The 72089-nt window shown below is 45.8% G+C and overlaps 2 protein-coding genes, 1 long non-coding RNA gene and 1 pseudogene across 5 annotated transcripts; 1 reads left to right on the plus strand and 3 right to left on the minus strand.

The window, feature by feature from the left end:
• Positions 1-14301: 14301 nt before the first annotated feature.
• Positions 14302-15438, minus strand: LOC123427077. Its single transcript, XR_006622362.1, has 2 exons — positions 15351-15438; positions 14302-14742 (listed from the first exon to the last, which is right to left on the minus strand). It is a non-coding gene; the product is annotated as an uncharacterized LOC123427077 (long non-coding RNA).
• An 844-nt stretch (positions 15439-16282) lies between these two features.
• On the minus strand, positions 16283-20466 carry LOC123427076 (pentatricopeptide repeat-containing protein At1g06710, mitochondrial). Its single transcript, XM_045111027.1, has 3 exons — positions 17546-20466; positions 16665-17126; positions 16283-16567 (listed from the first exon to the last, which is right to left on the minus strand). Exons 1-2 carry the CDS (start codon positions 20402-20404, stop codon positions 17085-17087), a joined length of 2901 nt encoding a protein of 966 aa, XP_044966962.1. The 5' UTR covers positions 20405-20466; the 3' UTR covers positions 16283-16567; positions 16665-17084.
• Positions 20467-20658: 192 nt separating this feature from the next.
• On the plus strand, positions 20659-22762 carry LOC123427078 (uncharacterized protein ycf20). 2 transcript variants are annotated; one of them, XM_045111029.1, is made up of 2 exons: positions 20659-20939; positions 21846-22762. In XM_045111029.1, exon 2 carries the CDS (start codon positions 21864-21866, stop codon positions 22329-22331), a length of 468 nt encoding a protein of 155 aa, XP_044966964.1. In that variant the 5' UTR covers positions 20659-20939; positions 21846-21863; the 3' UTR covers positions 22332-22762. The 2 variants fall into 2 exon arrangements, with proteins under 2 accessions (XP_044966964.1, XP_044966963.1); XM_045111028.1 differs by having other exon boundaries at positions 20660-20939; positions 21837-22762.
• A 34509-nt stretch (positions 22763-57271) lies between these two features.
• On the minus strand, positions 57272-59747 carry LOC123427079 (annotated as a pseudogene). Its single transcript, XR_006622363.1, has 2 exons — positions 58605-59747; positions 57272-58500 (listed from the first exon to the last, which is right to left on the minus strand). The product of XR_006622363.1 is annotated as a serine/threonine-protein kinase PkaA-like (transcript).
• Positions 59748-72089: the final 12342 nt, after the last annotated feature.

Consider the following 72089-nt stretch of genomic DNA (forward strand, 5'->3'; position numbering starts at 1 on the left):
GATATCATCACGACTTTGCGCGGTTCTATCAATTGCTCGACAGTAATTTGTTCACCCACCATCTACTTGCTTTCATGAGAGAAGCCACTAGTAAACACTACGGCCCGCGGGTCTATTCACATCCATCGTTTACACCTCCGCTTTTACTTTGCTTTGTTACTTTGTTGCTTTCAGTTCTCACTTGGCAAACAATCTATAAGGGATTGACAACCCCTTCATAGCGTTGGGAGCAAGCTTTTGTGTTTGTGCAGGATCTTGAGATACTCATCCACTGGATTGATACCTTGGTTCTCAAACTGAGGGAAATACTTACCACCACTATGCTACATCACCCTTTCCGCTTCGAGGGAACACCAACGCAAGGCTCCAAGGACACGGGGGAAATCCTTTGCATACTTGCCTAGGAAGTCCCTTAAGGCGTAGCCATAGCAGAAGGATTCCTGGTGTCGTTGCTGAGGAGCACGTCAAGATAATTTTCCGACAACGTGCCTATTTCTAGTGCCATTGGAAGGTCTTTTGTTGCAGTAGGAGAAGTATTTCTAGCGCCGTTGCCGGGGAGGAGAAATCAAGATCTATCCAAGTAGGTCTCACAAACTCTTCTCTTGCATTTACTTTTGTTGCCAGTTGCCTCTCGTTTTCCTCTCCCCCACTTCACATTTGTCGCTTTCATTTGCCTTTCTCCTTCGCCGTTTTCTTTTGCCTTTTTGCTGTTTTCTTTTGTCCGTTTCACTCTCTCTTCCTACTCGTTTGTGTGTGAGATAGTCCATCAATGGCTAGACCCACCACTCCAAACGACACCCCAGAAAATGAAGTTCTCAATTTCAGGCAGAATGAGGAAGAAAATTTGAAGGACGCTTGGTACAGGATTTGCAATGCTCAAAGTAGATCTACTCGTAAGCAATCCACTACCGTCCTCCTTCGCAGTTTCTATGTTGGAATTTCTCCTTGGAATAGGTATATACTTGATACCATTGTAGGCGGGAACTTTTTGGGGAGCCATATTGTTGACTCCTATAGAGCTATCATTAATTTGGTAGGCTCACCCCTGCTCATGGTTAATGGAACTATCTTGACCTTGGAACACGTGATGCAAAGGCTTGACGCTATTGAAAACAAAATTGCCACAGTTGAACTTATTGAGGGTTTGGATAGAAAGATCCACAATCAAATTTCTCAGTACGGATCCAAAGTGGGAAACTTTTTGAAAAATTTAAAGGAGAAGGAACTTATAGTTAATGATTCTTCTAGAATTGGCAAATTAGAAGATGTCATAACAAACTTGGGTTCCGCTTTTGCCGCCATGCAAAATACTCCAAATCTTACTCTCAAAAAGACCGTCAAGCCTGTTTTTGTTCCTAAAGCTAGTGGTGAGTCATCTAATAAAGACGAAAACCTTCACATGATAAATGATCACACTACCTATGGTTTGAGCACCAAAGATGACTATACGTGATTCCATCACTTTCGCCTAGCTAAGGGCGTTAAACAAAAGCGCTTGTTGGGAGGCAACCCAACGAATCTATCATTTTTATTTCTGTTTTGTGTTTTGCACACTTTCATAATTCTGTTATGATTGTGTTTTTGTGTTTCTTTTTGCGTTTGTGCCAAGCAAAACCGTTATGATTAGTCTTGGGGATGATCGTTTGGTCATGCTGGAAAAGACAGAAACTTTCTGCTCACGAAAAGAATTTTCATTTTTTTTATGTAAGAGATTTTGAGTTGATTCTTTTTGCTGCTGATTGCTACGCAAATTCTTCAGACTGTTGTAATTTTTCAGAATTTTTGGAGTACCAGAGGTATACGAAATATACAGATTGCTACAGACTGGTCTGCTGTTAACAGATTCTGTTTTTTGTTGTATTGGTTGCTTATTTTGATGAAACTATGGATAGTATCGGGGGGTATTAGCCATGGAAGATTGAAAGTACAGTAACCCACAAGTAGAATTTAAGGTTGATACAGTACCTAAGGAAGTGGTGGTTTGCTTTCTTGTACTAATGTTATCACGAGTTTCTGTTTAAGTTTCGTGTTGTGAAGTTTTCAAGTTTTGGGTGAAGTTCTTATGGACAAAGAGATAAAGAGTGGCAAGATCTCAAGCTTGGGGATGCCCAAGGAACCCCAAGATATTCAAGGATGCCTTAAAAGACTAAGCTTGGGGATGCCCCGGGAAGGCATTCCCTCTCTCGTCTTCAATCCATCGGTAACGTTACTTGGGGCTATAGTTTTATTCACCACATGTTATGTGTTTTTGCTTGGAGCGTCTTGTATCGTAGGAGTCTTTTTTTTTATCACAATCATCCTTTCTGCACACCTAGAGAGAGAGACATGCACACACCGTGATTTTGTCGAGCTTCACTTATATCTTTTGGTAGACAATTCAGCTCACATGTGCTTCACTTATATCTTTTGAGCTAGATACTTTTGCTCTGTGTGCTTCACTTATATCTTTTAGATCACAGCGGTGCGTGGCTTGGTAGTTGATCTATGCTTTGAAAGTAGTCTCAAAAGGGGTAGTTATCCAAAGGGATACGAAAACTTCCACCTTCATGTGCATTGAATAGTTAGAGAAGTTTGATTCATCTCAATTAGTTTTGAGTTGTGGTTATGGTAATATTGAAGTCATGCTAGTAAGGTGTTGTGGATCTAGAAATACTTGTGTTGAAGTTAGTGATTCCCGTAGCATGCACGTATGGTGAACCGCTATGTGATGAAATCTGACCATGATTAGTCTATTGATTGTCATCCTTTGCGTGGCGGTCGGGATCGCGCGATAGTTTATACCTACCAACCCTTCCCCTAGGAGTATGCGTTGAATGCTTTGTTTCGATTACTAATAAAACTTTTTCAACAAGTATATGAGTTCTTCATGACTAATGTTGAGTCCATGGTTTAGATGCACTTTGACCTTCCATCATCACTATCTTCTTAGTGTCGTGCAACTTTCGCCGGTGCACAAAACCCACCATTAGCCTCCCTCAAAACAGCCACCATACCTACCTACTATGGCTTTTTCAAAGTTATTCCGAGATATATTGCCATGCAACTACCACCATGACATGTGACTACACGTCTACATTGCCATTGCATGATCGTAAGATAGCTAGCATGATGTTTCCATTGATGTCTATGCCATGCTAGATCATTGCCACGGTACACTACCGAAGGCATTCCATAGAGTCATCGTTACTCTAAGTTTTGAGTTGAAAGTGTGATGATCATCATTAATGGAGCATTGTCCCATGTGAGAAAATAAAAGAGGCCAAAGAAGCCCGCCAAAAAAAAGAGGCCAAAGAGCCCACCAAAATAAAAAATAAAAAAAGGAGAGAAAAAGAGAGAAGGGACAATACTACCACTTTTTCCACACTTGTGCATATTAAGCACCGTGATCTTCATGATTGAGAGTCTCTCGTTTTATCACCACCATATAGCTAGTGGGAAATTTTCATTATATAACTTGGCTTGTATATTCTTATGATAGGCTTCCTCAAAATTGCCTTAGGTCTTCGTGAGCAAGCAAGTTGGATGCACACCCACTAGTTTTTAAGAGCTTTCACATACTCATAGCTCTAGTGCATCAATTGTATGGCAATCCCTACTCATTCACATTGATATCTATTGATGAGCATCTCCACAGCTCATTGATATGCCTAGTTAATGTGACTATCTTCTCCTTTTTGTCTTGCAACCTCCACTACATTCCACACCATCTATAGTGCTATAACCATGGCTCACGCTCATGTATTGCGTGAGAGTTGAAAAGGTTTGAGAAAGTAAAGGTGTGAAACAATTACTTGGCCAATACCAGGGTTGTGCATGATTTAAATTCATTGTGCAATGATGATAGAGCATAGCCAGACTATATGCTTTTGTAGGGATAACTTTCTTTTGGCCTTGTTATTTTGAAAGTTCATGATTACTTTGCTAGTTTGCTTGAATTATTATTGTTTCCACGTCAATAGCAAACTATTGTTTTGAATCTAATGTATCTGAACATTCACGTCACATAAGAGGAATTACAAAGGACACCTATGCTAGGTAGCATGAAAGCATCAAAAATTCATTATTATCACTTCCCTACTCGAGGACGAGCAGGAGTTAAGCTTGGGGATGCTTGATACGTCTCAAATGTATCTATAATTTGTGATGGTTTCACGTTGTTATCTTGTCTTCTTTGGTTGTTCTATGTACCTTTTATATCTTTTCTGGGACTAACTTATTAATTCAGTGCCAAGTGCTAGTTCCTGTTTTTCCGTGCTTTTGACTCTTTGCAAATCTGATTTTGGAACGGAGTCCAAATGGAAGAAAAAACCCGAAATGATTTTTTCCCGAACGGAAGAAGATCAGGGGGCCTTTGGGCCAAGCCAGGTGGGCTCCAGGGAGCCCACAAGCCCCCACTCCGCCACCAGGGGGAGGCGGCGGTGGGCAGGCTTGTGGCCTCCCTGGCCGCCCCCTGACTTAGATCTTTGGCCTATAAATTCCCAAATATTCCGCAAAAAATCAGGGGAGCCTCGAAAATACTTTCCCGTCGCCGCAAGCTTCCGTTTCCGCGATATCTCGTCTGGAGGCCCTTCCCGGCGCCCTGCCGGAGACGACTTTGGAGTTGGAGGGCTTCTTCATCATCATCATCGCCCCTCCAATGACTCGTGAGTAGTTCACTTCAGACCTACGGGTCCGTAGTTAGTAGCTAGATGGCTTCTTCTCTCTCTCTCTCTTGGATCTTCAATACAAAAGTTCTCCATTATCTTCATGGAGATCTATCCGATGTAATCTTCTTTGGCGGTGTGTTTGTCGAGATCCGACGAATTGTGGATTTGTGATCAGATTATCTATGATATATATTTGAGTCTTTGCTGGTTTCTTATATGCATGATTTGATATCCTTGTAAGTCTCTCCGAGTCTTGGGTTTTGTTTGGCCAACTAGATCTATGATTCTTGCAATGGGAGAAGTGCTTGGTTTTGGGTTCTACCATGTGGTGATCTTTCCTAGTGACAGTAGGGGCAGCAAGGCACACATCAAGTAGTTGCCATCAAGGGTAAAATTTGGGGTTTTTATCATTGGTTTGAGACTATCCCTCTACATCATGTCATCTTGCTTAAGGCATTACTCTGTTCTTATGGACTTAATACACTAGATGCATGCTGGATAGTGGTCGACGTGTGGAGTAATAGTAGTAGATGCAGACAGTATCGATCTACTTGTTTTGGACGTGATGCATATAGAAATAATCATTGCATAGATATCATCACGACTTTGTGCGGTTTTATCAATTGCTCGACAGTAATTTGTTCACCCACCATCTACTTGCTTTCATGAGAGAAGCCACTAGTAAACACTATGGCCCCCCGAGTCTATTCACATCCATCGTTTACACCTCCGCTTTTACTTTGCTTTGTTACTTTGTTGCTTTCAGTTGTCACTTGGCAAACAATCTATAAGGGATTGACAACCCCTTCATAGCGTTGGGAGCAAGCTTTTGTGTTTGTGCAGGATCTTGAGATACTCCTCCACTGGATTGATACCTTGGTTCTCAAACTGAGGGAAATACTTACCACCGCTACGCTACATCACCCTTTCCGCTTCGAGGGAACACCAACGCAAGGCTCCAAGGCCACGGGGGAAATCCTTTGCATACTTGCCTAGGAAGTCCCTTAAGGTGTAGCCGTAGCAGAAGGATTCCTGGTGCCGTTGCTGAGGAGCACGTCAAGATAATTTTCCGACAACGTGCCTATTTCTGGCGCCATTGGAAGGTCTTTTGTTGCAGTAGCACCGACTCACTGGAAGACGTCCGAGTGACACCATGGATCCGAGTGAATATGGTGTTTCCATGCGAATACATTTGTAGTCCTTGGACTTTAATGGTCATGTGGGGCCCTAGGTGGACCCAGGATGTGTGGTCCATGACCCTACCACTAGTAGGTGAACCCATCATTAGCCCCTGAATCGGTTGAGGTTTAATTGGTCGAGTGAAAGACACTACGGGGTGTCTCTAGTGCCTCGGGGGCATCCGGAAAGTAACTCGAGGCTTTTTCACTCGGTTCCAAGCTGGAGCCACAATGGATTAAGGATTGAAGATTTCTGAATGATCGGACTAGCTTAGAGGCTATACGCCACCTGGTGGCATTCGGTTGTCTCTCGGGAGAGACATCCTAGCAACTCGAGTGTGAGTGTGCCAGGAGCCCCGAGTGATCATGTAAGAGTGAGAATTGATCCTTGTTGTGTACCACGGGAACTCTATCGATCATGTATGTATGCATCCGAGTGAACTAGGACCCATGGCGGGTATTCGATGGACCGAAACGTGTTATTTTGGGCAACTAGGCACGAAGACCACTCAAGACAAGTTGTCGAGGAATTTTCACGGATTTGAAACATGGGAAACACGCATGCACAGAAGCGATTCCCCCGCAGTACTGGGGAAAGTGGGCATGGTGCCTCGATTACCGCACCGGGAATTTTTTCATGTACCCTAGAGGCATTGTTCACGAGATCTAGCGGATCTCGCCACGCCCACAGATTTATGGTTGAAGATATGCATGTGTGGGGTATAAGTGCGACGGGCGGAGAGGGAGGTGGACCACCATATCTCATTTTCTTCCTTGTCGACTCCTCCACCACTCCGCCAAATCCCGTCGCCATGCCCCCACTAGCCACTCACCCTCCAAGGTCGGATGGGCCATAGAGGATGACGAGGAGCATGGTCGTGAAGGCTGAGCGGACGAAGAAGGGCTCGTGCAGGTCCTCCTCGAGCGCTAGCGTGTTGAACGGGGCGGATCCATGGTGATTGAATGGCCTCACGGGTCAACGAGGGTCGTTTGTAGGAGTTGGAGAGCCAAGGGCTCTTGGCCGCCGAGAGCTGGCATATGCCGGAGGCCAATGAGCTTGAGCCATTGTCGGAGGGGAATGAGCGGGTCCTCCTCGTGACTCATGTTGAGAGAGGTTTTTCTGTACCTTTGCACCTGTTTTTCTGAGCCTTTCTTGCCTACTTTGGAGCACAGCTTCATCATCTTCCCCCCCCCCCCACGATGTTTCCTATTTGTCTGCCTTTGTTCCTTTTTGCAAAAACTTCATCGGGTGTCACCCACACTGGGGGCACTTTAATCACCTCTTCACATGTCGCTCGATGACTGTGAAGAAGGCCTCCCCGAGAGGGGAGAAAACCCATGTGAAACAACTTTGCGGAGGTCTTGGAATAGAGCTTAGGGGGGAGGTAAGCTTCCCATTGATGTTGTTCCATCATTCGGTGAAGGGCTAGCAGGACTCATGGTTTTATTGCAACAACATCATAGTCACCAACGGTCAGTCAGGCCTCCCGCTGTACTTGGCAGAGCGAGCGCCATACCCTTCCTCCCTGACCGTGTCTAAGGAGGAGAAGACTGATGTAGAGATTTTAGTGATGGTCGTGGATCTTCTGGAGGTCTTCCTTCAAAGGAGGATCCAGCCTCTATAGGCCAAGGTTCTCCCAATGTGGATGTATGAGGGGCCGAGTGATCTTGTGCAGGCTCAACCAGAGGAGGTCGACGCGAAGGTGCTAGAGGAAAAGCTCATGGCCATCACCTCAGCGCACGACAATCCTCAGGGCACCAGAGTGATCGGCCCTTTCGACAAGGAGAACCCACTGATTGAGGTAACCTCGAATTTTTTTCATCCGAGTGATTCTAATGTTAACTATTGCTTTTCTGACTGATTTGCTTGCTTCACTTGGCAGACCATCACGGAGATGGTGAGTGTGGTGCCAGTCGTTGATCGTGTGCCTATCAACGTGGCGAGTGACACCGAGCACCAGGAGGACTCGGGAGCGGGAGACAACGATCAAGACAAGACTAGCAAGTACGGCGATGACTCCAAAGAAAGAGAAGAGGCCAAGTCCTCACCGTCGGAGAATGTCCCGATTGAGACTCGCTCCAAAGCGTGCCACGACCCGGGAGCTCGACCCGGCAATGCCAAGGGATCGAGTGCCTTCAAGCTGACAGCGGTACCACTTCCTACTTGCATCTTGATACGCCTCCAATGTATCGATAATTTATGAAGTATTCATGCAAATATTCTACAACTTTCATATACTTTTGGCAACAGATTATATTACTTTTGGGACTAAATTACTTATCTAGTACCAGTTCCTATTTTTCTTGTGTTTTTTGTTTTGTACAAAATCTATAACAAACAAAGTCCAAACGCGATAAAAATTCATGAATATTTTTTTGGAATATATGTGAATTTTGGGAAGAAAATTCAATGCAAAACGGTGTCCGAGGGAGGCACGAGGCAACAAGGCACGACCAGGGGGTTCTTCGCACCCTGTTAGCTCGTAGGTCTCCCTTAAGTCGTTTGAGGTCCTTCTTTTGATGCAAGAAAGATATTTTTCCCATACACATATCCTCAAAATTTCAGCCAGTTCGGATTTACGGATCTTCGGATATCTAAGAAACAATGAAGAGACAGAAAACAGGAGCAAAAATAGGAGAGAAATCCAACTCGGAGGGGCTCTCGCCCTTACGGGAACCACGGACGTCATGGACCAGAGGGGGGAACCTCTCCCCGTCTAAGGAGAGGCCATGGAGGAGTAAGCCTAAGGGGGGAGACTCTCTCCGCCTCTCTCCCGGTGGCTCCGTAGTGCCGTTGGGGGAGCCATCGCCGCGGTGATCGTCTTCATCAACATCATTGTCTTCATCACCTTCCTCATATCTTTTCAACGGTCGACTCTCCCGCGCCCCGCTATGATACCCTACTTGAACATGGTGTTTCATGCCGCGTATTATTAATCAATGATGTGTTGCCATCCTATGATGTTTGAGTAGATTTATAGTGTCCTTTGGGTTGATTGATGATCTTGATTGGTTTGAGTGTACGTTTTATTTTGGTGGTGCCCTATGGTGCCCTCCGTGCTACACACACATGAGGGATTCGCTTACATATGAGGGATTCTCGCTGTAATACGTGTAGGTTCCACACACGAACAATCTCTTTAGTAATGCTCAATCACTTTGGGTTTTGGTTTGGGTTTGGGTGTTTGGGGTTTTTCCTCACTTGATGATTTTCGCTCAAACTCCTCGAGGCTTGGGATACTCTAAATGACAAGTGTTTGTTTCTCTCGGAGCAGCCAACCAACTAGTGGTTGTAGGGGGTGGCTATTTATAGCCGGGTTGCATCCCGACATGATTTCACATTAATGCCCCCAATGATATGACCGTTGAGTGGATAGGATTGGGGACAGGTGGCGCGCGGTCCGGCAACGGTCGGATCTTTCAACTATGAAAGTTCTCATGTCTCTCATGTTCCTCACTGATAGGCAATTCGCACTGGCGAAATCCTAACTCCTGAGTTATTAGTGCAATTTCTTCAGCGACGAGAAGAACTTTCTCTCTCTCACTGAAGATTTGACTAATCTGTGAGAGATTTTCAAAGGCTTCACCATGAGGATTTGGTATTGTAGGCTTTGAGTTGAGCATCATGAGGAAATCTTTCCTTAGTATTACCTCGACCCCCTTTAACAATACGGTGTTCCTCTGACTCAAGAAATAAGAATATGAAACAGAAAGAGTAAACATTCAAGCTTCAAAGTCTTCAGAGTGTTTTCTTCGGGACACACCAAATTCCTCATATTCAAAGTCTTCATGTGTAATAGCAATTTCTTCGCTATCAAAGTCTTCACTCGAAGACATACATTTTTAGGGGTCGATGTTCTTTGAATAACTCAAACTCCTTAGTGACTTATAGGGCATGTGTACACTCACAGACATATTAGTCTCCTAACCTATAAGTCTTCAAACCACCAAAATCACTAAGGGGCACTACACAACCATGCCAGCATGGCCTACGACCACGAAGGTCTAGCCTTACCTAATGAAAGGATCGATATGGTGGACTATACTGGGGGTTGAATAGGCGACTAACAATTTTTAATATATTTTACATTTTTAAGGGATACAACAAGAATATAGGTTATCTAGATGTGCAACTAGATGGACAACCTATATGCCAAGGTCTCAAGCAACAAGCTAGAAATATACACACTAAGAAGTAACCACAAATGGAGACGTTGATGTAGTTCCCGGAGTTCCCAGGTATGTCTCCATTGAAGAGGTGTGGTGGCACGATGCTCACCAAGCACCATAGTGGCTAACCTTATTTTGCTCCTTCACTCGCACAATGCAAGGTGCCATAATGCCACTATGTGGTGCCCTTGGAGGCGGTAACCGGAACCTTCACAAACAAGGCTGGGACGATCTCCATAACTTAATTGGAGGCTCCCAACACCACCCCGAAGGTCCACCACAACGATTTGAGCTCTGAGGTAAACTTTCCGTGTAAGGTTCCCAAACACCCAAGATTAACAAGATCCATAGGAGAAAATAGAGGGAATTAAATTTCCTCAATGGAAGTGGTCTATATGTCTTCTCTACAATATCCTAGAAGATCAACTACTTGAGTGGCTAGGAGAGAGATCGTGCAAGATAAAGCTTTGGGAAACAATGAAGGAGAGAGAGCAAAGAGGTAGGTCAACTTGGGGGAAAAGATATCCTTTTATAGTCCAACCCAAATCCAACGGTTATGCCAATATTGCACTGAGTGGTACTACCGTTGTCCCATAAAGTTGCATCGAAATGCCCTGGCGGTACTACTGCTCCTGAAAGCAGTACTACCGCAACCCCCTTCCGAGCAGCACTTCAAAGCATGAGTGGCACAACCGCTCAGCGGTCCGATGGTGGGGTTAGGTGCGACATTGGTCCAATAGTGTTTATCCAATTGGGGGAGCTAGCGGTACTACCAGTATACCTCGCGACACTACTAGCCTAGAGTTGATAGCATCAGTGCTACTCCAACAAGGGGAGTGGTACTACTACTCTCAGTTGTGTATTGTGGTACTAACGGGTAGTTGTAAACGTGGACAATGGCAAAATATGAAGATCTTGTCGAAAATTTTAAGGTTGTGTGGGTGCAGATTTGGTTTCGTGCACATGTTTTGATTCCACTCATACCTTCCAACGTCGGCCCCCTCTTAATAGTATGGTTTTCCGACGACCCAAAGAAAAGAAAATCACTAGAACACTGTGTAAGAGCATCTAGTGCCCCTTTGTGGTTTTGGAGAACAGAAGAAAAATGGGTTAAGGGACTAATGTGTTTGTGAGTATACACAAAAGAAAAGTCACCGAAGATTTGGTTTAACTGTCGTAGACGACCCTGCAAATGTATGTTCACATTGAATAAATGAGTGCACCCTTTTGAAGAAACTGAAGTGGAGAATTGGACGATAGCTTGCACTTTCACACCGTCTTCACTCTTTTTCTTTCAGAGGGGAACCTAACCCTCTTGTGTCATTTCGTAATATACATGTATAGTTTAGGCACATGGTTAGACCGCAAGTTGCGTTGTCATCAACAACACAATCACTTATGGAGGAAATGCCCTTTCATTCTCCCTCTGCTTAGCGATTACAACACAACGATTTTCACAAGATTTTATGATAAAGGGCACCCATGGTCTACAAAATGTAGATAGGCTCCCCTTATATGTGTCCACTATTTTGAATTTTCTTTTGAAATGCAAAGTACACACAACTAGGATCAACGCTCCCCCTAGATTTACAAAGTAATACTACATTGCAAAAGATAAAATATATGACATAAATATAGTTTTGAAACATGTGGCGGAGAAACATATAAGGACAAGATAATAAATAGGGCTCCGCAAACATAAATGGTAAGACAAAATAATAAACATGAGTGTAGATAATCGCATGTCTTAATACAAACCAAGTAGAGAACGAAAGCAAATAGGTTCGACTAATCAAGAGTTCACAAGCACGGGAAATCAAATAAGTAGAAAGCTTGTGACTCGACCTATGCAAAATCCCAAACATCGTAATGCTGGCACAGAGGAGTGGAGGTCTCGACCACTTCATTGTCTTTAGCCCACCTGCTGTGATGAGAGATCCATTTGTCCTCTAGAGTGATAGCTTATAACCTTCTCAAACCCACTGGAAACATCAAGGTTCAAGGTCCTCATCATTTCGATCTGGTGACGGCAGGACTCCTTCTCCTTCCTTTGAGCGTCATACAAAAGACGTTGGATATCAACGTGAAGGCAGAAGGTCTTCTTGATCTTGACTTCCACCTTGACAAGCCAACCCTTCTTCTTAGCACGACGAGGTAACTCGAAATCGTCATCTTCGGAGCCATCAGCGTGAGCAAAACTTCCTCTCATTAACATGATTCACTTCATGAATAGTAAGCTCGATGTTGGTCTCAAGACGCTCGTTAGGCCTGACCTCATCCCACTTGACAAAGATGAACTTCATAATATAAGGTGCAAAATGAGGCACCTTCCTACCGATCATGATCATGACAATGAATATCTCATTCCATAGAAAGTCAGACACATCAAGCAACTCACTCATAGCCTTCCTCTTATGAGTTTGAAGCATAAGGTCCACCAGGTATCCATGTATCCCATCGTGGTCCCCCAACCTTGGGGTTGAGAATCTCACGTAAATGGGGTGCATAATGTCATATGTGGGAAGAAAGCCTTAGACTGACCTGCCACACCTCTCCTGGAATATAATACAAAGCTCTGCAAGCACATCTTTTTTGTTGGCAGCCTAAAACTTGTGAGGACGGAACCCCAAGGGATTCTCAATTCCCTTGTCATCATGGCCCTGATCAGTTGATGGGTCATTGGCTTACACGCCAAGATGGAGGACCTTCCAGAAGATAGACTTCCTATAGGGTCGAGGGCCCTCGCCACATCCTCGCCCACCGGGCCTTGTGGCCGGCCCATTGACGATCTTCTCAACATATGCACCATCCTCGGTTTAGTACACCGTCATAGACTACATGTCTGACAAAAATAAATGGTGAATATTCCACCAAAGGGCTCTATAGGGATCTTGTCGAATTCCATTGTGAAAAGGGGCTAAAAATATCAGCTTCTATGCAAGAACATGATCAAGAGATGAGATGCTCTCATTATACAAAGGCATTCCAACTTTGCTCTAATTCGAACATAAAACTCACTAGGCACCCTACATGAGGGTTTTGGGTAACAATTAGGATCGGTTTCCTATGCTAAATACTTTGAGGAGATACCATTTGAATTCATGGCATGCCAAGCTGACGACCCTAAGTTGACTACTACATGGCAGAGTAAGATCATCTATCACCAAGATCTACCTACACTTACATTTGAGCTATCCACGCTCTATTCAGTCGTACTGGTCAAATTAAGCAATGAAACTCATCATGGATCCGGTAAAAGATTCTCGAAATATCCCTATGGCAGACCCTAGAAAAAATAAACTATTACTAGATATTTCATGAAAACTTTGTCTAAATTTGTGACGGTGTTGGGATCGACCTCTTGTAAACACAGACCCTAGTTCTCATAGGCTAGATCATCAACACAAACAAGTAGGAAATAGGGTATTACCTCTCCAAGGGTCTAAACGTGAGTAAGTCGTCCTCGTGTGCACTATCCGCATCTTTTTCACATAAACTATCCTAAGATGGGTATTGACAGGAAAATATCACAACAACAAATGGCCGCGGTAACACGAGATGAGTTCGGCTAGGTCTGGTATCGGGTCTCAAGCTCCAAGGTGAAAAACTACGTATCTTTTACCAAGAAAAACAATTCTCATGAAAATTAGAGGGTGATTCAAATAGGACAAGACTCGCTTGTAATTATGTCGGTTTGGCATGATCTCTGCTAATTGCTCCTACTCCCTATGTAGACTTTTATAAGATCACTACTTTAATGATTGATCTAAACGATCTTATAAAAAATTACAAAGGGAGTACTTTTCAGTTGAATGTGCAGCATTACAAATGTCTCCTACTTCAGTTGGACGTGCAGCATTACAAATGTCCACACCATGGATGGGCACCCACGGTGAAGAGGATCTCGGGATCATCTGAAGCTGCAGTGCAGCCATTTCGCAGTGCAAGGATCTCCTGCTATCAGTTCCAATCTCCATATATGCTTTCCTTTGGATACTTTGCTTGATGGAACTGCTGTTAAAACCATGACGGTTTCTCTAACAGATATCAGCGGGGAGGCCCATTGTTTGAGAAGAACATTTCTGACAGCGGTGCATTAAGATTTGTGGAATGTGCTTTCTGAAACTTTAGGCGTTGTCGGCTGCATAAGGCCATAGTTGACTGCCTTTTGTTCCGCTGACACCATTTTGCGGCTGCTACATTTAACAAGTGACGGATCTGGACCTGTAAGTTGTGACAGCGTCAGCAAAACGATCCTATTTGTCAAAAACTTGCGGCCTGGTTAGCATGTCGAATCAAATCCTAGATTAAACAAATGGATTTGCCATGAAATGTTTGGCAGAATTTATTCCTGCATCAACAGGTTGTGCAATATTTGCACAAAATCTTGTTTTTCCAAACACCGGGATGATACGATTCAGTTCTGAAAAATATCTCATTTGACAGATTTTTCTTCGGGGAGTCTTCCTTTGCCCGACTTAGTGATAGTTAAAAGGCACAATAATATTGCAGCATTTGTACCAAAGATCACGGTCACAAATATATGCTCAGAGAATGCCAACATGCTTGTGTAATGGGGGCTCGAAATTCCCCATGCTACACTTTGACCGGTCCAGCCTCTTGTGCCCGAGATTATAGGAATAATAGCATAGACTCACTTGCCAAGGTTCCCAGTAATGCGTTCATCAAATCCACTAACATCCTCAGTACTAGCCATCACTTCTCTAGCATCCTTCAGAAACCTGAGGCTGAGTTCAAGGAGAACAAACGTTACCACGTGAACAGCAAATATATACGGCATGCCCCAGCGAGTCACCCCATATATTTCAGTTCAAAAAGAAAAATCACCTCATCTGGACTTGTACTGATCATTTTGCATGAACTGTGAAAATCTGGGATCTTGGTGGATGTAGTGCATCACAACCAACAACTAAGTAGTATGCCATAATTATAGCCCACTAGAAAGATTTAGCGGATTACCCTTACTATAATGGTCATGAACATCAGTCCGCTTCAGAACCCTCAAAAGTTGATAAAAACATCTAGCCATGTGAATAGGTGATGTAATACCTACTAGCTATAACCCTATAATTCACCTTTACTTTTCACAAAAATGTCCCCCAAATAATTCGTAAGAGTACTCCTCTCCAGGCATCACAAGGTATATTCCATGGCAAATAATTGCTTTCTTTTAAAAATTTCATTTCCATTGAGTGGCATGACTCAAGCAAAGATTCTCTTTTGGCATGGAGAGAGATATGATGCTTACTGGAAATTACATGCAACCTTAACACTTAATTGATGCAACTACCAAGAGAAACAATAAGGAATGCATAAAAATATTCATGTGATTTACCGATTCCACATTCAGTCGCAAAAGTGGCACCCTGACTACACAATACAATGAAGAGCCATCGAATTTTTTAGTATGTTCCCAATCTCCCCTGCAAATTTAAAGCATAAATGTTAGAAGTTCTGCAGAAGCAAGGTATCCTCTTTCCAAAAAACGCTAGAGCACATCCTCCTGTGCTTTTCTCTGAATGACATACCATGGATGCGAAGTTGGACTATGACGATATATGCACCACAAAGTTCGTTTGATTCAATATTCAATAGAAGCCATACAAGTATACAGAACTTCCAAATACTAACGCAACGCAGTACAAAGTAACTAGTGCTTCGGATATGGTAGCTGCATCTAGAAAAGGTATAAGATATATTCTTATACTCCCTCCGTTCCAAAATACTTGTCATGGTTTTACAAAGATACAAACATATTTCTTAAGTAATTAATTTACACATGAGTAATTGACATTTGACGTCTAAATTTTTGAAGAAACCATGCAGCTTGGCAGGTTTGGAGCCATCAACATGATGATGCTTCCTGACATAGAATATGCCTGCAATCTAACTGTAATATCTTCATCACATCAGGGTACCATAGCAGCCCAGTTATAAATATGCCAAATTCCCAGAGTTCTCAAATCAACTCTTTGCAAGGATACTTTTTCATATGAAAATAATAAGGCTAGACATTGTTGGTGCAGAAACCTCGACAAAAACACGTTGAAGAGAACTTTCTTCATACGAAAACAAATGAAACAGGACTAAATGTCAGAAACAAGCTTAGATCAGCAAGGACTGAAATGTCACAAAATGCCAGAGCAAAACAGACGTGAGATATTTTGATGTCGAAACGGAAATAGATGAAATGTTCCATTATGACGGGAGCCACTGCGTTTTCACATTTAAGTTATATCAAAGCAGTACACACTAAAAATTGCCGAGTAACAAAAGGCTGAAAGATATTTGATTATATTCATGCGATCACAGAGCATCTCTGTTGCTCTACCACTAAAGCAGAACATGAAGGTACTCAAGTAAATCATATCAAAGAAATTGTATTGTTCCATATGGTATATCTCTGAAATGATGAATAAAGAAGGGTTATGGAACTTTCATGTTATCTTCACCACCAGCGAGACTTCTGTAACCGTCACCATCTTATGTACAAAGACAAATCCTGATAGCCAGTGAAATTTCTTTGTCCGTCTGAAGATGAACCAGCCACCCCTAAATTATGCGAAAACAAAAAAGATGAAAAGGGTCAGAAGTTATTTTGGTTAATGGCAATTTAAAACAAAGATGAGATATTGCCCTAATAAATTACCTCATCAAAATGGGATGGAATTTGCATTGTGTGATGTCACAGGATATGAAGCTAAGCCGGTAACGACCTTAGCTACCACTATTGACAAATAAAGTTCTGTTGTCTCTTTACAAAAGGTTGTGCTTACGTGAGTGCAATTTGACTGCATACAGTGTACTGAAGGTTTTCAATCATCCTCAGCAGCAGCAGCAGCACCCATACATGTCATATATGCCAACATGTAGCTTAAGAATCGATCTTATCTCTTTACAGTGCTGCTCCATGTCCTGGTTGATGTTCTTCTTCAGTCATCCCTGAGTTGCACATTTTTGCCTCAGGGTGACTGGATCACACCACACCTTACAGCAAAGCATGAGATGTAGAGATATGACTTCTTAGGAGAGAATTTTGGAGGTTATAATGTAGTAAGGTACCACAGTTCTATCCTCCATCACAGAATTTGTTACCCTCCCAGTTCACACCCTGGTCCAATATAAAATATTAGTAGTCATAAAAGACTAAACTATGCAAGAAACTAAACATTGGATACAACTCTTCCAAAAATAACTTTGGAATCTAACAGCACTGCAGCAGGAAATCAGAAGGTAGCTCCTGTCCACTTCAAAGTGGGATATGTAATGTGAAACCAACTGTAGAGGCTGTTTATGGCATATTACAGGTGCTCTTCAGTTCGAATACACAATTTGAGGGTGAACTAAAAGTAGCAGAATAATTGTGCCCAAATATGTTCCATAAACAGACATGCTATATTTATCAGGAAAGCTATCTGAGTGGAGCATTACTGTTGATGGATATTATGTGGCTGACAACAGTTCATCTCTAGCAAAATAAAAGCAGATGATAAGATGTATTTGAACATTATATGCGAGAAGTGGACTGACCTCCTGGCATATGCCGTAACACAACTGAAGAGCTTCATTCCACTTATTCCTTTCAATTAGTCCCTTTACGAGACAAACAAATGCACTTAAATCTGGCACAATGCCTCTCCTTCTCATTTCACTATATAATGCAACTGCTTCTTCAACTTGAGAGGATAAACAAAGTGCCTGGATTAATGAGGTGTGCATGTCCTTGCTGGCCATATTTAGGGATGACGAGACTTCCATCATCTCTTTGTGCAACTCCAAGGCTGTCTCCAGTCTACCAGCCTTGGAGAAGCTATCAATGAGCATCCCATAAACAGGAGCTATTGGTGCTGTGTCATGTGATTCCATCTCCTCCAACAAACCAAGAGAGGCGAGAAACCTCTTGCTGAACCCCTGAACTGTGGTGCGGTATCCTTGCAGATACTTTGGCCAGTGGGTCTGCTTCATCTCATCAAGCAGTAAATGGGCATCGTCCAAAAGACCAGCAGCACAACAATGGTTTATCAGTATTCTGTATGTAACATAGTTGGGTGCACATCCTTTTGTCTTCATTTGCATAAAAAGCTCAAGACCTGCATCAACTTTACCAGCTTTCCCTAGTCCGTCTATTAGGGCAGTGTAAGTTACAACATTTGGACTGCACCCCTTCTTTTCCATCAATGACAGCAGGTTTAGGGCTTTTTCAGTTTCACCTGTTTTACAGAGCCCATCAACCATAGCCGTGTAAGTGACAACGTTAGGATTACAGGAATCCTTTAGCATTTGAGACAAAACTTTCATTGCAAGATCAAGTCTCCCATCCTTGAACATCCGGTCAATCAAGGACGTGTATGTATGCACACTAGGCAAGTAACCACACTTAGTCATCCGCAGAAAGACCTCCTGAGCACTATCAATTTCTCCAACTTTGCAAAAACCATCAACCAGAGCATCATAGACAATCTGGTTGGGCTCACAGCCAGCTGCTAGCATAGCATCTAGCAAGTCATGAGCATCAGACACCTTTTGAGCTTTGCACAAACCATTTACAAGTGCACCATAGGTGACAACATTTGGAGAAATGGTGTCTGTGTCCTTTCCTTCAAAGTAGAAATCAGATTCTATATTGTCAGAAGTTCCTATTAATTTGGCATAGACTTCACAAGCCTTTTGGATTTCGCCTGCCTTACAGAGGCCATCAATTAGTGCACTATACGTAATGGCATTTGGATAACAGGCATCACCAACCATTCTATGAAAAATATCATTAGCCTGATAGAGCTGCTTCGATTTTAGGTAAGCATGAAGCAATGCAGTATATGTTACTACATTTGGAGAACAGCCTGCGCTTCTCATCTCATCAAACCAGCTCTGGGCTTGTTCAATGAGACCAGCCTTACAAAAGCTATCAATCAAAATTGTGTATGTGTACACATCCGGATTAACACCTACCTTCTTCATCTCTTGAAATAAAAGGAAAGCCTTGTCTACCCTCTTAGCCTGGCACAGAAAAGTAATCACTTTAGTGTACGTGCTTGCATCAGGAACAAAGCCTTTCCTCATCATCTCCTTCACGATCTGAAATGCCTTCTCAAATTTTCCCACACCACAAAGGCACCGAGCAAAATTGGCAGTGTTAATCTTATTGAGAACGCAACTAGCAACCAGCATCTCCTCATAAACTTTCTCTGCCAAATCCAACAACTCAGGATTTGGCAATTCTTCTCGGCCACAAATGCTTCCAATAAATATGTTGTATACAACATAACCAGGAGGACAACCACAGGTATTCATCCTATTAAACAGTTTATACGCATATGCATAATCCTCAACATTGCAGTAAGTATGCACAAGTGAATTGAACAACGAAGGGCTTGGATTGCAACCCTCTGTCATCATCATGTTAATGATTCTCTTGCACCAGCCAAGCTGCTTCTTTTTCAGAAACCCTGTGAGCAGCGTCCTATAAGTTACCACGTTCGGGATATACGAGTTGCACCGCATCCTATGAAGAAATGACATGGCCTCATTGAAAAGGGAGGCCTCCATCAGTCCACTGATCATCTGGGTGCACAGCACCGTGTCGAGCTTAAAATCCTCCCTCTCTAACAAGTCAAGTGCATCGCCCCAACGCCCCTCCTTGCACAGCGCCTGCGCAAATGATCCCACCGTGGACCTGTCCATGCAGAACCCTGATGCAGACATCTCCTTCTGCACCCGGAACGCCATTTCCACCTGCCCCGCGCTCGCGAGCACCTGCACCAGTGCATTGTAGGTCACCGCGGACGGCCTGTACCCGAAGTCCTTCAGCCTGCCAAGCTCCTCCAGGGCCTCGCCCCACAGGCCCTGGAGGCAGCAGCGCCGCACCAGCACATTGAGCAATCTGCCGAGCACATCACGATCATCCTCCCCAATCTCCCTAAGCAGCCTCTCAGCGGTCCTGGCGGGGTCTTCGAACCCCAAGACCTCGGCGAGCGCGTCGTAGCAGGCACCAGTGTGTTTGTAGCCCACCTGCCGCTCGGCCCAGAGGAAGAACCTGACGCACAGCTCCGGGGAGCGCACCGCCCCGAGCACCGCGACCACGACGGAATCGGTGAGGAACTCGCGGTACCGTCGCAGGAACCGCTCCGCCTTGCCGTCGAAGTCGGCGCCGTAGGCCCGCACCGCCTTGGAGATCAGGACGGCCTCCGGGGGCGGGAGGACGGCGGCGGGGGGCGCGGGGGCAGGGTCCCTAATAAAGGCGAAATCGTGGTGGGAGAGGCGCGGCCCGGAGCGCGGCGCGGGTTGGTCGACGAGGCCAGGCAGGAGGTCGCCGGAGTCGGCGGCGTGGGAGGAGCAGGCGCGGCGCAGGGAGGCGCGTAGGGCTACCGCCGCCGCACGGCGGGTTATCATGGGTCGGCGGGGGCAGTGGCGGGGGCGGGGAGGGACGGCGGATGGGGCGGGGAGATGGAGGCAGAGGCGGCGGGGGCGGGGGCGGAGGCGGCGGTGGTGGGGTTTGGTGGCGCCCCGGCCATGGAGGTTTTGGGGGTGGCGGAGGTACGGGATAAACCCTAGTGGCGGAGGGTATTTCGGTAAAACAAAATGCTCCTGTAACTGTAATGTGTAATCTAGCTCTGGGCACTGAATGTGGGGCCCAGTCACAGAGATGGCGAAGGTCGCCGTCCGCCACACCACACCTCCCTCATCTCTCCCCTTCCTCTCTCAGTACCTTCTTCGCTTCTTTTTTCCAGGTTATTTCGTTTCCTCCTGATCTCCCCCGTTTCTTGGCTAAATCCGGCGCGTACGCCTCCGTAATTGCAATCTGGGGGAGCAGATTGCGAACCCGCCTCTCCTGAAGCCCTTGATTTCCTGGGTGGTCGTGGCTCGCGCGCCAGCTGCTCGACGCAATTCCGCTGCAGAATCCTCTCTGCCATTTGGAGTCGCGCAGGTGAGCTTTGAACTTCATCCCAGAGGCAATCCCTTGTTATTTAGTAGCGGTTGCTTTTATGCATATGGCATTCACAGGCTTTAGTCAGGTGTTAGCAAATCCATTATTCTGTCCGTCGGAAGTTATTGTTGCGTGGTAGTGGTTCCTTTTGCCAGATCTGTTAATTGGGGATAGTGTGCGCTGTCGTAGCGTTCCGGGATTATCAGGCTTTTCAGCCGAAATCGCTGTGGGAATGCTTTCTGGCTGCAGAATGTATGTATTCTTGAGGCAGCATTTCGTAGACAACTAGAAATTGACTCACATTTGGAGTGCAGTGTGGCTTGAATCCAACTGTGGCATACACCACTGTACGCATTTTAACACGCTTGATGTCTGTGAGTTGTGAAGTGAACCATCGCAATTCACAAGTGTTCCCCGATGATTTGGACTCTCGAATTGCTAGCAAGCTAATGCATCCTTGGTGCTAGCATTTTAGCTGTTGAAAATGGCTTGGTATAGTTCCTAGTAGCATCCCCAAGGAAATATGGCATTTCTGAATTATCATACTACTTTGCAAACGATTGGCTAAAGAATTGCGGTACAATTTTCTTTTACCTGGACTTTGGGTTTCTCTTCTCGAGAAACTGCATCTTTTGTTTCTTCAGATATGTCATAGCCTGTGTCCCCTATAGGTGACACTAGTATTCATTGTTCTTTCTTTCCCTACCACACTTGTGTGCACCTTCTCCTTGTTCTTTCTAGTTTCTACCACTACTAGTGTGCACCTTCTCCCCTGCCCTGCTTGGTCTCTTTTCTTTCCTTTTCATGACTTAATCATACTTGTTTCCTGCTAATTCTTGTAATCGGTGCAACAATTTCATCCCTGATTACATGTCCGCGTTTTTATTTGGGAAAAAGAATCTTCAGGTGGTGACGGTGGTTCGTATGGCGTGTGCGCCAAATTATATTGCCACTGGCCTTGCCAGCTATGGGTTATATACGGGGGCAAGGGTACTCTCACCAAGCTACAGGAACTTCCCACAGAAATCCTCTTACAAGTTTCTCAAGGTCCGTGCCCTGCAGGGAAATGACGGTGGTAGAAGGCTGATTGACATAATCCGAATCATCCCTGAGCTGTCAAGAAACTATTTCAAAAGCGGGTCCAGGAGAGCTCTTTTTGGCGGCATCGCGCTGCTGGGTGGCTTTTATGTTGCGCAGACAATATCCCTGTCATTCGGTGCCTTGGCCGTGAACGATGTTATAGCAGCGGTTGTGTGTGTCCTGCTGACCGAGTATGTCACAAAGTTCTACTACAGCCGACCTAAGGTTACCTTCGCCGTCGCACTTCTCAACAATTTCAAGATGGGCTTCACATATGGCCTTTTCATTGATGCCTTCAAGCTTGCCAGCTGATTTACGTTACCTCCTGCTGGTGCTTCACATGCATTTTCATCACGGTAAGTAGGCAAAGATGGTGAGAAAACGCAACACCATGTGATGTGTTACAGGGATACATTCCTTTTTTGGTCTTGTATTTCCATGTGAACATTGGCCCATTGCTGGCATAGAACGAGGTGTGATGATACTGCAGGTCCAGTTTGTAGCCCGAGTTCAGCTTTGATATCTGGTTTGCGTCAAGGCATACTTCTGGCTATCCTAGTTGTGAGTAGAGCTTTGTTTTTATATTATTGTTAGCTAATTCAAGCTGTGGTACTTGTGGCTATCCAGTCTAGCGCATAGTTTGATTTGCAGGCACTCTGTACTCTGTAGCTTAGCCCATTGTGCAGGGCTGCAGGCAGTGTGTAGTTTATGTTCATATTCTCAGATAAATTTCTTGAACCAAAGTTGGCATGCTGTTTTGATCTACGTTTGCTATATACTTTTTGTCTCATTCTGTGGGTGAGGTTGTAGCCAATTTATGTTTAATAACAGACGATTTTCTCCCAGTATGTGCTTTTTTTCCAATGCAGCAAGGTCTGTTGTTACCTCACGTCCTCACTTGTCTTCTCTTGTTCCCACTATGCATATTTGCTGCAACATCTCAAATTGCTGTCATGGTGCGCACTAGCACAGTTGAACCTCTCTGGTGTCAAGAAGACTAGTGGTTGACGCTCGCCTTGCTGACGTTTTTCGCACATGGGTGTTTTCCCCATCTTGTGTTGTGGATGTTTGGTGACATTTTTCTCTGGGTTGTTTGTTCCCGTGGGTTTATTTCACTATCTACACTTGGGATGTAGTTTACCTTTCAGTTCAATGGCAGATGAGAGGAGCAGTTCTAGAATCTCCTATTTAGCGCCTTTTTCCCTTTTTGAAATTCATGAAGATTTTCTAATTCTTAAATAAAATTTAAGTTTAGGATTTTTTTTTTCAAATTCATGAACAATTAAAGTTGTAAACTTTTAGAAGAAATCATGAACATTTTATAAAACTATGAATTTTTTTAAGTCATGAGCATTTTAAAATTCATAAAAACTTGTGAACTTTTTAAGAATTTTTTTTGACATATTTAAGCTTGTGTTATCTGTGTGTTTGTGCACATGTCATGGCCCAGCTGCTTATCCTACACGAGTCACCCCTCTCAAATTGGCCCGCCAAACCCCAGAGCCCTGATTGGCTAAGAGTGCACAAACTCTCTATAGGGAGCTTTTAGTAATTTTAGGAATGTGAGCAGCAGATTTGCTTTTGTGGCAACTGAACGGGCGAATTCAAGATATGCTATCAAACTGCAGTGAAGTGCCGAGCCTGCTCAGGGGATTTATTTCTTAAAATAAACGATGTGGATGCCAGACTAGGAGATATAAAAAAGCTTACCTGATCCAAACAATCCAAATAATAATAATAATAAATACTGCGTAAATGTAACTTTACCGGCGGTGCGATTGGCGACAAGTCCGCGTAAAATCCCACCATATCCTGTGCCTCAAAGCCCACTACGGAGAATCGATCCAATCCCCGTCCCGTCTACCGTGCGGAAGCGAGTGCGAAAGAAAGAAGACGTCCGAAATGATTGTGTCGACGCGAACTGCGACAATGGGAGGAGGAGTAAAATGCGACGTTGATTCGGGGCTCCTGTGATCCCCGTCGGCCGTGCCAAATTGGGTCGGCGTCACGAGTCACATCGCAACGCGTCAACTTTTCGAGTCCTGCATGGCCTGCCTGCCTGCCCTAAAGCTCAAGCCGGGCGAAACGCGAAATGACATGGGAACAGCTACGTAGGTGAAACAGACAGCCGCCACTAACGATCGGCCGGCGCAGCACACGAGAGTGGAGGCAGCAAACGGCAAGATGAATGGAAAACATGTTCTTCGCACAAGGGGAGATTAGAAATGCACGGTTTGCTCAGCATCCACTGCAGCGCTGCTCCCCGTGCATACACTGCACGACAGTCGTGGCTACGTGCGTGCATTTGAGTTTCCCGCAAAACAAAAAAAGTGCTGGCATCGTTCGTGCTTGTGTCGGCCCGTACGTACGTAGCGTAGCACAGAGGGGCTCCTTCTACGAATTTACTCCTGGACGCTTCCGGTGATGCACGCCCTGACGTCGCCTCAGGCATTCCCGTACAGCCAGGCAGAAAAATGACGATCAACCGCTGACCGTCGGTCAGACAGCCTATCGATCGAGATGATTAAACTAGATACGTACGTATAGGTTGGTTCTGGTCAGCTCTCTCGTCGTCTGCCATTTTTTTCCCTTCTAGAAGCTGTACTGGCGCCGGTTCATTAGACAGGTTTTAATTGACCTCCAGTATTATAACATTGTAGTACCGGATATTTTTCCGTTGCAAGTCATCAGGGATGAAAATTATTGTGTAGTACGATTAGTCCGTACGTGTGGCGGGCGATCTCCGAGTTTGACTTCCGCGATTAGTCCGCATGCATGCACGGCCTTGGCCGCCAAGGAAAGGGGAGAGCATGCATGCATGCATGCAGCTTGCTCTGCAAGCAGATGCGTGAGGCTTCGGCTGCGGATGCGGAGAGGAAAGTTCGTGCTGACATTACTTTACTTTCCCGCCAAGGTTCTAGTAGTGCTTCGTTATTCTTAGTCTTTCAGTTGCTCAACGGTTTAAGCGTGTCATGAAAAAAATTGATTATATATGGGGTGCTGGTAGTGGGCCGGTCTAAACACGGGATTAACGTGCCATGCCAACAGACGAAAGTATACATGAGAATTAGTGGGGAAGTTGCGCAGCTTTACTATCAGTGCTAATTTGTTGCTCGATTACTTTATCTTGATCGTGGTTGCTTCGGAAACCACCTTGATCGTATACTACCATGACAGTTACACTAAGCAAGCTGCAAAAGGCATTCACGAGTCACGACGTGTACTCTCATAGTATGAGTGTATGACAAAGCCCGCGAAACAGCAAGGCTTTTAGTTTCGCGTTCGTGACAATCATCAACGTTCACGTGCAGTGCAAATTCAAATCCCAAACACGTTTACACGTACCCCGCTCCTACTACTTAGAAAATATTAAGATTCTACTAGATTCTAGCATGATCACTTTCCGCCTACTCACTCACGGCTTTCGTCCTAGCATATATAGCTTATCTACGAGTAGCTTCACGTACGGAGGGGGTGGATGGATCGACACAGCGCACGGAAATCTAAGACGGCGATCAACTTTGAGCACCTAGCGAACGCCAAATGGATCGGTCGCGGGAGAAAGCGGCACGACAAAATGGCGCCGCGCGCCGCTGGTGCATCGACCGACCGGCACGGGCGCTCGTCGCGCGGCGCCGCTCAGCTTTTTATTCCTCCTTTATCTTATCCGCCATACATGGAAACAACAAAGCTTCGTCAGCACACATGTATGCCCGTGCGACTGACATGGCGGCACCACCAGTACCACCGTCTTGTTGGACCCTGCAGCTGCCATCGCTGATGACACATATCGGACATCGGTCTCCGGTCGCTGTTCGTTCTTGGCGGGACCCGGATGCACGACGAGCGGCACCGATGTAAACGTATGGGAGCCCGGAAGATACAAATCCAAATCCAAGATGCTCTAGGCTCACGGTCCGTTTGGAGCTGGTAGATCCGTATACTACTACTACGGCGGTCGGTAGGAAAACAGGGGAGTCGAGCTTGGTATAAACAGTAGAGCGCCGGTGGTGACCTGTCGCCGTCAAAGCAGAGTATGGGATCTGGTCTGCTCCGTCGATGCATGGATTGTTGCGAAAGAAACTGTTTGCCTTGCTTCCCAAGTTGTTTCTGATATTGGAGGAGAATTGTGCAGTGCAGTTCGTGTTAGTCCCTGATTCGATCGTCGTTTCTGGACGATATACACTTGTAAAAAATACAAACCTTTATCCATCATTTATTTTTCAGGTGAAAATCACCTGGTGGCATGTGAAATACACCTAGAGGGATGTAAAATGTTACATCCATGCCAAGTGGAGCCTTAAACATGAAAAACCGGTGGTACCTTTAATGCAAGTCAACGAAAACTAGAGCTATACCTTGGCAACAAAAGTGAACATTTTTGTGCGCGGTGATAGATCGTTTACGACCGCCTACTTCATTTCCGGACGCTGCCAGAGTACATCGTTGGTGGGTGCAGTAGGAAGAAGATTTTGATAAGCCTAAAAATTAAACATAACTTCCTTTTATTTATAAGGATGTGCTTTTGAAGACTTGCCATGCTTAATTATGGCCTTAGGCATTTTAGACTAAATAAATTCACACAATCGAACATACAGAGTTGCTAGTGCCTAAATTATTATTGGCCATGTTCAAAAAATCATCCAATTAACCAGTTAGCTTGTCGAGTAATCTTTACTCCTATGGTCACTGAATAGCCGATAAAGTGGTAAATCGGCCAATTAACTTATTAACTCATCGATTAACTTATCAATTAGCATATTAATTCCCTACTCGCCAGCCAACCCAGCAATTATCAGTTAATGATTTGCTCAACAATGATTATTGGTGTTGCTAGTATTAATCAATAAACATATTAACTATTCAAACAAAGAACATGTGTGCCTCTCATGGCCACCCTAATTCACATGCCAACACCAAACATGTTGCCACACAAAGCCTATCTTTCTTTGAAAAAACGATAACCCCGACCTCTCCATCGAGCGATGCACAAAGATATAGGCGGACAAAGCCATCATAGAGGAGGAGTCCGACTCGGGTGATGCGATAACACTCACACACACTGACGACAGCCCTAGGTTCTCATGGATAGCGACCGCACCGCAGTCAAGGCAGGGGAAGTGCGACGGTCCGTTGAGGTGGCCAACAACGATCAAATGGGGCGTCGCCCCGGTAATTCATGTACGGGTTACTTCAATGAGAAGTGGGTGGGCGCTATGATGTTGTTGGATTTGCAAAGACGGGTTGGTAGGAGCACTACATCTCATTGCCGCCTATGGCGTCACGATACTCCTTCATTGGAGGCGATGGATGTTCAGGAACATTGCATGGAAAACAAAAAATTTCCTACGCACACGAAGACCTATCATGGTGATGATCATCTACGAGAGGGAGATCGGATCCACATACCCTTGTAGATCGCTAAGCGGGAAGCGTTAAGAAACGCAGTTGATGTAGTGGAACGTCTTCGCGTCCCAAATTGCCGCCGTCCCACGATCCGTCCCGATCTAGCACCGAACGGACAACACCTCCACGTTCAGCACATACAGCTCGATGACGATCTCCGCCTTCTTGATCCAGCAAGAGAGACATGGAAGTAGATGGGTTCTCCGGCAACGTGACGGCGCGCCGGTGGTGGTGGTGATCAATTCCTGCAGGGCTTCACCTAAGCACCGCAGAAATCCAATCTAGAGGAAGAACTACGAGCTAGAGGAGAGGGTAGCACGTGGTTGAATATTGTGTCTCAAAAACCCTCAAACCTCTAGTATATATAGGAGGAAGGAGGGGGTAGGCTTGCGCACCAAGGGAGCCTCCCTTGGGCTCAGCCGAACTAGGAGAGGAGGAGTCCTTCTCCAATCCTACTTGGATTAGGACTCCTCCCTAAGTTGTCCACCTCTTTCGGATTTTCCACCTTTTTCCTCATGGGCTTTCTTTGGTTGACTAGTCAGCCCATCAAGGACTGTTGTGCCACCATCAAGTCCACGTGGCCTCCTTGGGGAGTAGTGGGCCCATCTGGTGGACCCCCGGTACCCGTTCGTCACTCCCGGTACACTGTTGGTAATGCCTGAAATCCTTCCGGAATCCAAATACCAACTTCCTATATATCAATCTTAGTTTCCGGACCATTTCGGAACTCCTCGCGACATCCAGGATCTCATCCGGGACTCCAAACAAAACTTCGGTCACCAGCACCTACAACTCAACTATACCGAAACCTCACCGAACCTTAAGTGTGCACACCCTGCGGGTTCGAGAACTATGTAGACATGACCTCAGACACTCTCCGTTCAATACCAATAGCGGGACCTGGATGTCCATATTGGATCCTACATATTCTACGAAGATCTTATCAGTTGAACCTTTATGTCAAGGATTCATATAATCTCGTATTCCCTTTGTCCTTCGGTATGTTATTTGCCCGAGATTGGATCGTCGGTATCTCCGTACCTATTTCAATCTTGTTACCGGCAAGTCTATTTACTCGTTCCGTAATACAAGATCCCGTGACTAACTATTTAATCACATTGCTTGCAAGGCTTGTATGTGATGTTGTATTACCGAGTGGGCCCCGAGATACCTCTCCGTCATATGGAGTGACAAATCCTAGTCTTGATCCATGCTAACTCAACGAACACCTTAGGAGATGCCTGTAGAGTACCTTTATAGTCACCGAGTAACGTTGCGACGTTTGATACACACAAGGCATTCCTCCGGTGTCAGTGAGTTACATGATCTCATGGTCATAGGAATTGATACTTGGTATGCACAAAACAATAGCAACAAAATGACACGATCATATGCTACGTTTAAAGTTTGGGTCTTGTCCATCACATCATTCTCCTAATGATGTGATCCCGTCATCAAGTGACAACACCTGTCTATGGCCAGGAAACCTTAACCATCCTTGATCAACAGGCCAGTCAACTAGAGACTCACTAGGGACATAGTTTTGTCTATATATCCACACATGCATTTATGTTTCCGTTCAATACAGTTATAGCATGGATAGTAAACGATTATCTTGAAACAGGAAATATAATAATAAATATTTTATTATTGCCTCTAGGGCATATTTCCAACAGTCTCCCACTTGCACTAGAGTCAACAATCTAGCCTCACATCTTCATGTGATCTACAATGTAATGGATGTAACACCCATACAGTTGTGGTGTTGTTCATGGTTTGCTCTCGGAATTGGTTTAGTCAACGGATCTGCAACATTCAGATCCGTGTGCACTTTGCAAATATTTATGTCTTCCTCCTTGATATAATCGCGGATGGCGTTGAATAGTTGCTTTATGTGTCTGGTCCTCTTATGAAACCTTGGTTCCTTGGCTAGAGCAGTGGCACCAGTGTTATCAGAGAACAGATTGATTGGATCCAGTGCACTTGGCACTACTCCAAGATCTGACATGATCTGCTTCATCCAGACACCCTCCTTGGCCGCCTCTGAGGCAGCTATGTACTCCGCTTCGCATGTAGAATCATCTACGACGCTTTGCTTGGAACTGCACCAGCTTACCGCACCCCCGTTAAGAATAAATACGTCTTCGGTTTGCGACTTAGAGTCATCCGGATCAGTGTCAAAGCGTTCATCGATGTAACCCTTTACGACGATCTCTTTGTCACCTCCATAAATGAGAAACATTTCCTTAGTTCTTTTCACGTACTTCAGAATATTCTTGACCGCCGCCGAGTGTTCCACTCCTGGATCACTTTGAAACCTACCTGCCATACTTATGGCCAGGCTGACATCCGGTCTTGTGCACAACATTGCATACATGATAGCCCTATGGTTGAAGCACACGGGATGACACTCATCTTTTCTTTATCTTCTCAGTTACTGGACATTGAGTCTTAGACAACTTTATACCTTGTAACATAGGCAATAACCCCTTCTTGGATTGTTCCATTTTGAACTTATTCAAAACTTTATCAAGCTTGTGCTTTGTGAAAGAGCTATTAGGCGTCTCGACCTACCTCTATAGATCTTTATGCCCAATATGTAAGTAGCTTCTCCTAGGTCCTTAGTTGAAAAACTTTTATTCAAGTAATCCTTTACGCTTTCCAAAAACTCCACATTGTTTCCAATCAATGTCATCCACATATAATATTAAAAACGCTATAGAGCTCCCACTTACTTTATTGTAAACACAAGCTTCTCCAAAAACTTGTATAAACCCAAACGCCTTGATCACCTCATCAAAGCATTGATTCCAACTCTGAGATTCTTGCACCAGTCCATATATGGATGACTGGAGCTAGCACACCTTGTCAGCATTCTTTGGATCGAAAAAACCTTCGGGTTGCATCATATACAATTCTTCCTTAAGAAACCCGTTAAGGAACGCCGTTTTGACATCCATCTGCTAGGTTTCATAATGGAAAAATGAAGCTATTGCTAACATGATTCGGACGGACTTAAGCATCGTTACGGGTGAGAATGTCTCATCGTAGTCAACTCCTTGAACTTGTGAAAAACCTTTGCCACAAGTCGAGCTTTATAAACGTTCACATTACCGTCCGCGTCCGTCGTCTTCTTAAAAATCCATTTGTTCTGAATAGATCCTATCTCAGGTCACATTACCGTCCGCGTCCGTCTTCTTCAGGTAATACTTCCAAAGTCCACACTTTGTTTTCATACATAGATCCTATCTCGGATTTCATGGCCTCTAACCATTTGTTGGACTCTGGGCCCACCATTGCTTCTCCATAATTCGCAGGCTCATCGTTGTCTAACAACATGATAGATAAGACAGGATTCCCGTACCACTCGGGAGCAGTACGTGATCTTGTCGACCTGCGAGGTCTGATAGTAACTTGATCCGAAGCTTCATGATCATCATCATTAGCTTCCTCCTCAACTGGTGTTGCCTCGACAAAGATTTCCCTCTGCCCTGCGCCACCATCCTGTTGAAGCAGAGGTTCCACAACCTCATCAAGTTCTATCTTCCTCTCACTCAATTCTTTCGAGAAAAACTCTTTCCACATTGTCTTAAGTGAGCACCAAACTCGTAACTCAGATATTCACCCCCTCGATCAGATCGTAGGAACTTGATCTTCTTGCTACGGTAATTTGCAACTTCACTCTGAAATTGTTTGAACTTTTCAAATATTTCAGACTTGTGCTTCATCAAGTAGATATATCCATACCTACTCAAATCATCAGTGAAGGTGAGAAAATAACGATATCCGCCGCGCGCTGATGTCCCACAAGCGTATGGGATTGCAACAGTTTTCGAGGGTAGAGTATTCAACCCAAATTTATTGATTCGCTCACAAGGGGAAGCTAAAGGATATTCTCAAGTATTAGCAGCTGAACATGTCAGATTCAACCACACCTAAAAGATTAGTGTCTGCAAGCAAAGTATCAGTAGCAAGGTAGTATGATAACAACGGAGCCAGAAACGATCTGGTGAGAAGGCAGACTATTCCTAACTATTGTATCAATGGCGCCAGTAAAAGCTTTGACAATCCCCAGCAATAGCGCCAGAAAAGGCACGTTGACGGGAGACAATTCTTGAGACTATTGCTATGCTTCCCTGGCAACGGCGCCAGAAAAGGTCCTGTTGACGGGATGTTAGCGCCAACAAAGTCTTCCAACAAGTAACAACAGAGTAGCAAGGAACAGTAGTAACAGCAGCAGCAAAGTAACAAGTAACAGCAGTAGCAACATGAGCAGCAGTAGTGACAGCAACAAAGTGGCCCAATCCCTCTTGTAGCAAGGGACAAGCCTAGGCAAAGTAACGTAGCGACAACCAGAAGTAAAAGACTCGTAGGCAGTGGATCGGTGATGGATGAGTGTGACAGATGTGATTCATCATGTAACAGCTATAACACGGAGAGATATGTAACTAGCTCCCGTTCATCAATCTAATGTAGGCATGTATTCCGTATGTAGTCATACGTGCTTAGGGAAAAGAACTTGCATGACATCTATTGTCCATCCCTCCCGTGGCAGCGGGGTCCTAATGGAAACTACGGGATATTCAGGTTCTCCTTTTAATAAAGAACCGGACCAACGCATTAACACGCGGTGAGTACATGAACTCCTCATACTATGGTCATCTACGTGAGTGGTTCCGGCTATTGTCACTCCGGGGTTGCCGGGTCATAACACATAGTTGGTGACTACAACTTGCAAGATAGGATCTAAAACACACATATATTGGTGACAACATATATATGTGTGTGTTTTAGATCCTATCTTGCAAGTTGTAGTCACCTACTATGTGTTATGACCCGACAACCCCGGAGTGACAATAGCCGGAACCACTCCCGGAGATGACCATAGTATGAGGAGTTCATGTATTTACCAAGTGTTAATGTGTTGGTCCGGTTCTTTATTAAAAGGAGAACCTTAATATCCCATAGTTTCCATTAGGACCCCGCTGCCATGGGAGGGATGGACAATAAATGTCATGCAAGTTCTTTTCCCTAAGCACGTATGACTACATACGAAATACATGCCTACATTAGATTGACAAACTCGAGCTAGTTACATATATCTCTGTGTTATAACTGTTGCATGATGAATAGCATCCGGCTTAATCATCCATCACTGATACAATGCCTATGAGTTTTTCCTACTGGTCCTTGCTACGTTACTTTGCCGCTAATGATGTCATCGCTGCTGCTGTTACTTTGTTGCTATTGTTGTTACTTTGCTGCTACTGGTTACCGTTGCTACTGCTGCTATCATGCCACTTTGCTACTGATACTTTGTTGCAGATACTAAATCTTTCAGGTGTGGTTGAATTGACAATTCAGCTGCTAATACTTGAGAATATTCTTTTGCTTCCCCTTGAGTCGAATCAATAAATTTGTGTTGAACACTCTACCCTCAAAAACTGTTGCGATCCCCTATGCTTGTGGGTTATCAAGACCTTTTTCTGGCGCCGTTGCCGGGGAAGCAGAGCTATATTCTCTGAGTCACTTGGGATTTACGTCTGCTGGTCACTATGAGGAATCCGATAGATCCAAGAACTAAAGTCTTGCCCTCCACTACGAGGACAGGTAAGGAAATGCCATCTAGCTCTGCACTTGATTCACCTTCAGTTATGAGTAAGTTTGCGACATCACCTCCTGCTAGAAATCTTGATATGTCGCCTATGCTTGATGATGCTACTTCTGCTGCCCATGATGCTTATGATGATGGTATGCTTGATAATGCTTTGCCACTAGGTGCATTCATTGATGCACAAATTGCTAGAGTTGCTGCTAGATGTGATGATACTTCTGAAACTGCTGATACTATCGAAGTAGAACCTGCTATTTTGCCTGCTAGAACTAGCTCTCCTAGATATGAATTGCCTGATACGCATGAGTGTTATGTTATGGAGGGAGAGATAGCTGAGGATTTTCTTGCGTGTAAGGATAGATATGATGTTGAGAAACTACTGCTCAAGTGGAAAGAAAAATCTTTGAACGCTAGGATGAAATATGACCCGAAGTTTGCTACTTCGCCTATCTTTGTGGCCGATAAGGATTATGAATTCTCTGTCGACCCCCGAGTTAATCACTCTAGTAGAATCTGATCCTTTTCACGGTTATGAGTCTGAAACGGTTGTAGCCCATCTTACCAAACTTCACGATATAGCCACCCTATTCACTAGTGAGGAAAAGATCCGCCACTACTATATCCTCAAGCTATTTCCTTTCTCGCTAAAGGATGATGCTAAGACTTGGTTCACTTCTCTTGCTCCTGGTTGTGTGCGTAGCCCCCAGGATATGGTCTACTACTTCTCTGAAAATTATTTCACTTCCCATAAGAAGCAAGCTGCCTTGCACGAAATATACAACTTTGCTCAAGCTGAAGAAGAGAGACTCCCACAAGCTTGGGGAGGCTCGTCGAGCTACTGAATGCTTTGCCTGATCACCCTCTTGAGAAGAATGAAATACTTGATATCTTCTATAATGGACTTACCGATGCTTCTAAAGACCACCTAGATAGTTGTGTCGGTTGTGTTTTTAGGGAATGGACTGTAGAACAAGCTGAGATCCTATTGAATAATATCTTGTGCAATGAGAATGCTTGGACCATTCCCGAACCACCTCCTAAGACAACTCCGAAGAAAAGAGGTATTCTATTCCTCAGTCATGAAGATATGCAAGAAGCTAAGAAATCTATGCGAGAGAAAGGCATTAAATCTAAAGATGTCAAAAATCTACCACCTATCAAAGAGATCCATGGTCTCGATAACCCGATACAGGTAGTAGAAGTAAATTCTGTGCGTAGGTTTGATGAGAGTGATATTCCTTTTGATAAACCTGCTAGCCTATGCGTGGATGAATTTGATAACTTTGTTGCCAAACAACAGAGTTTCAATGATTATGTTAGCAGACAATTGGAACAGAATGCTCGTATGCTTAGTCATTTAAGTGCTTGTGTAGACAGAAACGTCAATGATCTTAAGCTTGTGAGTAAACATGCCTCTATGGTTACTACTCAGGTAGAACAAGTACTTAAAGCTCAGAATGACTTGCTTAATGAGTTGAATGACAATTCTGTCAGAGTCGTCAATAGAGGCGGTAGAATGACCCAGGAACCTTTGTATCCTCAGGGTCATCCAAAGAGAATTGAACAAGATTCTCAACGAGTTAGCACTGATGCACCTAGTCATCCTAGAAAGAAGAAGAAAGATGATAGGGACCTGCACGCTAGCAACCCTGTTGCTGCTATACCTGAGAGTCCAAACGATGTCTCTGTCTCTGATGCTGAAACACAATCTGGTGATGAACATGAGCCTAATGATAATATCGATAGTGATGTTCATGTTGATGCTCAACCTAGCAATGATAAGGATGTGGAGATTGAACCTGATCTTGATAACCCACAGCCTAAGGCTAGGAGATACGATAAGAATGACTTCACTGCTAGGAAGCATGGTAAAGAAAGGGAACCATGGGTTTAGAAACCCATGTCGTTTCCTCCCAAACCATCCAAGAAAAAGGATGATGAGGATTTTGAGTGCTTCGTTAAAATGATTAGACCTGTCTTCCTGCAAATATGTTTGACAAATATACTCAAAATGTCTCCGTATGCTAAGTACATGAAAGATATTGTGACTAATAAGAGGAGCATACCTTAGGTTGAGATTTCCACCATGCTTGCTAACTATACCTTCAAGGGTGGAACTCCTAAGAAACTAGGTGATCCCGATGTGCCCACTATACCTTGCTCCATTAAAGGCAACTACGTTAGAACTGCTTTATGCGACCTTGGAGCCGGTGTTAGTGTTATGCCTCTCTCTCTTTATCGTAGACTTGAACTGGATAAGTCGACAACCACTGAAATCTCTATGCAAATGGCCGACAAATCAACTGCTTTTCCTATCGGCATTTGTGAGGATGTGCCTGTTGTGGTTGCTAACGTTACTATCTTAATGGACTTTGTTATCCTGGATATTCCCAAGGACGATGCCATGGCGGTTATCCTTGGAAGACCCTTTCTTAACACGGCAGGGGCTGTTAAAGATTGCAACAAAGGTAGTGTCACTTTCCATGTCAATGGTAATGAGCATACGGTGCACTTTCCGAAAAAACAATATCGAGTACACTGCATCAATGCTATCGTAAAAAATTCATCGATTCTTATTGGGAGCTTTGAATGCCCTATTCCTCCTGTCAAGATGAAGTATGATTTGCTTGTTGGGGAGATACACATCCCCATTGAGGTAACCTAGTGACTATTCTAAAATTCTCCGTCTTCTGTGATTCGAGAAAGTTTGTCAAGGAGACTTGATCAACCTCATTGACGGATTTCTTTCGATGACCATGAGATGGATGAATCGAGGAGTCACAAACCTATGTTCCAAGCTTTCACCTTCGGTTGCTTAGAAGAAAAATGATAGGTTTAGTTTAGTTTTCCCTGTTTTCTGTCTTAGCGTCCCGTAGAAAAAGTACCCCGAAAATAAAAGTTCTCCGAACGTCCTGAAAATCAAGTATGATTTTTTCTGGAATTTTTGAAAAATACTAAGATGAAGAGCAAGTCTGGGGGATGCGCCAGTGGGTCACAAGCCCAGGAGGCCCGGCCACCCCCCCTGGCCGGGCCTGGCAGGCTTGTGGGTCCCACATGCACCCCCTCCACTCATTCTAGCTCTCACCATTTCTCCTTCCTCCAGAAAAATTCATTTCGCAGCTCAAACCCGTGTTCTTGCTCCTCTTGGTGGGATTTTCGATCTCCTTGCTCAAAGGACCATTGTCCGAACTGTTTTGGGAAAATTACTCCTTGGTAAGTGACTCCTCCATTGCCCAATTAGTTTTTGCTCTAGTGCCTTATACTTCGCGTATTTTTTCTGCATTGGTGACTATGTTCTTGAGCTTTGCATGCTAATTCTAGCTGGTCCCAAGTAGTTTTGATGCGTAATATGGCCTCTAGGAACTTGTGGGAGTAGTTGCTACGAGTTTAGTTTAGCCTTATTCACTTTTCCTTAGAATCACTAAAAATTTCAGAAAATTTCAGAGATAGAAAAGGGAAAAGATGAGGAGGTTCTTAAGAGGCTCTTCAAGCCGTGACCCCAAGGATGATGGAAGTGAGAAGAAACCCAAGTATCCGGTCCCTCGAGTTGCAGAAGTTCGAGCGTGCGAGTGGCCAAGCGATGTGTTCTTACGCGCCGCCGGAGTCTATGAGGACTTTTATTACTTGGTGGAGAACGCAGGCCTTACCGCCTTCGTTGAAGATAAGTGTCCGCAATACCTCCTCCTCACTAATATCTTCGTACAAAGCTTTAAGTTCTATCCGAGGAAGAATCGTCCTATGGTTGAGTTCAAACTTTATGATATCCCCCAGCGCATGTCACTCCAGGATTTTTGCAATGTTTTCAAATTACCTTACGTTGGGGATATTCATGAACCTCGTCCACGGGACTTGGAGGCTTTTATCGATACAATTGTTGTAGGAGAGGAGAGAGGAGTGTCTTGCGCTAGAGCTGCTAGCATTCATTTTTCCGTGCTTAGGTACTTCTCACTATTCGTGGGAAAATGTTTGATTGGCCGTGGGAAAGCTGGGTCCCTTAGCTCCCCAGATCTTGCGGTCTTGCGCGAAGCCCTTTATAATGATAAAACTTATAGCTTGGGCGCTATAGTAGCTCAACGGTTGAACACTAACCGTTCTAAAGGCGTTGTCTATGGAGGTATCTATGCTACTCGTCTTGCTAGACACTTTGAGATACCTATTAGACTGGACGAGGAAGAAGAGATTCTTCTTCCTGAGAAATATCTAGATTATGATAGCAAGGTTCGCCATGACTTTCTTGATAGAGATATAAATAGAAGGATGGTTTATAACCTGGTATTTAGTCAGGGTACTCGTGAGACCATTACTTTTCCTGCTCCTTCTTTGTTCAATCTTCATGCAGGCAGGTACATTATCATGCCCTCGGACATCTACGCATATTGGGGTTTAGCCCAACCACAGGTGCCCGTGCCAGAGCCACCAGTGGAGTACTAGACGCCGGTTTACCAATGGGAGCCAGAGGAGCTGACACATCAGTGGCATCCTCAGTCCACTCCGGAGTACCCCTGAGCTGGTTATTTCCCTCCTTGGGAGTATACCAACTTAGGCCAAAAGCCTAAGCTTGTGGGAGTACGTGTTTCTCACCGACTTTACATTCTTGCTTATGCTTTCACTTTGTTCGTCGGTGTTCACACTTTGCCACTGTATCATCCATGCTATTTTATTTATTTTTCTCGTTCTCTTTTCGTGTGTCTGTCTAGTTTGAAAAAAACCCAAAAATATTTTCTTGTTCTTCTTTTGCTTGTTGGGAGCTTTCTCGTGTAAATAGTTTTATTTTTCTTTGGGTCAAGGTAGAAGATCATGATTACAATGTTTAGTAGCTCTCGCATGCATATCTTCTTATGTGTTAAAGAGCCATATTACTTTGTCTTCTCCTTTGGGTTTGCGTGCAGATTCCAGCTTAGTCCAATGCACGAGCACTCTTATTATTGTTCACATCATTCGGTCGTGCAAGTGAAAGGCAATAATGACGATATACAATGAAGTGACACAGCCTGGAAAAGCTGGTATGAACTCGATCTATTTTGTTTTTGTAAATATGACTAGCTCACTGTTCCTAGTTCAGCTTTGTTGTGAGAGAAACATGTTTGCATTGACAACTTAGAGATCATAGTTGTTGATGCCATGCTTAATTAGCTATGAGCTTATAATGGTTTGTCTTGGTTGCCCACATGAATTTTGAGATGACTATGATGTAGTATGATAGGATGGTATCCTCCTTTGAATGTTTCAGGTGGCTTGACTTGGCGCATGTTTCCGCATGTAGTTGAAACAAAATCAACATAGCCTCTATGATATTCATGTTCATGGTGATTTATGTCCTACTCATGCTTGCACTCAATGTTAGTTAATCTCAATGCATTTTGATGACTGTTGTCGCTCTCTAGTTGGTCGCTTCCCAGTCTTTTGCTAGCCTTCACTTGTACTAAGCGGGAATACTGCTTGTGCATCACTTCCATAAACCCAAAGTTGTTTCATATGAGTCCACTATACCTACCTATATGCGGTATCTACCTGCCGTTCCAAGTAAATTTGCATGTGCCACTCTCTAAACCTTCAAGAAATAATCTGTTTTGCATGCCCGAACCGCTCATGTGGTGATAGGGGGCTATCAGTATCTTCCATGCTAGGCGTGTTATCCTCGATATGTGTTTATTCACTATCATTCATGAGAAAGGGGCCGGTAATTGGAATTCCCAGTTCCATGCTCAAATCGAAAATATTATTGCAAGCAAAACTCCCCTGGATTGATGTTGGTATGGACGGTACCCGAGGATTCGGCTAGCCGTGGAGTGTGATTGATTGGTGGTGGGGGAGTCAAAACTTTACTTTTCTGTTTGGGAACCGCGTCTAGCGTGTGTAGCGTGGAAGATGGTGAGAACTCCTAGTCATTGTGTTGACAATGAGAGCATGCCACCCAAAATTATTATCTCTATTTTTAAAGCTTGAGCTGTGGCACCTCTGCAAATCAATGCTTCCCTCTACGAAGGGCCTGTATATTTATGTTCCTGTTGAGTCATCCTCCTCTTGAAAAAGCACCAATTAGAGAGCACCTCTATCATTTTTATGCTTTGCTTTTAACTGTGTTGAGTATGACTGTGACTGGATCTTCTTTTCCATGAATTGCAATTTTTAGTCAACCCTTGGTCTTTGAAGGTGCTCTGCATTCATGTTTTGCGGTCTCAGAAAGAGCTAGCGAGATACCATCTGTTCATACTACTTCATGATTGTTTTGATTGAAGTGTTGACGTTTGAGACTTATTATTATTTGCTTGCTAGTTGATTATGCCATTGATATGATTTTACGGTGAGACCTAGATATCATTTGCTTTTGTGGCTTGCTTATGATCTTGCCGAAATTCTGGATATGAGTTAGGCATAATTGCAACAACAAGATCAAACAGAGTTCGTCAAAGTTTTTCTTTTGTCTCTTTCAGTTTTTCATCTGAATTGCTCGAGGACAAGCAAGGCTTTAAGCTTGGGGGAGTTGATACGTCTCGGTCGTATCTACTTTTCCGAACTCTTTTGCCCTTGTTTTGGACTCTAATTTGCATGATTTGAATGGAACTAACCCGGACTGACGCTGTTTTCAACAGAATTGCCATGGTGTTGTTTTTGCGCAAAAATAAAAGTTCTTGGAATGACGTGGAAATCTACGAGGATTTTTTGTGGAATATATAAAAAATATTGGCGCAAGATTCAACTGGAGGGACGGAGCTAGGAGCTCACAAGCCCACGAGGCCCGGCCCCCATAGCCGGGCCTGGCAGGCTTGTGAGCCCCTCGGAGCTCCGCCGCCCCCATTTCCAGCTCTATATATCCTCTTTCGTCCGAAAAAAATCAAGGAGAAGAGTTCATCACGTTTTATGATACGGAGCCGCCGCCACCTCCTGTTCTTCCTCTGGAGGGCAGATCTGGAGTCTGTTCTGGGCTCCGGAGAGGGGAGATCGTCGTCATCGTCATCATCAACCTTCCTTCATCGCCAATTCCATGATGCTCTTCACCGTTCATGAGCAATCTCATCGTAGGCTTGCAGGACAGTGATGGGTTGGATGAGATCTATCATGTAATCGAGTTAGTTTTGACGGGGATTGATCCCTAGTATCCACTATGTTTTGAGATTGATGTTGCTACTACTTTGCCATGCTTAATTCTTGTCACTAGGGCCCGAGTGCCATGATTTCAGATCGGAACCTATTATGTTGTCGCCAATATATGTTTGTTTTAGATCCTATCTTGCAAGTTGTACTCACCTACTATGTGTTATGACCCGGCAACCCCGCAGTGACAATAGCCGGAACCACTCCCGGAGATGACCATAGTATGAGGAGTTCATGTATTCACCAAGTGTTAATGTGTTGGTCCGGTTCTTTATTAAAAGGAGAACCTTAATATCCCGTAGTTTCCATTAGGACCCCGCTGCCACGGGAGGGATGGACAATAGATGTCATGCAAGTTCTTTTCCCTAAGCACGTATGACTACATACGAAATACATGCCTACATTAGATTGACAACTGGAGCTAGTTACATATATCTCCGTGTTATAACAGTTGCATGATGAATAACATCCGGCGTAATCATCCATCACCGATACAATGCCTACGAGTTTTTCCTACTGGTCCTTGCTACGTTACTTTGTCGCTAATGTTGTCATCGCTGCTGCTGTTACTCTGTTGCTACTACTGTTACTTTGCTGCTACTGGTTACCGTTGCTACTCCTGCTATCATACCACTTTGCTATTGATACTTTGCTACAGATAATAAATCTTTCACGTGTGGTTGAATTGACAACTCAGCTGCTAATACTTGAGAATATTCTTTCACTTCCCCTTGAGTCGAATCAATAAATTTGGGTTGAATACTCTACCCTCGAAAACTGTTGCGATCCCCTATACTTGTGGGTTATCAAGGGGCAACAGTTTTGTCGCTCTTCTTGGAGTTACCCTTCTTGCCTTTACCATTTTTTTTTGAAACCAGTGGTCTTATTGACCATCAACACTTGATGTTCTTTCCGGATTTCCGAATCTGCGACTTTCAGCATCGCAAACAGCTCACCGAGTGACTTATTCATCCCTTGCATGTTATAGTTCAACACGAAGCCTTTATAGCTAGGCGTCGGTGACTGAAGAATTCTGTCAGTGATAACTTCTTGCGGGAGTTCAATCCCTAGCTCAGCTAGACAGTTTGAGTACCCAGACATTCTGAGCACATGTTCACTGACACACGAATTCTCCTCCATCTTGCAAGCATAGAATTTATTGGAGGTCTCATACCTCTCGATCCAGGCGTTCTTCTCAAAGATGAACTTTAACTCCTAGAACATCTCATATGCTCCATGACGTTCAAAACGTCTTTGAAGGCTCGGTTCTAGGCCATACAAGATTGCACATTGAACTAGTGAGTAGTCATCCTTACGTGGTTGCCAAGCGTTCGAAACATCTTGGTCAGCCGTGGTGGAAGGTGCATCTCCTAGCGCAGCATCAAGGACATAATTCTTTTGGCCAGCAGCGAGGATAAGCCTCAGATTGTTGGAAATATGCCCTAGAGGCAATGATAAATAGTTATTATTATATTTCCTGTTTAAAGATAATCGTTTATTATCCATGTCATAATTGCATTGAATGAAAACATAGATACATGTGTAGATACATAGATAAAAACATCAACTATGCACCTACACATGCTGTTTTAAAACACACACACTTACTTACACTCACATCAACTATCACTAACACACACAGATACATGCTTGCACCAAGTGCTCACTAAGGCAAACCATGCCTTGGCTTGTGGGTGTCACACACACACACACACATGCACACACCACATGTAAGTTGCACCACATGATCACCTACACACACACAAGCCCATGGGTGCTTGCACCACACAAGCACACACCTCATACATCAACTACACAAACTCTTGGGTGATTGCACCACACAAGCCCACATACACATGGAAGCTTGCACACACACATATAAATTGCACCACACACATACACAAGCATCATAAACTACCTACACATGCTCACTAACTAGCACAAGGTGGAAAACTACTGGTTTAGGTCCTTAGGCAAATACAGAGATGCCCAAGCAAGCTACATCAACTAAACTAGCAATCAAAACAAAACAACAAAAGAAAACAACAAGAAAAATAAAAGGGGGCTTGGGGGAATCGAACTCGGGTGCCCCTGGTACACCACCAGCACTAGCACCACTGGGCTAGTAGCCTTTGCTCAACAGAACAGAGGGGTTATACAGGATATGCTATCCCCTGCTGCTACTGTGCCTCACAAATCAACAAAACAAAAAGGGCGTCAATGGGTTTCGAACCCAAGACCAACTACAGCGCAAAACACCACCTACCACTCTGCTAGTCGTGAGGAAGTTAACAGAGAGGGGAACTCTGCTCTTTTGAGCATCCCCCTATGGTTATATCCCAACCCGACGGTGGCCGGAACAGGGGAGGCACACCGCCGGCGATCTACTACAAATCGAGCACGGGCTCATCGCTGGGAGGAACAGGGAACATCCTCGGTTCCATTTCACTACCAAACACGACGAGTGGTGGCCTACAGCTACTGCATCAACGTGCACGGCGGCGCCGACGACAGAGGGATGCGTGGCGGCGATACTACAGATCCTACACGCAATCTACCGACAGGGGAAGGGGGAAGGTTGCTCTGCTCACCCACTGGACGAGGAAGGCGCGCCTGTCGGAGAGGAAACAGGAGAAGTCGTGGAAGAAGGGGAAGCAGGGGCGGTCGTCGGAGCGGAAGAAGGCCGTCGTCGATGTAGGGGTAGCAGGGTAGATCGGGGTCGATTGGCTGCGGGAACGGGCTCCCTTGAGGTCCCGCGTGCTCGTTGAAGGCTTGGATAGGAAGCAGGGGCACGACAACGACGGCGTGGAGCTCCTCAAGGTTCGGCCATGGCGGAGGAGGGGCACGCTTACCTGCTGTCGACGAGGGAGAGCGAGGAGTAAGAAGGGAAAAGGAGTGGCGGCGGCTAGGGAGGAACCCTAGAGGCCCGGACGCCAAGGAATTAAATAGGGGCGAGAGAGAGGTCGCCTCGACGTCCGTGAGCGACGGCGTCGCTCTGTGTCTCCTGCTCTCTGACGAAACTGACGAAAAGGGCGAGAGGAGGGAGACGGCATCTACAGGAGAGGGAAAGAGTGGGCTGCGCGCGAGGAGGGGGGTTAGTTGGGCCAGCGGGGGAAGGAGTTGGGCTTCGCTTGCGCCAGATAGAGAAGGAAAAACCCATTGGGGTTTTTCTATTATAACAAATTAGAGACAAAAATAAATACACATGCAACACTGTTGATGCTAAAAATAAAACAAAAATGCCCCTGGTCATAAGGGAATTATGACCTATTTAAATAAAATGAAAAGGAATTTTTTTGAAGCATTTAAATATTTACAAAACAAAATTTGAATAACCTGTTTTGTGAATATTTACCCCACTCAAACAAAGTTTCAAAACACTTTAAACCTAGCATCACATCCACCCCAATTCACTCTAAATTATGAACATTTTTGAATCAGGGATGGAGCAGGTGAAACTTGAGCTTTGAGAAAAATGGAGAGGGGGGTTTGAAACCTATTTGAAACTAACATACTTGCACCCCACTTTCAAATGCACCACTCATCACATCACATATCATCATCACATGTCACACCACATACATGGATTCACAATAACAACAAACACAAGAGGCGTGGAATGATATGGATGCATGTATGCAAGGGAAACAAGACATGCACATGAAATATAACTCTCATATCAATGACATGATGGACCCACATACATGAAGGTTCCAAATAAGGCAAGTTACACTCTAGGGCATTACAGTACTTTTTATTGTGTTGGTCTTGCCGCCTTATGATATGACCATTTTGCATCATCATTTCTTATATATAATTATGTTATTCTTGGTCATTATTTCTCTTTATGATACAATGTACATCATAAAGAGGAAAATTGTCGAAAACTAGAATTCTGGACTTGAAAACCAAGAAAAGACTGAAAATTCTTTGGACTCCAAATGACCTAAAACTTCACGAGGATTTTGGTGGAATATATATGAACTTATGGTGCGAAGAAGTGCAAGAGGGGGGCCACCTGTGGCTCCCAAGCCAACAGGGCGCAGACCTAGGCGCGCCCTAACGACTTGGGAAGCCCACATGTAGGCCTAGGCCCTGTTGGGAACGTCGCATGGGAAACAAAAATTTTCCTACGCGCACGAAGACCTATCATGGTGATGTCCATCTACGAGAGGGGATGAGTGATCTACGTACCCTTGTAGATCGTACAGCAGAAGCGATTAGAGATCGCGGTTGATGTAGTGGAACGTCCTCACGTCCCTCGATCCGCCCCGCGAACAATCCCGCGATCAGTCCCACGATCTAGTACCGAACGGACGGCACCTCCGCGTTCAGCACACGTACAGCTCGACGATGATCTCGGCCTTCTTGATCCAGCAAGAGAGACGGAGAGGTAGAAGAGTTCTCCGGCAGCGTGACGGCGCTCCGGAGGTTGGTGATGATCTTGTCTCAGCAGGGCTCCGCCCGAGCTCCGCAGAAACACGATCTAGAGGAAAAACAGTGGAGGTATGTGGTCGGGCAGCCGTGAGAAAGTCGTCTCAAATCTGCCCTAAAAGCCCCATATATATAGGAGGAGGGAGGGGGACCTTGCCTTGGGGTCCAAGGGAACCCCAAGGGGTCGGCCGAGCCAGGGGGGAGGACTCTCCCCCCCCCCCAAACCGAGTCCTACTTGGTTTGGTGGGAGGGAGTCCTTCCCCTTTCCCACTTCCCCTCCTTTTTTTTTCTTTCTTTGATTCTTTTCTTCCTTGGCGCATAGGATTTGGTGGGCTGTCCCACCAGCCCACTAAGGGCTGGTGTGACCCCCCCCCAAATACCTATGGGCTTCCTCGGAGTGGGTTGCCCCCCTCCGGTGAACCCCCGGAACCCATTCGTCATTCCCGGTACATTCCCGGTAACTCCGAAAACCTTCCGGTAATCAAATGAGGTCATCCTATATGTCAATCTTCGTTTCCGGACCATTCCGGAAACCCTCGTGACGTCCGTGATCTCATCCGGGACTCCGAACAACATTCGGTAACCAACCATATAACTCAAATACGCATAAAACAACGTCGAACCTTAAGTGTGCAGACCCTGCGGGTTCGAGAACTATGTAGACATGACCCGAGAGACTCCTCGGTCAATATCCAATAGCGGGACCTGGATGCCCATATTGGATCCTACATATTCTACGAAGATCTTATCGTTTGAACCTCAGTGCCAAGGATTCGTACAATCCCGTATGTCATTCCCTTTGTCCTTCGGTATGTTACTTGCCCGAGATTCGATCGTCGGTATCCGCATACCTATTTCAATCTCGTTTACCGGCAAGTCTCTTTACTCGTTCTGTAATACAAGATCCCGCAACTTACACTAAGTTACATTGCTTGCAAGGCTTGTGTGTGATGTTGTATTACCGAGTGGGCCCCGAGATACCTCTCCGTCACACGGAGTGACAAATCCCAGTCTTGATCCATACTAACTCAACTAACACCTTCGGAGATACCTGTAGAGCATCTTTATAGTCACCCAGTTACGTTGCGACGTTTGATACACACAAAGCATTCCTCCGGTGTCAGTGAGTTATATGATCTCATGGTCATAGGAATAAATACTTGACACGCAGAAAACAGTAGCAACAAAATGACACGATCAACATGCTACGTCTATTAGTTTGGGTCTAGTCCATCACGTGATTCTCCTAATGACGTGATCCAGTTATCAAGCAACAACACCTTGTTCATAATCAGAAGACACTGACTATCATCGATCAACTGGCTAGCCAACTAGAGGCATGCTAGGGACGGTGTTTTGTCTATGTATCCACACATGTAAATAAGCCTTCATTCAATACAATTATAGCATGGATAATAAACTATTATCTTGATACAGGAATTATAATAATAACTATACATTTATTATTGCCTCTAGGGCATAATTCCAACAGTCTCCCACTTGCACTAGAGTCAATAATCTAGCCCTCACATCACCATGTGAATTACATTGTAATAAATCTAACACCCATACAGTTCTGGTGTCGATCATGTTTTGGCCGTGGAAGAGGCTTAGTCAGCGGGTCTGCTACATTCAGATCCGTGTGCACTTTGCATATATTTACGTCCTCCTCCTCGACGTAGTCGCGGATGAGGTTGAAGCGTCGTTTGATGTGTCTGGTCTTCTTGTGAAACCTTGGTTCCTTTGCTAAGGCAATGGCACCAGTGTTGTCACAGAACAAGGTTATTGGATCCAGTGCACTTGGCACCACTCCAAGATCCGTCATGAACTGCTTCATCCAGACACCCTCCTTAGCCGCCTCCGAGGCAGCCATGTACTCCGCTTCACATGTAGAATCTGCTACGACGCTTTGCTTGGAACTGCACCAGCTTACTGCACCCCCATTAAGAATAAATACGTATCCGGTTTGCGACTTAGAGTCGTCCGGATCTGTGTCAAAGCTTGCATCGACGTAACCTTTTACGGCGAGCTCTTCGTCACCTCCATACACGAGAAACATCTCCTTAGTCCTTTTCAGGTACTTCAGGATATTCTTGACCGCTGTCCAGTGATCCACTCCTGGATTACTCTGGAACCTACCTGCCATACTTATGGCCAGGCTAACATCCGGTCTAGTGCACATCATTGCATACATGATAGAGCCTATGGCTGAAGCATAGGGGACGGAGCGCATATGCTCTCTATCTTCATCAGTTGCTGGGCACTGAGTCTTACTCAATCTCGTACCTTGTAACACTGGCAAGAACCCTTTCTTGGACTGTTCCATTTTGAACCTCTTCAAAACTTTATCAAGGTATGTGCTTTGTGAAAGCCCTATCAGGCGTTTTGATCTATCCCTATAGATCTTAATGCCTAGAATGTAAGCAGCTTCTCCTAGGTCCTTCATAGAGAAACTTTTATTCAAGTAACCTTTTATGCTCTCCAAAAACTCTACGTTGTTTCCAATCAGTAATATGTCATCTACATATAATATTAGAAACGCCACAGAGCTCCCACTCACTTTCTTGTAAATACAAGATTCTCCAACCACTTGTATAAACCCAAATGCTTTGATCACCTCATCAAAGCGCTTGTTCCAACTCCGAGATGCTTGCACCAGTCCATAAATGGATCGCTGGAGTTTGCACACTTTGTCAGCATTTTTAGGATCGGCAAAACCTTCGGGTTGCATCATATACAACTCTTCCTTAAGGAAACCGTTAAGGAACGCCGTTTTGACATCCATCTGCCATATTTCATAATCGAAAAATGCAGCTATTGCTAACATGATTCTGACGGACTTAAGCATCGCTACGGGAGAGAAAGTCTCATCGTAGTCAATTCCTGGAACTTGTGAAAAACCCTTTGCCACAAGTCGAGCTTTATAAACGGTCACATTACCGTCAGCGTCCGTCTTCTTCTTAAAGATCCATTTGTTCTAAATAGCCTTGCGGCCCTCAGGTAGTATCTCCAAAGTCCACACTTTGTTCTCATACATGGATCCTATCTCGGATTTCATGGCTTCTAGCCATTTGTTGGAATCTGGGCCCACCATTGCTTCTTCATAATTTGCAGGTTCATTGTTGTCTAACAACATGATTGATAAGACAGGATTACAGTACCACTCTGGAGCAGCGCGTGATCTCGTCGACCTGCGTGGTTCAACAGAAACTTGAACTGAAGTTTCATGATCATCATCATTAACTTCCTCCTCAACCGGCGTCGCAATGACAGAGGTTTCCCCTTGCCCTGCGCCACCATCCAGAGGGATAATAGGTTCGACAACCTCGTCAAGTTCTATCTTCCTCCCACTCAATTCTCTCGAGAGAAACTCCTTCTCGAGAAAAGTTCCGTTCTTAGCAACAAACACTTTGCCCTCGGATTTGAGATAGAAGGTGTACCCAACTGTCTCTTTTGGGTAACCTATGAAGACGCATTTTTCCGCTTTGGGTTCCAGCTTTTCAGGCTGAAGCTTTTTGACATAAGCATCACATCCCCAAACTTTAAGAAACGACAACTTTGGCCTTTTGCCACACCACAGTTCGTATGGTGTCGTCTCAACGGATTTCGATGGTGCCCTATTTAAAGTGAATGCAGCTGTTTCTAATGCATAACCCCAAAACGATAACGGCAAATCAGTAAGAGACATCATGGATCGCACCATTTCTAATAAAGTACGATTACGACGTTCGGACACACCATTACGCTGTGGTGTTCCAGGCGGTGTTAACTGCGAAACAATTCCACATTGTTTTAAGTGAGTACCAAACTCGAAACTCAGATACTCACCCCCACGATCAGACCGTAGGAACTTGATCTTCTTGTTACGATGATTTTCCACTTCACTCTGAAATTGCTTGAACTTTTCAAATGTTTCAGACTTGTGCTTCATCAAGTAGACATAACCATATCTACTTAGATCGTCAGTGAAGGTGAGAAAATAACGATATCCGCCGCGTGCCTCCACGCTCGTTGGACCACACACATCGGTATGTATGATTTCCAATAAGTCACGTGCACGCTCCATTGTTCCGGAGAACGGAGTCTTAGTCATCTTGCCCATGAGGCATGGTTCGCACGTGTCAAGTGAATCAAAGTCAAGTGACTCCAAAAGTCCATCAGCATGGAGTTTCTTCATGCGCTTTACACCAATATGACCCAAGCGGCAGTGCCACAAAAATATGGTGCTATCATTGTTTACTCTAACTCTTTTGGTCTCAATGTTATGTATAGGCGTATCTCTATCAAGATTCAATATGAACAATCCTCTCACATTCGGTGCATGACCATAAAAGATGTTACTCATAGAAATAGAACAACCATTATTCTCAGACTTAAAAGAGTAACCGTCTCGCAATAAACAAGATCCAGATATAATGTTCATGCTCAACGCAGGCACTAAATAACAATGATTTAAGTTCATCACTAATCCCGATGGTAGTTGAAGTGACACGGTGCCGACGGCGATTGCATCAACCTTGGAACCGTTTCCTACGCGCATCGTCACTTCGTCTTTCGCCAGCCTCCGTCTATTCCGCAGTTCCTGCTTCGAGTTGCAAATGTGAGCAACAGAACCGGTATCGAATACCCAGGCACTACTACGAGAGCTGGTTAAGTACACATCAATAACATGTATATCAAATATACCTGATTTTTCTTTGCCCGCCTTCTTATCTGCCAGATACTTGGGGCAATTGCGCTTCCAGTGACCCATACCCTTGCAATAGAAGCACTCTGTTTCAGGCTTAGGTCCAGCCTTGGGTTTCTTCGGCGGATTGGCAACAGGTTTGCCGTTCTTCTTCGAATTGCCCTTCTTGCCTTTGCCGTTTCTCTTGAAACTAGTGGTCTTGCTCACCATCAACACTTGATGTTCTTTACGGAGTTCAGACTCTGCGACTTTCAGCATCGCAAACAACTCGCCGGGAGACTTGTTCATCCCTTGCATGTTGTAGTTCAACACAAAGCTTTTATAGCTTGGCGGCAGTGATTGGAGGATTCTGTGAGTGATAGCTTCTTGCGGGAGTTCAATCCCTAGTTCAGCTAGACGGTTTGAGTACCCAGACATCTTGAGCACATGTTCACTGACAGACGAGCTTTCCTCCATCTTGCAAGCATAGAATTTATCGGAGGTCTCATACCTCTCGATCCGGGCGTTCTTCTGAAAGATAAACTTCAACTCCTGGAACATCTCAAATGCTCCATGACGCTCAAAGCGACGTTGAAGTCCCGGCTCCAAGCCATACAAGACTGCACATTGAACTATTGAGTAGTCCTCCTTACGTGCTAGCCAAGCGTTCTTAACATCTTGATCAGCCGTAGCGGGTGGTTCATCTCCTAGCGCAGCATTAAGGACATAATCCTTCTTTCCAGCTTGTAAGATTAGCTTAAGATTACGAGCCCAGTCTACAAAGTTGCTTCCATCATCTTTCAACTTAGCTTTCTCTAGGAACGTATTAAAATTGAGGATGACACTTGCGTGAGCCATGATCTACAACACAAATATATTCAAAGTGGACTTAGACTATGTTCAAGATAATTAGAGTTCAACTTAATCAAATTATATGCTAAACTCCCACTCAAAAAGTACATCTCTCTAGTCATTTGAGTGGTTCATGATCCACTTACACTATCCCAAGTCCGATCATCACGTGAGTCGAGAGTAGTTTCAGTGGTAAGCATCCCTATGCTAATCATATCAACTATATGATTCATGATCGACCTTTCGGTCTCATGTGTTCCGAGGCCATGTCTGCACATGCTAGGCTCGTCAAGCTTAACCCGAGTGTTCTGCGTGCGCAACTGTTTTGCACCCGTTGTATGTGAACGTTGAGTCTATCACACCCGATCATCACGTGGTGTCTCGAAACGACGAACTGTAGCAACGGTGCACAGTCGGGGAGAACACAATTTCGTCTTGAAATTTTAGTGAGAGATCACCTCATAATGCTACCGTCGTTCTAAGCAAAATAAGGTGCATAAAAGGATTAACATCACATGCAATTCATAAGTGACATGATATGGCCATTATCACGTGCTTCTTGATCTCCATCACCAAAGCACCGGCACGATCTTCTTGTCACCGGCGCCACACCATGATCTCCATCATCATGATCTCCATCAACGTGTCGCCATCGGGGTTTTCGTGCTACTTATGCTATCACTACTAAAGCTACATCCTAGCAAAATAGTAAACGCATCTGCAAGCACATATGTTAGTATAAAAGACAACCCTATGGCTCCTGCCGGTTGCCGTACCATCGACGTGCAAGTCAATATTTCTATTACAACATGATCATCTCATACATCCAATATATCACATCACATCATTGGCCATATCACATCACAATCATACCCTGCAAAAACAAGTTAGACGTCCTCTAATTTTGTTGTTGCATGTTTTACGTGGTGACCAAGGGTATCTAGTAGGATCGTATCTTACTTACGCAAGCACCACAACGGAGATATATGAGTTGCTATTTAAACTCATCCAAGGACCTCCTCGGTCAAATCCGATTCAACTAAAGTTGGAGAAACCGTCACTTGCCAGTCATCTTTGAGCAAAGGGGGTTACTCGTAACGATGAAACCAGTCTCTCGTAAGCGTACGAGTAATGTCGGTCCAAGCCGCTTCAATCCAACAATACCGCGGAATCAAGAAAAGACTAAGGAGGGCAGCAAAACGCACATCACCGCCCACAAAACCTTTTGTGTTCTACTCGAGAAGACATCTACGCATGAACCTAGCTCTGATACCACTGTTGGGGAACGTCGCATGGGAAACAAAAAATTTCCTACGCGCACGAAGACCTATCATGGTGATGTCCATCTACGAGAGGGGATGAGTGATCTATGTACCCTTGTAGATCGTACAGCAGAAGCGATTAGAGATCGCGGTTGATGTAGTGGAACGTCCTCACGTCCCTCGATCCGCCCCGCGAACAATCCCGCGATCAGTCCCACGATCTAGTACCGAACGGACGGCACCTCCGCGTTCAGCACACGTACAGCTCGACGATGATCTCGGCCTTCTTGATCCAGCAAGAGAGACGGAGAGGTAGAAGAGTTCTCCGGCAGCGTGACGGCGCTCCGGAGGTTGGTGATGATCTTGTCTCAGCAGGGCTCCGCCCGAGCTCCGCAGAAACACGATCTAGAGGAAAAACTATGGAGGTATGTGGTCGGGCAGCCGTGAGAAAGTCGTCTCAAATCTGCCCTAAAAGCCCCATATATATAGGAGGAGGGAGGGGGACCTTGCCTTGGGGTCCAAGGGAACCCCAAGGGGTCGGCCGAGCCAGGGGGGAGGACTCTCCCCCCCCCCCCAAACCGAGTCCTACTTGGTTTGGTGGGAGGGAGTCCTTCCCCTTTCCCACTTCCCCTCCTTTTTTTTTCTTTCTTTGATTTTTTCTTCCTTGGCGCATAGGATTTGGTGGGCTGTCCCACCAGCCCACTAAGGGCTGGTGTGACCCCCCCCCCCCCAAATACCTATGGGCTTCCCCGGAGTGGGTTGCCCCCCTCCGGTGAACCCCCGGAACCCATTCGTCATTCCCGGTACATTCCCGGTAACTCCGAAAACCTTCCGGTAATCAAATGAGGTCATCCTATATGTCAATCTTCGTTTCCGGACCATTCCGGAAACCCTCGTGACGTCCGTGATCTCATCCGGGACTCCGAACAACATTCGGTAACCAACCATATAACTCAAATACGCATAAAACAACGTCGAACCTTAAGTGTGCAGACCCTGCGGGTTCGAGAACTATGTAGACATGACCCGAGAGACTCCTCGGTCAATATCCAATAGCGGGACCTGGATGCCCATATTGGATCCTACATATTCTACGAAGATCTTATCGTTTGAACCTCAGTGCCAAGGATTCGTACAATCCCGTATGTCATTCCCTTTGTCCTTCGGTATGTTACTTGCCCGAGATTCGATCGTCGGTATCCGCATACCTATTTCAATCTCGTTTACCGGCAAGTCTCTTTACTCGTTCTGTAATACAAGATCCCGCAACTTACACTAAGTTACATTGCTTGCAAGGCTTGTGTGTGATGTTGTATTACCGAGTGGGCCCCGAGATACCTCTCCGTCACACGGAGTGACAAATCCCAGTCTTGATCCATACTAACTCAACTAACACCTTCGGAGATACCTGTAGAGCATCTTTATAGTCACCCAGTTACGTTGCGACGTTTGATACACACAAAGCATTCCTCCGGTGTCAGTGAGTTATATGATCTCATGGTCATAGGAATAAATACTTGACACGCAGAAAACAGTAGCAACAAAATGACACGATCAACATGCTACGTCTATTAGTTTGGGTCTAGTCCATCACGTGATTCTCCTAATGACGTGATCCAGTTATCAAGCAACAACACCTTGTTCATAATCAGAAGACACTGACTATCATCGATCAACTGGCTAGCCAACTAGAGGCATGCTAGGGACGGTGTTTTGTCTATGTATCCACACATGTAAATAAGCCTTCATTCAATACAATTATAGCATGGATAATAAACTATTATCTTGATACAGGAATTATAATAATAACTATACATTTATTATTGCCTCTAGGGCATAATTCCAACAGGCCCCCCTCGTCTCCTATATGATGCGTTCTGACCTAGAAAAGATTACGAGGGTATATTCGGGATAAAGCGCCGCCATCTCGATGTGGAAACCTGGGCAAAGGCCCTTTTGCTCTCCGGCAGAGTGATCTTGTCGGGGAAACTTCTCTTCGGGAGGGGGAAATTGAAGCCATCATCATCACCAACGCTTCCTCCTTCGTGGGAGGATCAATCCTCATCAACATCTTCACCATCACCATCTCACCTCAAACCCTAGTTCATCTCTTGTATTCAATCTTTGTCTCAAAACCTCATATTGGTACTTGTGGGTTAGTAGTTCTTGTAGTTGATGCTAGTTAGTTTGTTTCGTGGAAGATAATATGTTCAGATCTTTTATCATATTTATTATATCTCTCATATATAACATGATGATGACTTGTGAGTAGTTACTTTTGTTCTCTAGGACATGAGAGAAGTCATGTTATAAGTAATCATGTAAAGTTGGTATTCTTTGATATTTTGATGGTATGTATGTTGTTGCTTCCTTTACGGATGTCATGTGTAAGTCTACTACATGACACTTCACCATACTTGGGCCTAAGGGGAGGCACTATGGAATAATAAGTAGGTGATGGGTTGCTAGAGTGACACAAGCTTAAACCCTAGTTTATGCTTATTTCATAAGGAGCTGATTTAGATCCACATGTTGATGCTATGGTTAGATTTATCTTAATTATTCTTTCGTAGTTTCGGATGCTTGTGGGAAGGGGTAATCGTAAGTCGTTTATTGTTCATGTAAGAGCAACACCTTAGCACCGGTCGACCCACACATCAAAGTAATGAAGACGAATCAACTCAACATGATGAACATGACTAGATGTAAATTCATGTGTGTCCTCGAGAGCATTTTCCTTTATATAAGAGAACTTTCATGCTTGATTTGCTACAAAAAGGATTGGGCCACCTTTCTACACCCTTGCTTCTTTTGTTACTTGTTACTTGCTACCAATTATCTTGCTACAAAACTATATATCACTTTTAATCACAACACTTACACAAAATACCTTGGTGAAAACTGCTTATCATTGCCTTATGCTCCTTGTTGCGTTCGACAGTGTTACTTATCAAAAGGATTACGATTGATCCCCTGTACTCATGGGTCATCAATACTATTTTCTGGCACCGTTTCCGTGGATTGAACCGCCTTTGGTAAGCGGGATTTGGAAAGGAAACATTTTTGATACATGCTGAAATTTACTATTGCTTATCACTATGGATAGTAATCCTTTAAGAGGTTTATTCGTGGTATCTTTGCATCGAACGGAAGTGGAAAAGGCCGCTCCCCAACCTATTGAACTTTCTGAAAATATTTTTTTATGATATTCCTTGGGGTATGTTAGAGAAACTGGTAGTTAATCCTTATGCAGGAGACGGTACAACTCATCTTGATGTGCACTTGATATATGTAGATGAGATTTATGGATTATTTAAGCTTGCAAGTTTATCTGAGGATAAAGTTAAGAAGGTTTTCCATTTATCTTTGGAGGGAAAAAATTGATTTTGTATAGGCTATTGGATGATATTGGATCATGGGACTCGAATCGCATAAAACTAGAATTTCATCACAAGTTTTATCCAATGCATCTAGTTCATCGCGGTCAGAACTATATATATAATTTCTGACCTCGTGAAGGAGAAAGAATCGCTCAACCTTGGGGAAGGCTTAGATCTATGATGCACACTTTCCCCAACCATGAGCTCTCAAGAGAAATGATTATAAAAAACTTTTATGCTTCGCTTTCTTATGATGATCAATTAATACTCGATTCTTCTTCTACTGGTTCCTACATGAAGAGAACTATTGAATTCAAATGAAATCTTCTGAAAAGAATTAAACGCAACTATGAAGATTGGGAACTCGACAAAGGTAAAGAGTGAGGTATAAAGCTTGAGTTTGATTGTGTTAAATCTTTTATGGGAATTGATATTTTTCATAAGTTTAGCAATAAATACGGGTTTGATTAAGAGATATTAGCTTCTTTATGTGAATCATTTGCTACTCATGTTGATCTTCCCAAGGAGAAGTGGTTTAAATTTTATCCACCTATTGAAAGATTGTTAGAGGAACTCGTTAAAGTTCAAAAAGAGGCAATTGTTTACCATGTTGATCCAGCTGTGCCTAGTGTTTACATTGAGAAACTTTCTTTCTCTGTTAGGATTAAGAAACATGCTAAAGCTATAACTGTGGTTAATAAAAGCCATATCAGGACACCTAAACCTTCTGAACAAATAAATGCAGAACCTAATATTTATATGATCACGTTATTTACTTTTGTAATGAAGGTGCTAGAATTGCAAAAACATATTAGAAACAAGCAAGATGAGTTAAATAAAAATAAAACAGTTGTTGGCATGCGTGTTGTCTCTGTTTAGATTGGAGATCATGTATTGTCGAACGAAACAAGCGGAAGTATAAATAGGTCAACGTGTGTTATCCAAATGAATGGACGTGGTAGCTCAATGACAATGAAGACACCCTACAAACCCGAATGCACGGTTTGAACCCCGTCCTCGCGTGCGCAGGTTTAATTTTCCTTTTTTGGGTGAGACCCTTTTTCAGCAAACAAAGGATGGATGTGTGATTCAACAAAAAAAAAGGCTTTTAAAAAAATTGCCAAATCAGCACGTGACACGTGGGTCCGAGCAGTTGGATACACCGTTAATATACTCTTATAGCATTTTAGATTATTTTGTTACAGACGGCCTCAAATTTCATACTGACGTGTAAAATTTATCAAAAGCGGTATCAACTCACACGCAATGGCTCAGTTGTGATACTTCTGTGCAATTAACTTTGTACAACAAACGTCGGATGGCTCGCGTCTCATTTTCCGAAAAATAATAATATTAGATGATTCATTTGTTTGTTTTGGGAGAATAACGAGATGCAAAGCAAACCATCAAGTTTACCAAATGTACCCGCGAGAAGGAATCGAACAAAGATTGGATCACTGGTGAAGATGGAACGATGGTGCCGTCCACTACTCTTTTGCAGATTCCTTGCATAAATACGCATTTCCCCGGGGAATAACCGCCGGGGCCGGCAGTGAACGAACGGAACGTACCACCAAGGGTGCGTACACATGCATGTGCCACAACTGGCACTCATCATAGTCATATGGCTGAGTATATGGCTTTTCCTTCCTCGGCCCACATGGTAATGTTGCATGCACGCACGCACGCACAACGTGTGACTGCACGTCATGCCCTCGTGGGTTCGGTGGTGAATGGTGCACGGAGGGAGCTGGCTGGCAAATGGCAGTGGCATGGCATATGCCTTTCCTTTTCCCCTCCGTGGTAGTGAGGAATAGTAGGTGACCTTGGGACCAAGCCGTCGATCTACTCGATTCCGTCCGTCACGAGGGCTCGTGTGCGTGCTCCCACAGTGCGCTCGTACTCTGCCGCGGCTGCACTGGCAAAGCGGCAATGCCGTAGCTGGGCAAGTGAGCCAGGCTACCACCGTATACGTACCACGACGCCAACCCAAGGGCGCGGCAGCGATTCACCACTCACATGCCATGCGTGCGCCTGCCTGTGTTCCATTTACTCTCAGATTTCAAATTTCGTAGTAGTACGTACTGTATTTCAGTACGTTCGCCGTAGTAATTGAAGCTTCTGAACGCACAGCTCTACGTAGGTACAGTACGTACCAGCAGTGGTTGGCCAGTGGCCACCACTGAACTTCACTGTGTGGACACCACGCCTCCGCGCGTTTCCGAAAACGAAGATAACACCGTCCTGGTTTGGTTTGTGGCGCGAGAACAGAATAGTTATTTTTAGCAAGTATAGATGCCTAGAATTTCCATACCAAAAGCCACTGTGCGCGAAATGGAAAAACAGACATCAAGACCAATTTGCAACTTAGGTGGTGTTTGGGACTAGGCTTTTTTTTAATCCCAGAGACTAAAAAAAAGTTTAGTCTTCTTCTAGTCCTTTAAGGAAAAGTCCCTCGTGTTTCTTTACCTAGGGACTAAAAGTGTCCCTGGTAAAGAAACACCACCTCATCTGCTTAATCTAACTGTTGATTATTCATCATGTACTCGATCGCCTCAATAATCCTTGTATGTACGGGCCAAAGCAAGGTATCCACCAAAAATGTGGACAAGAAGCAAAGCAAAAACGTACTACTCTACTCGTCTAAACACACGATTACCTCCTTAATTATGTACTCATCCGTCCACCAAATCCCACCATATACTTACTGTTCTGTACTACGAGTTCCTAACGAAAAGAAAATATCGTATTGACAGAATAAACCTGGCCAAACCCATTTTTTCTGGGAAGGACGTAGCACTAAAATCTAAAAACACCTCAGAAAAACACGGAGAAATCGCCATCCTTGGACGGATCCATCCTCCGCTCACCGTCGTCGCCCCCGCCCGTCCCCGTCTCCGGCGGAGGCTTCTTCTCGTCGTCCCCCGCCGCCGCCGCCGCCGCGACCTCGACGTCGCCGGCCGCGAACGTCTCGTGGACGACCTTCTCGACGTCGAGCACCTCGCCGGCGTCCTCGTCGTGGGGCAGGGCGGGGATGTAGGGCGGGCGGGCCACGCGGAGGATGCGGTCCCAGTCGACGCCGTGGAAGAAGGGGTGCGCCTTGATGGCGCGCGCGCCGATGCGCCTGGCCGGGTCCTTCTCCAGGAGGCGGGCGATGAGGTCGCGCAGCGGCGTCTTCTCGCCCACCAGCTCCGGCTGCTTGGTGAGCACGCGGTAGAAGGTCTCCTTGCGGTTCTGCCCCCGGAACGGCGTGCGCCCGTAGAGCATCTCGTAGAGCACCACGCCCAGGCCCCACCAGTCCACGATGAAGTCGTGCCCGCTCCCGGCGATGATCTCCGGCGCCACGTAGTCCTCCGTGCCCACGAACGAGTTCGACTTGGCCGCCGGCGTGCGCGCGCCGCCGGAGACCGTGGAGGAGCCGGTGGTGGTCGTGGAGGAGGCGGAGGACGAGGAGGCCGTCCGCGAGGTGGACGGCGGCGACGGCGAGTCCGCTGACACGGCCGGCTTCGCGGCGCCGCCCGAGCGAAACCGGAAGCACATGGCCGCCTTCTTGGGCTTCCCGCTGTTCGGGGACGGCGAGCTGGGGACGGGCGCCGGTTTGGGGGCGTCCTGCTCCGGCGGCAGAACCGGGAGCCTCGTGGAGAGGTCGAAGTCGACGAGCATGATGTGGCCGCTGTCCTGTATCAGCACGTTCTCTGGCTTGAGGTCCCGGTAGACGATGCCGATGCTGTGCAGATACTCGAGAGCCAGCACCAGCTCCGCCGCGTAGAACCTGCGAATCGGCAACGAATGGCGGCACCGAATTGGTGAGTCCACGGATCAAAAAATCTCGGCCGCCAATTTGCTGTGCAGCAGTGCGTGGGCGTAGGGGCGTACCGTATGACGGAGTCGGAGAACATCTTCTCGGTCTGGCGGCGGCGGAGGGAGTTGAGGTCGCCGCCGCCGCAGCGGTCGATGGCGAAGCCGACTACGGCGTCGGTGGCGAGGACGCCGCGGAGGGCGGGGAGGAGCGGGTGGCGCAGGGCGAGGAGCACGTCGCGCTCGAACCAGATCCTCCGGTGTCCGTCCCCGGCGCCGCCGCCGCCGCCGCTGCCGCCGCTCTTCTTGTGGCGCGCGGCCTCGCGCGAGACCGCCTTGAGCGCCATGGCGACGTCGCCCCCTCCGCCCTCGGGCACGACGTGGAAGACGACGCCCTTGGCGCCGCGGCCGAGCACGGAGACGGCCCTGAGGTCGGCCAGGCTGAGCTGGCGCGGCTCCGGCGCCTGCGCCGCCGTCATGGCCACCGCGAGAATGCGCGCACGGGGACGGTGCCGCCCTGGATTGGGTTGGGTGGCGATGCGAGGGAAGTGGGTTGGGTGCCCTGCGCTGCGCCTGCGGCTGGGCGAGTGAGGGAGGGAAAGGGTGGGGTGGGGATTGGTTGCGGTTTGATTTTGGTATTCCCCCGATTCGATTCGATTCGGTTCGGCTCTTCTGCGACTGCGTGCAGGTGCAGCGTTGGTTATATGCGGCAGACTCTGCCTTCCCTTCCCTTCCCTTCCCTTCCCTTGGTGACGAAGCACCCTCGCCTCGCCTCGCCTGCGGGATTTTCTTCCGCGCAAGCGAGCGTTTTGAAACGGGCACAGTTTTTTAATCCCTTCCTCGTCTGCGGACTACGGTCGTCTTCTCTCGCGTGTGGTGTTTTTTTTTTAGGGATGTGTGGTGTTGTTGGGTCTGGGGGCGGTTTATCAGGCAGAGATCAAAGGATTTTGTGGGCTCCGTCTTTGGACTGCGGTTGCGGGCTCGGGGTCGGCCTCGGCCCCTCGTCCTGCGCCCAGTTTCTTGCTCCTGCACTGATTCTAGAAGGAAGTTGGCATGAAGAGTTCCTTCCGTCTGTCCTATAGGCAGCAGAGACTAATTTTCATGGATTAATTCAATACAACTACAACAACGCTATTTTTCAGCCAGCTGATTTCAATTAGCTTTCATTCAAACACTCTGAATGCTTAATGCTACTTTTCGGCCAACTGATTCCAGTTCGCTTTCATTCGAACACTCTGAATGCTCGATCTCGAGCTGTAATTTGTCATTAGAAAAAAATTTAGAGTTGTCATGTGTTGATGCCACATGTATGACACTTATCAGAGTCCTTCTCTTAAAGCCATATTTTTGGGGGAAATCTCAAACGCCTCGTTGGCAACCCGATCCGATACATGTATCTTGGTGAGGGGGTGAGGAGGCACGTCAGCTCCAAAAGTCGTTCGCTAAACACAAGGAAATTCTATTTTTAATAGCATCATATTATTATTTATTTATTTATTATTATTATTATTGAGCAAAACAATTATTATTGCTGATCATGGGAAATTTCCTGTGTGTGATTTATATGTTTATAAAATTTAAAATATAAAGCGGGACAAAATCCTTGTACGTATTTTGAATTAATATGTAAATTTTTCGTCTATGATCTCCTTTGTATGAATTTTTGGGCCACGATATTTGTTTTTGTTGTTTCTTATTTTTAAGTTTACTTTGACCTTTTTACCATATAGGTATTTTTTTAGTAGGCTACTATAACAATTGTGAGTAGTTGTTTTGCTGTTTATTACAGCAGTTTTTCATAATTAAAAAGTTTTTATCAAATGTTGCTTTCAGGAGGCCCAACACGAAAGCTAAAGGGGCCTCTTTGGGCTGGTTTGTGATAGGGTAGTTCTGGTAGCAAATGTTTTTTTAGTAGGCTACTATAACAATTGCGAGTAGTTGTTTTGCAGTTTATTACAGCAATTTCTTGTAGTGAAACGTGTTTATCGAATGTTGCTTTAAGGAGCCCAACACGGAAGCTAAAGGGGGCTCTGTGTGCTGGTTTGCCCTGGGTAGTTCTGGTAGTGAATGTTTACGTTTGCTTGATTGTACCACTACAAAAGTGTGATTCGTGTTTGCTGGAGGGGAGTCTTCCATGAACATTGACTCGTTGCGACAAGGCTTCTCAAAATCTTCTTCGTAGAGCGTTGCCGCCCAAAGTAGCCCACGATGGAACATACTTAGGGATCCTCATCCCGGTCCATCAGATCGGGCATCGTCATGATAAGTGCCCCATAAGTTATAGTTGTTGTATATAACTTGATGTATTATTGATTTTTTTACTTTTTTTTTTAAAAAAAAACAAGATTTTTATGACTAAAAAACTGAGTAGCCATGTATTTGTTCTTGGTCAAATGTCACTTGTCATGTTTATTTATTGGTAGTTTTTCTTAATGAAGGTCCGTTCGTTTTCAATGAAATGTGAAAGCCATTTTCGTCAAATTCATGAAAACGAAGGTACACCGTTTTTCCGTGTTGGTCCAACACATTGGAACCTATGTAGTTGTTGGTTTCCTCTTGCCATCCAACTATAGAACTACCTGCTTAATTTCTGTTTTTTTTCTTTATAATGTTTGACTTAAAACGAAACTATAGACACTACATTAAGGAATGGAGGGACTAGTTTATGTATAATTGCAGTTCTTCTTTTTTTCTTTTGTTTTAAACAGAGATTTTTATTACTAAAAAATTGAGTGGCCATGAATTTGTTGCTTGTTTTTTTTTTCTTATTGAAGGTCCGTTCGTTTTCAGTGAAATGTCAAAGTCATTTTCGTCAAATTCATGAAAAGGAAGCTACACCGTTTTTCTCTGTCAGTCCAACACATTTGAACCTATGTAGCTGTTGGTTTCCTCTTGCCATCCAATCATAGAACTACTTGCTTAATTATTTTGGACGGACTAACAAATTAGGGACGAATTAGTACTGTACATCGGGCTACACAGATCTTAATGTGCGCATGATCGATTTTACGATAAAAGCCACGCGCCTTTATCCGTGTGTGCACTTGAGCGCATGCTCCACTTTGTTCACGGAGGCCGCTTTTGCAGTTTTGGGGTGTTTGCATATGTTTGGGAAGGTGCATTTTGAAGCTTAGCTACTCCATTACATGCATACATGATCACGTTTGCTTGCGCAAAAACGTGACTCTCCGTTGTCATCTGAGGAGATGGAAACTCCACGTGTTTTAAAACCCGGTAGTATTGCTACTTATGGTTTGATTGGAGCCGTTGTACTGAACCTTGACGCAAACCCTCACTCACCGGCTCCTTTCACACTCGATGAAGCTTAGCGGGAGCCCAATCGGTAACGCTGACAGAGAAGGCAAGGCCAGGCGGCTGCTCTTTACTCGGGCCGGTTGGCGTTTGAGGTCCTACCATCCAACAATACTACGTCCAATCAGTCACCCAGTCAGCCCCTCTGTCGTCATCGTTCGTCTTCACACCACACGAACGGCAAATCTTCCGGGTCGAAGTTGGCACGCTACGGCCGAGCGCGCTGGAGCAGAAGCGAGCAACGGCGCACGGACATGGACACACGGTGATGCAGTGGGCGCGGAGGTGTATGTTTCGGGCGCGCGGTCGCGGTCGGGGCTGTTGGGTGTTGGCCGCTGAGGACACGCGCAGGACGAGCTACGGGACGACCGACCGAACAACCGACCCCTGCCGTGCGGGCGCCTGCTTTTCCCCGCCACCGCCACGGGCTTTACTACGATCCAGCACCAGCAGATCGACCGTGGAAAAGCATGTGATTATATAGCTTATAGCAATTTTAAAGGAGCGATCCATTTCATCCGTCGTAATTCATTTGTAGCTGTACGAACAAAATGAATGACCCAACGCGTCGACCCATGGTCATAACACGTCCGCGTCGTGTCCGAATCGATCCAAATTTAAAACTGAAATGCGTCGGCGCGGACGCGTGCCCTCTCGGTGTCCACCCCAACCATCCACGGTCAACATTATTAATGAAGAGCAGACACTTGTGCTCCGAAACACGGCGTTCACTTGAGTCGGCCCCACGCCTACGCTGGTCGACCTTACCGGCCCCGGCGACGACGACGCCGCCGCCTAGGGCTGCCTCGAAGTTTTAGTTTTTTAATTAATGAAATGCGAACGCTTAGACTCTCATCGGCCTTCGTGCCCCGTTTTTAATGTTTAATTATGCGTGTTTACTTTCTCCGTTTCAGTTTATAAGTCCGGCACGTGTAACTAGGTCGTTAATTTGACCAACTTAATGAAAGACATATATTACAAAAAATATATCATTAAAATTTTTAGATGTTTTATTTTCTAATGATATAATTTTTATATTAAATAATATATTTTATATAAGTTAAATTGACGACCTAAGTACACGTGCATGTCTTATAAACTGTGACGGAGGGAGTACTATTTTTGTAAATACTTTATTTTTTTCGCATGCTGGTAAAAATGGATCAAACCAGCGTTAAGGCTCCAAACGAGGACATTGATATTTGCTGAGTCGATTCAAATGGACAAAAAATGAATAAAATGTCCGTCCGTTTAGGTCTGAGTGGTTAGAGTTGCTCTTATTATTGGCAGAGTTTTATCAACTACCTATGTTGGGACGTCGTCGTAGGCAGTCGCCCTGTCTTATCGATTTGGGCTGTTAAAAGGTACGTCGGGCAGGCGCCGGATCGGGCATCCGACTTTGGCTCTTTTGCAGCGCCGTCGCGATCAGTGGAGCAGTTAATGCGGCGGGTGTGTAGAGATTTGTAACGGCGACGGGGATAAGCCAGGCAGAGAAGTGAAAGGTACTATGGTGGTGGTTCACGGGGCAGGGAAGACGGTTCCGCTGTAGTAGCTGTGGACGTAACGCGTGTGGCAGTCCATAGCCGTGCATGCATGTCATTTGACCCACAGGGGCTGCGGGCTCGTGAACTTGTGCCACACGAACGCATGCACGTACGCCCCGCGCGAGCGTGCCGGCTCTTCTCCGTTTCTCGCAAAGCCCAGGTCACTTATCACCCTGGACCTGCAGCGCAGAAACAGGTGTACGTCTCGTGCAGACATGCACTGATCGGATCGGATCCACATGGGCTTTCATTTCCCCCCCGAAACGCCCAACATGGGTTCGCCGCATACACGGTGCTTTCCCGTTTCCCGTTCGGGTTACTTTTAGGACGAAGGAGGGGCAGAGAACATACGCGCACGGTGCACACCCCGGTTTATCTACCAAGTGGATAGAGGGGAACGCGCGCGCTGCATGATCACTGTTTGCCCGATGGAGCGGTCAGGAATGACGGACGTGATGCAGCGGAGGCGGAGCGCCCCACAAGTCGCTCGTTTGTTTCGTGTCGTGTCCTTTCGTGGGTGGGGTGGGTTGGTGGGGGCTCTGAATTTTCCTTCTCTTGTAACTAATCCACTGTAGGCTACGCGATGAATCGACTCATGATGCATGGTACGGTCCAAATCCATCACTGACCGAAAACAAAAAGTATTATCTGCTATCTCAACCGCATTTTCTTTTCTTTTTCCACTGTGTCTTTTGAAAGGCATGTCTATTCTGATACTTTTCTCTTCTCGGACGGCTAATACACTATAGGAGTAGTAAATAATGGTAAACGCTTTCATCCGGCACGCAGGCCGAATCGTTCGGCAGGTCGAGCGCGGGCCGCGCGCCTCGCTGGCAGATGCTTGCAGCATTTTTTCGTTAAATTTGTTGCAACCGTGTATTTTTTGGTACAAACATTTTTCATGCAACTTTTTTCTCATGTAAATTTGTTACATTTGTCCAGTAAAAGGCTACATATACGTTTGGTTGCAACTCCAGTTCGTCGAATTTTTCGTTACAATCGATGTTCTTTTACTTTTACTACAACTGTGTTAATTTTTGCTACAACCGGCATCATTTTTTGCTGCAACTGTTCACTAAAAAAGTTGCATACACGTTCACGTAGATATTTGTTACAACCGGCGTTTGACTTTTGCTACCACGCATCAACAGATTCGTTTTTTTGCTACGATCATGTAGATATTTTTTTTGCTACAAATTTTATCTTTGTTGCAACCGTTGAAAAAATTGCTGCATCGCGACGAATTTTGCTGCGTCGAAAGAAAAAAAAGTTACATGAAGAACCAACGGTGCGGACGCACGGGGGTTGGTGGATCGGGCGGCCCACGCGCGGCCGGCCGAAAGTTTCGGCCGGCGCGCCGGCACAGATCACTCCCCATAACTAATCCGCTGGGGACTGCATAATGATTCGACTAAGGCTAATGATGGTCCAAATCAACCACTAATCGAGCGGAGAAAAAAGTTCACAACTCCTCGCCCTTTTTTCTTTTCTTTTTTCATCCCTATCATTTGAAAGACATGTCCATTGCGTGACCAAATAGCCCACAAGCAGTCAGCAATAGGATGGATATTCGAAGGTGACCGCACTGCACTGGACATGTCCCCGCAGAAACAAAACAAAAGAGCATCTTTATAAGAGATCGAACACAAGAGATCACAAGGTTGGTGACCCCTAATCTTCGATTCCACATTGTTTAAAACCACAGGTGACATGACCCGGACGGCAGTCAGGTGACATGATCCGAACTGATGCTCTTTTCTTCACACAATACATATATTGGGGGTGGGTGATCTCAGCTGATTTAGCTTCTCCATGGTCAAATTATTCCCTGCGGCACTAATCGTATCCACACACCCGTGAGTGCGTGCGTGGCTGACTAAACTGTAGGTGCAAGTGGAACAAGAACCTACTTTGGTCACTAGATTAGCGAGACGGCAAGATAATGTATGCTACATTGGATTGTGGGGACTTATGTAAGTCTTGCTTGACATCATCTTTGCACGCTTCTCTGCCTATTGCAAGCTCTTGCGCTTGTCTAGAGAGTTTGCATCCGATAGTTGATGCACCAATCACTGGTCGCAACTTTATCACCCCACTCAGAGGATGCGTTTATAGATTCCCCGGCCTCAAGAGACAAGTCGCTACAAAGCTTTTGCTCAACTTTTCAATGGTATAATGTTCTAACGCATTACAATGGTGAAAGAGAGTTGAGCAATTGGAACACTTTCTCTCAATCGTGTTGACCGTTCTATGTTCCCCTAAGTCCTGCGGGAAATGACGTTGCTTTTAGAAAACTAGATGATGCCCCGCATGTTACGGTGGAAATCTTGTTAAAATATATATAAATATATAGATAAGTGATACGGGACTAAGATTAATGCAAAAACGATTATAAAAGCTTCCTTACATGACTTAATCATCTGGAAAAATAATAATGATGAGGTGGTATGTTTTACATGAAGAGATTAATAGAAAAAGTAACCCATGACTTCATACATGACTTGATGATGTGACATTATTGCATGATATGAAAAATTAGCTAGTAAGTTATACTAGTTATTTAAAAATAAAGGATTCCTACTGTATTACTCCCTCCGTTCCTAAATATAGGTCTTTGTAGAGATTTCATTAGTAGACTACATACGGATGTATATAGATATATTTTAGAGTATAAATTTACTCATTTTACTTTGTATGTAGACTTTTAGTAAAATCTCTTAAAAGACTTATATTTAGAAACGGAGAAAATAGCGTGCTACTACTCCTTTTGTTTTTGAAACGGAGCGTGCTACTACTATGTTCCATACATGCTCGTAATGGGTCTTGTGCTAGCCTGTGCATCTGTATGGACTCATACCATCAACGAGAAAAGAAGGCTGATAAATCCCCATCTAGTAGCAGGACATATTTGGTGAGAAACCGCGTATTAGTAATAAGTATTACTACAAATCAAGGACATGGTTGCAAGGTATGTTATCGTCATGGAGCAATCATCCATCTGGTCCTAATATAACAATTTGGCTTTGGTCGCTATTAAGAACATCTACATCCAGACCCCTCCAACCCGTATTAAACGTCCAAAAAACCCGACCCAACCTAACCCCTTAAATGAACTTCAAACGCCCTGACCGACACCCCTCATATTCAGTCTAAATACGGGGCGAATATTGGGGAGCCCGGGCACGCCCGTCATATCGGCCTGACGGCATGGCCTCATGCAAACTCGCATGAAAACCCGACGGTCCGACAGACGTCTCGACCGTCGTCGTGGTGTGAACGCCACGTGCCGCCGCTCTGGCTCCCCTCCCGAGGCCATAGCCGTCTATTTAAGCCGGATGGCGTCCCCTAGCCCTAGCACATCCACCTCTCTCCTTCCGCCTCCGCCACCTGATCCCCTCCGCCTCCTCTCCCCCGCTCTCAGGCCTTAGTATGGTCCGTCGTAGGATCACCACCTGCGCTCAGCTAATGCTGGAGCGCCGGATGCAGATCGAGGCAAATATCCAAGCGCGACGTGCAGCCCGCATAGCTACGGGTCTCCTTTCGGACTCGCTGAAAACAAACAAGGAGGAGCAGCCGAAGGAGGTGGTGCCGGAGGTCATGGAGCAGGAAGGCCAGGAGATCCATGCTTCGGGCTTAGACATGGAGGGGGCGAAGGCGGAGTTCGTCATCGCCCAAGCCAAGAAGGTGGCAGAGGAGCACGCCATCCATCCAGGATGAAGGCGAGGCGGAGGCCAACCGCCGGCTCATTCGAATGAGGTAGGCGGAGGCCGACGCCGTCTACACCGAGCTCGAGGCAGACATAGCAGTGGAGGAAGCCGCAGCGGAGCAGCCGGAGGGGGGCCGAGTAAAGACGTCGGAGGGGGCGGAGCTGCACTAGCCACACATCTATCCACTGGAGGAAACGAAGATCATTGATAGAAGAGTAGATAGTTTGTACATAGCAGTGAAGGTCGAGACGTCCCCAACCCTAGCACATCCACCTCTTTCCTTCCGCCTCTGCCTCCTCTCCCTCGCTCTCCGGCCTGAGTATGGTCCGCCGTAGGATCACCACCTGCGCTCAACTGACGCCGGAGCGTCGGATGCAGATCGAGGCAAATATCCAAGCGCGGCACGCCGCCCGCATAGCTGCGGGTCTCCTTTCGGACTCGCCGAAAATAAAGGAGGAGGGTCAGCCGAAGGAGGTGGTGCCGAAGGTCATGGAGGAGGACGGCCCGTAGATCCATGATCCGGGCTTAGACATGGAGGAGGCGGAGGTGGAGTTCGTCATCGCCCAATCCAAGAAGATGGCGGAGCAGCACGTCATCCTGGATTCCATCCGGGATGAGGCTGAGGTGGAGGCCAACCGCCGACTCATCCGACTGTGGTAGGTGGAGGCCGACGCCCTCTACACCAAGCTCGAGGCACACATGGCGGTGGAGGAAGTCGCAGCGGAGCAACCGGAGGCGCCGGAGGGGGCGGAGCTGCAGTAGCCACACATCTATCCGCCGAAGGACACGGAGAACATTGATAGAAGAGTGGATAGTTTGTACATAGTACGTAGGCTTAGAGCAACTCCAACCGGCCGACCCAAACTGACGCGCTATGTCCGTATTTTGTCCGTTTGGGTTGGCCCGACGAACATCCGTGTCCGCTTTTGCAATTGCGTCGGTGCTTGCGTCTAATGCGGCCAGTGACCCATTTTTAGGTGGCGGAAACAAACATAAATAAACATTTAAAAGTATAGAAACCATTAATTAAACATTTAATGTCGGCCTGAAAGATCTGGGATAGTCTGCATTACATTAAACATGAAATTAAATAAACTAAAAACGAGAAGGCACGCTGCTCTAGGCATCCTCCTTCTCGTCGTCGTCGGGGACGGTGAGGTCGACGAGCGTCGGCGCGAGCCCAGCCCAGGGGAAGGCCGTCTCCCATGCGGCGGCGATGTCGTTCATCGGTGGTTGCACCGGCGATCGCTGGGCAGCACGTCGCTCGTCCTCCTCAGCACGTCGGCCCGGGCCTCTGCGTTTTCGTGCGACACACGCTGCTGCCGCCAATGCTCGAGGTAGGCCACCTCCTGCTCCGGTGTCGCACCCAACCAGACGGGTAGCGCCCTGACACACTCGTGCACCACCCCTTCCCACGTGTATTGCTCGGGCCTCAGGACCAACGACCCTGGCTCGGCGGGGAATGGCGGGGCCAACGGCGGCATGACGCAGTCGCGAGCAACGAAGAGCGCCATGGCCTCCGCCAACTGCTTCTGGTAGGCCTCCCCCTCCTCCTCCTCCTCCTTGAGGCGCGCTTCCTCCTCACTTACACGCAGGACGGCTGCCAGTGCGTTCTGGTACGCGGCCTTCGCCTCGTGGCCTGCTTCGCGCAGGACGAGGGGCGGCGGCGGTCGAGCTACCATGTCGCGGACGCCACTTTGGCATTGCACCTCGTGCTCCCACGCGAACGAGGCCTCCTAGTCAGGGAGTCTGTAGCGTAGATGGGGTTGCGTCGCTGCTCTGGCCTTCGATGCTCCCGACGGTGCCTCACCTCCTCCACATGCGCCCGCATCGACCGCGGCATCGTTGGCACTAGGATCGTCTCTGGATCCAAATGCTAGTCGTGCGACAGTGTGACATCGGGTTAGGGGAGGGGGGCGCGGTGCTCCCAGTGCCACCTCACCTGGTGCACTGGTACGCTGACCTGCTCGCGAGGCGGACGGAAAGACACCGGCGACGGGAGCGCGCAGAGTGGTACAACGGGGGACTTGTCCTTGTCTTTGGTGGAGAAGAAACTCATGGTGGCTATGGGTTGCCGCCGACGAGGGAGCAGCGGGTGGCTAGATGTGGATGAGGCGACTTCTCAAAGAGGATGACCCCCCCTCCCCCGACATGCTCGGACTAAAAAAGGACGCATGTGGGTCGCTCACGCATGGGCTCGTGATGGGTGGTCGTCGCTAATAAAGACGACGCTGGCTTTAACCAGGCGCCATGTGTGGACGAACACGGACATAAGAAGACGCGCGCCGTGTCCGCGTCGACGCATTTCAGACGTAATTTTGGACTGAAAATGGATCCACACGGACGTGTTTTGTGTTTGGGTCGACGCGTTAGGCCTTCACTTTTGTCCGCATCGATCCAAACGAATGTGAATGAACGATTTAGATCGCTTCGTTGGAATTGCTCTTATGTATTAAATGCATTTTGTATGGATTTGGAAAATCAATAGTACGAAATGTTTGGATATACTCCCTCTGTTTTTAAATATAAGTTCTTTTAGAGATTTTACTAGTAGACTACATATGGATGTATATAGACATACTTTAAAGTGTAGATTCACTCATTTTGCTTCGTATGTAGACTTTTAGTAAAATCTTTTAAAAAAACTTATATTTAGAAACAGAGGGAGTAGTAATCAGTTTTTAAGATGTGCCCGGTTCAGTGTTTCGTGGACATGTCAAATATATGTACCGACGTTTAAGGGGACAGATTTACAAGTTATGTTGTACTGTAGATGCTCTGACCAGACCCATGCGGCCGGGGAGCCCGTGAAAACTGATAACTCAAACGCAAAAGTAATGGGAGAGGAAAGAGGCTCTATCGCCTCTCGCTGCTGCAAGTTGAGTGCGGCCAGCCGCCATGCGAGCGATGCATGAGAAAAGAAGAGAGGGAAAGCGATGCAAACCGATCTGGTGCGGCCAGCCGCCATGCATGAGAAAAGACTGTTGATAGCTAAACCACAAGCTGCAGGTTAGTTATGATCCCAGCTGCCTATTAGTACTACTACAGTCTTTTCCTTTTTTCCTTTTCCCTTTCCTCTACAGGGGTTCATTGATCATCGATCATGCATGCATCCAAACCTGCCAGGTCTAGAGGGAACGGGTGAAAAATCTCGTGAAACGCGCGTTAAAGTCGACCCTTCATGTATGATCGTCGCCGTACCACCCACACATTTCCTTGAAGGGAATGGAGCTAGTGGCAACGCACAAAGCCTGCTAATTTCCTTTCTACTACTACTTATCACCTGTACAGATCTCTCGTGCATCACTCTTCCAAAACTGCCTTCGTCAATTTGCACGAGGAGACTGGAAGAGCCACGAGCTGGGACGTAGGCACTAGGCGTTGACGTGCCGCGAGCTGGGACCTAGAGGCAAACTGAACTGCCCGTGCAAGAGGTGAGGTGACGTGTAATGCTGGTCCGGTTCCAACTCCCTGCGTGCCGGTGCCGGCTCCATCGGTCGCTGCACTGCCTGCCTGCCTGAGCTACCACGCATAGTACGCGAATGCGAGCGTTGGCTGGTGCTGGTCCGGATTCGGTGCCTGATTACTCACCGGATTAGCCATGCCCCCATGAGCGTACTACGTACGTACGCACGGAGGCCGAATCCGGCGGCACCCATTCATTCGTGCCTCGTTCGGTGCCGCCGCTACCCGCTAGCTTATTCCCTTCCCCACCCCAAACTTTGGAGGTGTTAATTGGAAGAGAGCAACGTGCACTGTGTGCGCGTGTTCGATCTTCTGAATGATTAGCAGCCGGTCGTTACCCCGTCTTCCGAATGATCGTCGGACGTGGCTTGCGTTGCGTGAAGATTGGATTCGCTAGCGGTGCGCTAGCTGGGCTATCCCGTAGACGCAGCGTCGTCCTCTTGCACCGCCGCCTTAATTTGCAGGTCCCCTCCGTCCCGGCCTGGCCAGCGGTGCATGTGATCCCAACCAGTTAAACCAGCCACTCAACAGTGACTCGGCGAGTGACCACAGCGCGTATCGCAATTCGCAAGTACGGTTTTGTACATGTGCGGATCGCCAAGTGTAAACCCAACACATGGTGGGGCGTCCGCGCATTGTACCGCGTACGCATGCAGATGGTTGAATGCCGAACTAGGCTACTCATTCCGATGGTTCCCTTCCCGTAGCAACTTGCCTTGCCATAGGCAACGCATTCACGAGCCAACGCACGTTCCATGTTCCACGCACCACCACGGCAGGTCATGCCCTGGCCACCCATGTCCCTGAATTCCAGTGCTCGGCTAAGAGCATCTATAGCTGGACTAGACAAATTCGGTCTCCTATACGCTTCGTTCATGTACGCGTCCGCAAACGTATCTAGATGGTCCTTTAGATTTCACTTCCTCTCCACATCCACATATCTTATATTCGTACTCTTAAATCCATACTAGTAACAGTGCACGTGCAACGCACGTGTAATCAAATGAATTTCCTCATTCATTAGGTTGTCAATCAGTTAATATGGAATGAAAACAATGGATATCTAGCATACACAAGTAACGAGTTACCCTAGAAATTAGAAACTTAAGCCTAATAAAAATAAGCCTAAAAAGATGCATTGTATTAACATGAGGGACCCCTAAGAAGGCGAGAACGGTCAGTGCAGCAGGAAAATTTTGAGTTTTTTGGAGCAACATGGGGGAACCTTGGGGCCTCATGGGGATCACCGATTCCATTATAGTGGGTGTCGAGAACGATGGAGATGGGGGCGACAAAGATGTAAGATATCTGAATTTAAGTACAATTACTTCTTCCTTATATCTTCTGCAACAACATGTATCATGTAGTCTGAAAATTACTGCATTTATCTTTCGATCAGGTGAACTAAAAAACCCATCTCCCATGTATTACAGTTGAGAATGCAAATGGCTCCTTGAAAATTCGTTGAACTAAAAAATACTGATTGAATAGAGGAAGCATCAGTCTAGTATCATGGATCCGTGTTGAACATACTG

Source organism: Hordeum vulgare, chromosome 2H (assembly GCF_904849725.1).
Source record: "Hordeum vulgare subsp. vulgare chromosome 2H, MorexV3_pseudomolecules_assembly, whole genome shotgun sequence".
In the NCBI taxonomy this organism is placed as follows: Eukaryota; Viridiplantae; Streptophyta; class Magnoliopsida; order Poales; family Poaceae; genus Hordeum; species Hordeum vulgare.

Bases quoted from the DNA above. Each gene is read 5' to 3' on its own strand.
- LOC123427078 (XM_045111029.1), top strand. From the start codon at position 21,864: ATGGCGTGTGCGCCAAATTATATTGCCACTGGCCTTGCCAGCTATGGG.
- LOC123427076 (XM_045111027.1), bottom strand. From the start codon at position 20,404: ATGATAACCCGCCGTGCGGCGGCGGTAGCCCTACGCGCCTCCCTGCGC. The intron at 17,127-17,545 runs GTCAGTCCACTT...ATATTGGACCAG, and splicing joins GTTACGGCATATGCCAGGAG to GGTGTGAACTGGGAGGGTAA.